The following is a 72,089-nucleotide window of genomic DNA, read 5'->3' on the forward strand; positions in this document are numbered from 1 at the left end:
CGGCTTTTGGAACAAATCTCATTCATCCATTACTCTGGAGGAATTCTTCAAAATGCTTAGGCTAGACATCCCCTAACTCACCACTGGTCTTAAATGATTCTGTTAAAGTGTGTGAAGTTGATGATTTGCACAACTCCTTCTCACTCAAAAATAATCCACACAAGTTAAATCGTCATTCTTTTGTATTGTTATTGGTCTTCGACAAAAACAGAAGATGACAACAACAACAACATATCGTACAATATTTCTGACACAGTGAAAGATAAGACTGAAGTTAAACATGTCTTCGTTTTATTTGCTGTACAGTACTTATAGTACTGTGCATTTTGTGTGTTATGAAAAGTGAATATTGGCTGAAATCAATATTTTAATTGCTATATTAGCACAAAAAATTTACAGAGTTCTGGGGAATTATTAGCAAGAAAAATGTTTTGCATGTCATCAGTTTTTCTTTTGTACCATATTTTATGGGTTATTTCATGGCTACTGGGTTAGCAAAAGTCTGCATTACCAGAATTAATGTTTTGTTATAAGGAATTTTATGCAGAAAAGTGCATTTTCAACAATCTGTAGCATAAAATTACAGTTTTTGGTGCTCACAGAAACCTCATCCCCTATTTCCCATAGGGTAAATGCATCAATATTTATGGGGTTTTTTAAAACTTTTTCTCCATATTCCAAGAACATCATCCCTGCCACCACTGAAGATTGACTGCATTTATTTACATGGATATGTGTTCATATATACATGTGTATATAAGAACTTGCATATTTATACATATATACATGCACACATATGTACGTACATATGTGCGTAAGTGGATATGGATACACAAAACCTCTACACATGAACATACATCTTTCATATACCTAAACCAAGGGTGGGGAACTTGCAGCCTGGAGGCCTTCTACTTCCTTGACTGTGGCTTTTTGCATGAGTCCAAGTTTTACAGAACGAATCCTTTTATTAAGGAGATTTGTTCTGTGAAGTTTGAATTCAGTCCAAGGACTATACTTGAATTCTTAGAGGGACACATGTGGCCTTGAGGCTGCAGGTTACCCACCCTTGAAATGAAAATGAAAATTATAAAAGTAAAATTCAAATGCAATAAGCAATCACCATAATTTGCTTTAGCTATTATTTTGGTCCAAAAGTTAATAATGAATATTAGCTGTGTGTTTTTACATTAGGAGTTTTTCAAAACCATTCAAAACATATTTCCTCAACATTCTCCTCCCACATTTGTCATTTTATTCCTTAATTACTTTAGGTTCAAGTGACAACAAATCACAATGTTTGAGCAAGGGCAGAGAAGTTTTTGTTTACTTGTGTTTTTTTTTTTTTTAATCAAGATCTAACTTGACCTAAAAAAACTTTTATGCTTCTGAGAAACATTGCTCAATATGTCAAAGCAATTGTGATATCAGCAATGTAGATATTGTTTTTACGAGCAGCAGTTCGACCTCAGGTGATTAACCAGCCTATAGATGAATGAATGAAAAAAATCTATTAAGCACTTATTATATGAAAGAAAATGCAAGGAAACAAGACAGCTTTGTTAACAAGGGACTTGTAACGTAATGGAAGAAAACCAACATATATAGAGCATCTAGAGGTGGGGCAATTTAGGGTAAGTAGGGTAGCATTGTTTGAAGTTATCCAGGAATAAAGTAGTAGCCATTTTCTGATCAAGATAAGGTGAAAATTATCACAGTCTGTGTCATAAAAAGTGTCATAGTTCCGATGGGAAAAAGAAGACTAGAACATGGGATGCATTTTTTTTTAAGATTTTACTTAATATTTTCTTTTTCCTCAATTACATGTAAAAACAATTTTTTGACATTCATTTAAAAAATGAGTTCCGAATTATTTTTCTCCCTCTTTCCCCACAATTCTCATTCAGAAGGCAAGCAATTTGGAATAGGTTATATGCGTTCAGTTATGCAAAACATACTTTCATATTAGTGATGTTATGAAAGAAAACACAGACAAAAAAGGAAAGAAGAAAGGAAAAGAAGGAAAAAAAAGGAAATAAGGAATAAAGGAAGGGAATAAGGAAGGAAAGAAAGAAAAAGGAAGAAGGAAGGAAGGAAGAGAAAAAGAGAAAAAGGAAAGAAAGGAAGGAAGGAAGGAAGGAAGGAAGGAAGGAAGGAAGGAAGGAAGGAAGGAAGGAAGGAAGGAAGGAAGGAAGGAAAGAAGGAAGGAAGGAAGGAAGGAAGGAAGAAGGAAGGAAGCAAGGAACAAGGAAGGAAGGAAGGAAGGAAGGAAGGAAGGAAGGAAGGAAGGAAGGAAGGAAGGAAGGAAGGGAAAGATAAATTGAAAAAAATACTTTCATCTGAATTTAGATTCCATCAGTTCTTTCTCTGGAAATGGATAGCATTTTTTATTTTAAGTCCTTTGGAAATTTATTGGATCATTGTTTTGCTGAGAATATGTTAGTCATTCACAGTTGATCATCATACAATATTGCTATTCCTGTGTACACTATTCTCTGGTTTTGCTTCCTTCACTTTGCATCAGTTCATGTAAGTCCAGGTTTTTTCTAGAGAATCTATTCACCATGTCTTATAATAGTACAACAGTATTCTATCATATACCATAACATGGTCAGTTATTCCTCAATTGAAGGAAGACACTTCAATTTCTATTTCTTTGCTTCTACCACACACACATAGTTGCTATGAATATTTTTGTACAAATAGATAATTTTCCTTTTTTTAAATGTCTTGAATGCAGGTGAAGTAGTGGTTTTATTGGGTCAAAGCATATGCAAAGTTTTATAATCCATTTGGATATAGTGTACTAATTTCCAACAATGTATTATCATCCCAAATTTCCCACATCCCCTCCAACATTTGTCTTTCTCATTAGCCAATCTGAGAGATATGAGATGGTATCACCAAGTTTTCACTTCTGTAGTCAATAGCGATTTAGAGAATTTTTAATAAGAGTATAGATAGTTTTGATATCTATACCTGAAAATTGCCTAATTATATTCTTTGACCATTTATTGATTAGGGAATGACTTACATTTTATAAATTTGACTGTTTTCCTTATATCTGAGAAATGAGGTCATTTATCAGAGCTACTCACTCTAATTTTTTCACAGTTATGATTACTGTGTATTTCCCTCCATTCTCACCACTGTTTATCCTAATTTTTCTTACTCCTTTCACCCTGAGCATTCTGTTGCTTTTTTTTCTAGCTGTAGTCTCCCCTGTTCTGTCCCCGTTTCTATTACTTACTCACATCTGTCTTATCTTCTTTGCCTCCTACTTTTCTGTAGGGTAAGATAGATTTTTATAAATCTGAGTGTGTAAGTTGTTCCCTCTTTGAGCCAATTACCATTGGAGTAAATATCAGTGGCTTGTACCCACCTCCCCCATTCTTCCCTCCTCCACAGAAGCTTTTTCATTCCAATTTTATATGAGATAATTTGATACCTCTCCCCTCCATCTTCTCCCAATACAATTCTTTTTATCAATTCTTAACTTAATTTAAATTTTAAGATATCGCCCCATTATGTTCAGTTCACACTTAAGCCCTCTGTCTATGTATACTCCTAATAACGTGAATAACTGGAAAGTTCTTAGGTTTATAGGCATGGTCTTCCCATGTAGCAATGTAAATAGTTTAACATTGTTGAATCCATTATGATTTCTCTTTCCTGTTTACTAAAAAATGCTTCTCTTGAGTCTTTTATTTGAAAGTCACATTTTCTATTCAGTTCTAGGTTTTTCGTCAGGAATGCTTTAAAGTTTTCTGTTCACTGAATGCCCATTTTTTCCCTTGAAGTATTAAGCTCAGTTTTGCTGGTGATTCTTGGTTGTAATCCTAGCTCAATGGCCCTCTGCTTCTTTCATTTGAAAGCTACTAAATCTTGTATTATCCTGACTGTGGCTTTACAATGCTTAAATTATTTCTTTCTGGCTGTTTGCAATATTTTCTCCTTGACTTGGCAGATCAGGAATTTGGATTAAATATTCTAGGAAGTTCTCATTTTGGGACCTCTTTCAGGAAGTTATTGGTGGATTTTTTCAATTTCTATTTTGCCCTCTAGTTCTAGAATATCAAGGCAGTTTTCCTTGATAATTTCTTTTTTTATATACTTTTATTTACTTATTTTTAGATTTCCACATTCATTTCCACAAAATTTTGCGTTCCAATTTTTCTTTCCATCTCTCTCCCCCCCACCCCATAACACCTTGCATTCTGATTCCTCAATGTGCCCTCGCTTCTGTTACACCCCACCCTTCCCTTATTCCCATCTTCTCTCTTTTGTTGAAGGGCAAGATAGATTTCTATACCCCATTACCTATATTTCTTATTTCCTAGTTACATGCAATAACAGTTCTCCACACTCATTTCTAAAACTTTGAATTCCAACTTCTCTCCCTTCCTCCCTCCGTACCAATCCCCACTGAGAAGGCTAGCAATTCAATACAGGCTATATACGTGTCCTTTGTCACAAGACTTCCATAATAGTAATGTTGTTTAAGACTAACTATACTGCCCTCCATCCTACCCTGTCGCCCATTTATTCTACTCATTCTTTGACTTTGTCCCTTCCCCAAAGTGTTTGCTTCTAGTTACTCCTTTCTCCCATTTGCCCTCCCTTCTTTCATCCCCCTCACCCCACTTGTCCCCATTTCCCCTACTTGACTGTAGTGTAAGCTAGATTTTCATACCAAATTGGGTGAGCATGTATTCCCTCCTTAACCCATATGTGGCAAGAATAAGCTTTTCTTTTCCCCTCTCACCTCCTCCATTTTCTCCTCCTTTGAAAAAGATTTTTCTTATCTCTTTTATGAATGATAGTTTGCCCTATTCCATTTCTCCCTGTCTTGTCCCAATATATTTCTCTCTCACCCCTTAATTTTATTTTTATAGATATCTTTTCTTTTGATTCAATTCAGCCTATGGTCTCTGTCTATGTGTGTGTGTGTGCGCGCACGCGTATGTGTGTAATCCCTCCCCCTACCCAAATACTGAGAAAAGTTCAAGAGTTACAAGTTATCTTTCCATGTAGAAATGTAAACAGTTTAGCTTTGAAAGTCCTTTATGATTTCTCTTTTCTCTTTACCTTTTCATGCTTCTCATGATTCTTCTCTTTGAAAGTCAAGTTTTCTATTCAATTCTAGTCTTTTCATCAAGAATGTTTGAAAGTCCTCTATGTCATGACCATTTTGTCCTGAAATATTGTACTCAGTTTTGCTGGGCAGGTGATTCTTGATTTTAATCCCAGTTCCTTTGACTTCTGAAATATCCTATTCTAAGCCCTTTGATCCTTTGATGTAGAAGCTGCCAGATCCTGTGTTATACTGATTGTATTTACACAATACTTGAATTGTTTCTTCCTAGCTGCTTGCAGTATTTTCTCCTTGACCTGAGAACTCTTAAATTTGGCCACAATATTCCTAGGAGTTTTTCTTTTTGGGTCTCTTTCAGGAAGTGATCAGAGGATTCTTTCAATATTTATTTTATCCTCTGGTTCTACAATATAATTTCATGAAAAATAATTTCTAGGCTCTTTTTTTTGATCATGGCTTTCAGGTATTCCCATAAATTTTCATTTGTCTATCCTGGATCTGCTTTCCAGGTCAGTTGTTTTTCCAGTGAGATATTTCACATTGTCTTCTATTTTTTTATTCCTTTGGTTTTGTTTTACAACTTCTTGGTTTATCATATAGTTATTAGCTTCCCTGAACTTCACTGTCAATTTTAAAGAACTGTTTCTTCAGTGAGCTTTAGAACCTCCTTTTCCAATACAGTAATTCTGCTTTCTAAAGCCTTCTTCTCCTCTTTGGCTTTTTGGACCTCTTTTTCCAATTGAGTTAGCCTACTTTTAAAGGTGTTATTTTCCTCGGCATTTTTAGATCTCCTTTAGCAAGCTGCTTACTCTGTTTTCAAGCTCTTCCATGGCCTGGGCCCATTGCACATTCATTTTGGAGGTACTGGATTCAGAAGCTTTGACTTCCTCTGACAATATGCGTTGTTCTTCATCATCTGAAAGGATGGAAGGAAATAACTGTTCATCAAGAAAGTAACCTTCTATGGTCTTAATTTTTTCCCCTTTTTTGGGCATTTTCTTAACTTTTGTTACTTGACTTCTGAATCCTTTGTCAAGAGGAAGGTCTTAGTGCTTCTGCTCACCGCAGTACTGTTCTGAGGGCTGAGATTCAGATCAGCTCCTCAATTCCCCCAGAGGCTTTATGCTCATTGCTCCAACAATGGAAGAATTGAGCACTGTCTGCTGGCTGCCTGCCAGAGCCTCCAGAAGCCTCTACTGCCCAGCTGCTGTCACCACCTTGGACCGGGGCCAGGGGTGGACTCTTCTCCTTTCTTGCTCAGGTTGAAAAAGCCCTCTCACTGACCTTTATCACATGTGCATTGAGGGATCTGTGAATCTCTGTTCCTTCCAGTCTGCTCTGGTCTTGCTCCTCCTAGTGTAGAGGGGCCGAGGCTGGGCTTGGCTCTGCTCTGCATCTGGTAAGACAGACCTTTCCCATTGCCTTTTGAGGTCAACATGAGCTGGAAATCTCCTCCACCCCTTCTTTCTGTGGCTTCTGCTGCTCTAGAATTTGTTGATAGTCTTTCTTTACAGGTATTTAATGGGCTGTGGGGGAAGAGCTAAAGTGTGTACATCTTTCTACTCTGCCATCTAGGCTCACCCTCTGTAATTTCTTGAAGATGAGCTTTTGTTTTCTTCAGTAATTTTTTGTGCCTCCTTTGTTGACTCTTTATTCCCTGACTTTCTTGCATCATTTTCATTTCTTTGTCCAGTTTTCCTCTATTTATCTTATTTTATTTTAAAAATCCTTTTTGAGCTCTTCCAAGAATCCTTTTTTGGGCCAGAAATCAATTTGCATTTTTTCTTTGAATGTAGCATTTTTGACTTTGATGTCTATTCAATGAAAGAGCGTTGCCTCAGCCTAAGTGAGTGCTTGGCCTAAAGGGTCCAAAGTCTCCCAGTGCATCCTGGGCCATCTCTAGTTATCATGAGGAATATCAGGTCTCTGGATTCAGATGGCTCTGGAGGAGAAAGGAAACTGGTGACCTCCCCAGCCCTCCCTCAATCAAAACAAAGTCAAGTGTAAGTCATGCATCATTCCTCTGATAGCATGGTCTTCTTCTGCATCAAAGGAGGAACACAAACTCTAATGAGTGCCTTTCTAGGCTACTTTTCAGACAAAGTTCCTGAAACAGAAAGAATGGGTTGTCAATTATCATTAACATTGCAAAATTTTCTATGTCTCCTAACCTGTGTATATATGGCATAAGCATATTCTCCGAGCTACAGATTTTTTATCTTGCTAGTGGTAAGCTGGTTAAAGTCTTTATTCAGTCTGTATTTTATAAGTAAGCATCACTAAACTGTACTCCTACCATGAAATCTAAGGAAGATTACTACATTGAGTGAGTTAACAACTGTGGGCAAATGATAAAAATCTTAGCCTGAAACATACATCTCAATTCATTTTGATGAGTACTTTGGTTTTAATTATTTATGGTAATGTTTCATAGTTTAATAGTAAATATAATGCTGCACATTTATCAGAAGTAATGAAATCTTAGCAATGTGAGATTGTAATCCCTTTCATTTTTAATTAAATCTTTGCTAATAAGCAAATGAAACCATTTAGTATCTTTTATTTAACATGAGAGTCAGAGATATCAAAGTAAGAATTAATGATATTTTCTTTCTAACTAAATGCAAAGCTGTATATTCCTTTTTATATTATTGATTAATGTTGGAATCACATAATTACCTGCAACAAGCATTTATAAGATGATCATCAAGCCCAAGAAAGAATTGAACTGATCATTTTTTAAAATGATCCCATTGTAACATTCAGTTCATCTAAAGCATTATTTGCTTTTTGGGGGATTACCAAAATTCAAAGATTATTATGTAATTCACATATTTTCAGAATTTACTTTCAGTGATCACTTAAATATAATTGAGTCAAGTGCTAAATGATCAAAATGGTAAAGTAAGAGCATATATCCGTATCCTCAGGTCAAATTGTGGTGCATTTGTTATTCAACATTGTTCTTAAGGCTATTAATGTTCAGTCCTTTCCTAATAATAGCTGGTACCCATTGTATTCTTTTTCTTAAAGAAATACAGTTGTGGTTATTTTTCAAAAAAACTTTGAAAAGTATTTAACATATTAAATTTTATTGCATCTTAAAATTAAATTTTGCTAAAGAAGTGCTGAATAAATTATTCAGGCAGTGCCAAAAATGCATGAATAATTCAAATTTTATCTTTAATTAGACATTTAAAACCTGAATAATGTTAGACTAGTACTAAAGTGATCTACAGGCAGCTCTGTTTGAAAAACAAAGAACTTTTTGTTCAAAGTCAAATCAGTGGGTAATTATATACTAACAGAGTGCAATTAAACTACTTTCAATACTACTTATTCCCCCAAACATGGAGTGAGGTATAACTCATGTTCTATCTTTCAAAATTCTTCCCCAAAAGTAAACTGTAGAATTAAAATGCAGTTGAATTTTAGGTTCATTGTTAAGTCACAGAATAATAAAAAGATATGGAACTGGAGAATTGGAAGCTACCTGAACTACCATTGAATCCAATCTAAGTGTGAAACAAATCATTATTAAAATATAGCTTAAAAGTAACCATCAGGTTTCTTCTTGATTGGGGAAAACCACTACTTACTGAGGCAGCTAATTCCACTTTTGTATATCTCTAATTTTTATGATGGTTTTCCTGTTATCAAACCAAAATTTGTGTCTTTGAAATTTCCACTCATTTCCTTTTATTAATAATTTATTTATTTTTAGTTTTCAACATTCATTTCCACAAGATTTTGAATTCCAAATTTTCTTCCCATTTCTCCCCTCTGTCCACCCCAAGACAGCATGCATTCTGATTACCTCTTCCCCTCAAACTGCCCTCCCTTTTGTCACACCCTTTCTTTCTCTTATCCCCATCCCCTCTATAATCTTGGAGGGCAATATAAATTTCTATTCCCCATAATCTGTACATCTTATTTCCCAATTGACTGTAAAAAACAATTTTTAACATATTTTTTTTTTTTTATTTTTAACACAGTTTATAACAGATAAAGCAATTCAAACTTTTGGTCAGGTGAAACATCTTTTTAAAGCATTTACAATACGAACCACAAAAGAATTTTTTTAAAACATAAGCCAACTGAGACACAGATAATATTTATGTTGCTAACCTCACAATCTCTTGATCTAATTGTCTCCTCAGTATTACTAAGAATAAAAAGCCCCTAATTCAATGTTGTTGGTCTAAAGTCCTATGCCTAATAGCTTAATTTTAGGCAGCCTCGGATGTTCCTCTACCTATAACCTATAATTAAATAGATCTGGTATTAAGCTTACAAACCTTTTAACTATAGGGAATTGCCACCAAAGGTAGGGACATTGCAGGGAAATAATATCTCCCCAACTTCATGTCAATTCCAGGTAGTAGTCGATTGTCTACTTGTATTCAGTCAGGCTTAAAGTCTGCCAGGTATCATTGGGGAAATTGAGTCCAGAGACTCCCACCTCAGCCCATGCTGAACAGCTGCTCTCCCACTCTTCCTTTGAGATCACCTATGCAGTTTATATCAGCATCTCATGAGCATACTGGCATCATGTAATGGAGGCTCGGATCGCCTTTCTTGCTTCCCGTACCTGGAGTTAGATTCAGAACAACAGTCACTTAGTAGTCCTACATCATCTAAAAATGGCGAGTTCCTCTAACCAGGTTTAAAACATGATTATAATTTAACTGTGGCTAAGGAACATCTTTTAGGCAAGTCTTAAGTGGCTTACATGTCTTTCTATACATGTTCTAGTTCCTGATTAAATGGCAATAATAAAATCAAATTTACCATTAAAACCTTGACTTTTCCATCAATGCCAAATTTTATCGGAGGTTACCTTCCTCTTGGAAAGATAGACTGAAATTCTTTTCTCCAAAGTAAAGATGTCATTGATTTATTCTCAGTAATTAATTCAGTCTATTGTTTTAAGAGTAATTGCTTTTACCTCACTTTGTAACATGACCAATTTTTCTCTCCATCACTCCCCTCCCCCCACTTCCTAATACCTTGCATTCTGGTTGCTCCTTCCCTCAATGTACCCTCCCCTCCATCACACCCCACCCCTGTCCTACCCCCATCTTCCTTCTTTTCTTTCAGGGCAAGATAAATTTCCATACCCCTATCCCTGTAATTCTTATTACCCGATTATATGCAGTAAAAATTCTCAACATTCGTTTCTACTACTTTGAATTCCAACTTCTCTCCCTCCCCCCCTCCCTCCCCAGCCCCACTAAGGAGAGAAGCAATTCAATACAGACTAAACATGTGTTGTTTTGCAAAAACTTCCACAGTAATCATGTTGTGTAATGCTAATTATATTGCCCTCTGACCTACCCTACCCCCTTATTTTCCCCCCTACAATTGACCTTGTCTCTTCTCAGAAGTGTTTATTTCTAGTGGCTTCCTTCTCCCATTTACCCTCCCTTTTAACATTCCCTTTGCTCCACTTGTTGCTTCCTCTCCTACTTTCCTGTGGTGTGATATAAATTTTCATATCAAATTTAGTGAGCTTGTTATTCCTTCCTTCAGTCACATGTGGGGAGAGTAACGTTATTTCCACCCCTCCCCTTCTCCCCTGTCTCCTCTATTGAATAAGATTTTTCTTATCCCTTTTATGAATTATAGCCTGCTCCATTTCATTACTCCCTTTCTCACCCCGTAATTTTTATTTTATTTAATTTTATTTATTTTTATTGTGTGTGTGTATGTGGATATCATCTCTTCTGATATAACACACCCTGTACTCTCTATCTATCTATGTGTATGTGTGTGTGTGTGTATACAATCTTTCCAACTACCCAAATACTGAGAAAAGATTCAAGAGTTAAAAATATTTTCTTGCTATGTAGTAATGTAAACAGTTCAGCTTTAGAGAGTCTTTTATGATTTTTCTTTTTTTTCCCCTGTCTACCTTTTCATGCTTCTCTTGATTCATGTCTTGGGAAGTCAAAATTCTAAATACAGATCTGCTCTTTTCCTCAACATGAAATCTTCAAATTTGTCTCTATCACTGAATGTCCATTTTTTCCCCTTGAAGTATTATATTCAGATATGCTGGGTAGGTGATTCTTGGCTTCAGTCCCAGTTTCTTTGACTTCTGAAGTATCCTACTCCAAGCCCTTCCATTCCTTAATGTTGAAGTTGCCAGATCCTGTGTTATCTTGATTGCATTTCCACAGTACTCAAGTTGTTTCTTTCTAGCTGCTTGCAGTATTTTCTCCTTCATCTGGGAACTCTGAAATTTGGCCACAATATTCCTAGGAGTTTCTCTGTTCACGTTTCTTTCAGGATGTGAGCTATGAATTTTTTCAATATCCATTTTGCCCTCTGATTCTATAACATCAGGGCAGTTTTTTCTTGATAATTTCATGGAAGATAGTGTCTAGGTTCTTTTTTAGATCGTGGCTTTCAGCTACCCAGTAATTTTTACATAATTTCTCCTGGATCTATTTTCCAGGTCAGTTGTTTTTCCAATGAGTTCTTTCACATCATCTTTAATTTTTTTTTTTAATTTTTTGTTTTGTTTACTAACTTCTTAGTTTAACTCATAGTTATTCTTTTCCCTGGACTCAGTTCTCTCTTTCAAGGAATTATTTTGTTCAGTGAGTTTTTGAACCTTCTCCTCCATTTGGCTGATTCTGCTTTTTAAAACCTCCTTCTCTTCGTTGGCTTTTTGGACCTCTTTTTCCAGTTGAGTTAGCCTCTTTTTAAAGCTGCTATTTCCCTCAGCGTTTTTTTGGTTCTCCTTTAGTAAGCTGCTAACTTGTTTTTTAAGGTCTACTGTTTCCTTAGCCAAATTTAAGTCCCCTTTGGAGGGAGGGCCCTTGGCTTCCTCTGACAGTATACCTTGTTCTTCCTCACCAGAAAGTAACCTTCTATGGTCTTATTCCACCACCACCCTCCCCCTTTCTCGGCATTTTCCCAGCCAGTTACTTGACTTCTGAGTTTCCTCTCCACACCCACCTAGCCTCCAGTTCTGCCCAGCTAGCGCTTAGGGGCTGAAATTCAAATGCTGCTTCCCAGCCTCAGGGCTTTCCAGACCGGGGGGCCGAGTGGCTATTCAGTATGAGATTAAGTTCAGCTGCTCGGGTTGGGGCAGGGCCACCACACAGGGCTCACTTCCCTCAGGCAGTTTCCGATGAGACCTTCAACAATGGATCAGAGCTCCTGCCTGCTTTGGGAGCCCTTATCTGCTGCTGCCTCCGCTGCTACCTCCGGAAGGGGCCTGAGTTTTGGGGACAACCCACTCCCCTCTCCGCCAGCCAAAAAGATGCTCTCACTGACCTTTGGTGCCTGTGGGTGGAGGGATCTGTGCTGCTGCTGGAGATTCTGCCCCTGAAGCCTGCTTGGATCTGCTCCTCTCGGTGCCAGGCGGCCAAGGCAGGGCTGGGCTCTGCTCTGGGTCCCAGTGCGCAACAGACTTTTGGTGTTGGTTTTTCAGGTCTCTCTGAAACAGAAATTTCCTCCACTGCGTTGTTGTGTGGCTTCTCCTGCTCCAGAATTTGTTGGGAGTTCTTCTTTACAGGTATTTTTTTCAACATTCATTTTTAAAACTTCGAATTCCAACTTCTCTCCCTTCCTCTCTCCACACCCTTCCCACTGAGAAGGCAAGCAATTCAAAATATGTTATACAAGTGTAATTATGCAAAAGTTTCATAAAAGTCTTGTTGTGAAAGACTATATTTCACTCCATCTTGTCCTTCCCCCCATTTATTCTATTGTGTCTTTTGACCTATCTCTCCTCAAAAGTATTTACTTCTAATTATGCCAGCCACCCATTAGCCCTCCCTTTTATCATTCCCCAACTTGCTTCTTCTATTCTACCCTACTTTCCTGTAGTGTAAGATTTTCCTAGCAAATTGAGTACGCATGTTATTCCCTCCTTAAGCCAAATATGATGAGAATAAGGTTCACTTTTTCCTTCTCACCTCCCCTATCCTCCCTTCCATTGAAAAAACTTTTTTTCTTTTGCCTCTCTTATATGAGATATAATTTGTCCCATCCCATTTCTCCCTTTCTCCTTGCAATATATTCCTCTTTCACCTCTTAATTTTATTTTAGACATCACCCCTTCCTATTCAACTCACCCTGTGCTCTCTATCTATATGTATGCAATCCATTAAACTACCCTTACTACTGAGAAAAGTCTCAAGAGCTATAAATATTGTCTTTCCATGTAGGAATGTAAACAGTTCAACTTTAGTAAGTCCTTTATGATTTCTCTTTCTTGTTTATCTTTTCATGCTTCTCTTGATTCTTGTGCTTGAAAATCAAGTTTTCTATTCAGCTCTGGTCTTTTCATCAATAATGCTTGAAAGTCCTTTATTTCATTGAATGACCATTTTCCCCCTGAAGTATTATACTCAGTTTTTCTGGGTAGGTGATTCTTGGTTTTAATCCCAGTTGCTTTGACTTCTGGAATATCATGCTCCTAGCCTAGTGATCCCTTAATGTAGAATCTGCTAGATCTTGTGTTATTCTCATAGTATTTCCACAATACTTGAATTGTTTCTTTCTGGGGGATGATAACATTTTCTCCTTGATCTGGGAGCTTTGGAATTTAGCTGCAATATTCTTAGCAGTTTTCCTTTTGAGATCTCTTTCAGAAGATGCTCTGTGGATTCTTTCAATATTTATTTTACGCTGTGGTTCTAGAATATCAGGGCAATTTTCCTTGATAATTTCTTGAAAGATGATATCTAGGCTCTTTTTTTTATCATGGTTTTCAAGTAATCCCATAATTTTTTAAATTGTCTCTCCTGGATCTATTTTCTAGGTCAGTTGTTTTTCCAATGAGATATTTCACATTGTCTGCATTTTTTCATCTCTTTGGTTTTATTTTATAATTTCTTGATTTTTCATAAAGTCATTAGCTTCCATCTGCTCCATTCTAATCTTTAAGAAATTATTCTTCAGTGAGCTTTTGGACCTCATTTTTCATCTGATTAATTCTGATTTTTAGGTCATTCTTCTCTTTATTGACTTTTTTTTTCTCTTGCCATTTGGGTTAGTCTATGTTTCATAGTTTTATTTCCTTCCACAATTTTGGGGGCATCTTTTAGCAAGCAGCTGACTTGTTTTTCATAACTTTCTTGAGTCACTCTCATTCTCTTCCTAGTTTTTGCTCTACTTCTCTTGCTTGATTTTCAGAGTCGTTTTTGAGCTCTTTCATGGCCTGAGACTAATTTATATTTTTCTTGGAGACTGAATGGAAGAGTTTTGACCTTTCTTGTCTTCCGTTTGCATGTTTTTGTCTTCCTTCTCATCAAAGTAAGATTTTGTAGTCTGATCCTTTTATTGGTTTTTGCTCATTTTCCCAGCCATTTACTTGCATTTTGACATCTTTATCAAGGTAGATCTATGCTTTCAGTGGGGGTAGGGAGTGTACTGTCAGCCTCTTGATTCCCCCACAATCTGTGATCCTAGAACACCAAAAACAGTCCCTGCAGGTGTCCCTGCCCCTACTGCTGTTGGTTTTTTCTCCCCCTTCCCCATTTGCAGTCTTGGGGCTGGGGGTGGAACACAGCACTCTCTCACACTGGTTCCACGGGCTTTTTCTACTGATCTTCCAATTTGTCCTCAGCATTTTTCGGTCCTAAAGTCTGGAAACTGCCAGAGGGGACAGAGATTCAGTCTGCCTAAGGCCTGCTCAGGTCCTGTCTGTGGCAGAGCGGCCCATGGTGAGGTACACCCTGCCTCCTTCATGGTGTGATAGACACTTCCTGGCAGTCTTCTAGGCCTTGGGCTGGAGATTTGCTTCACTCTGTCATTCTATGTGTTCTGCAGCTCCAAAATTTGTTTAGAGCCATTTTCTACAGGTATTTGGCTGGTCTTGGGGGCAGTGCTCTAGAAAGTGTGTGTTGTTCCTCAGCCATCTTAGCTCTTCTCCCTTTCTACTCGTTTCTAATGGTCATGTCCTGAGGGGTCAAAGAGAACATATCCAATAACTTTACAGGGTTGTGCTTCAAAAATTCAAAGGTGACCATCATGCTCACCCTTAGTCTTTTTTTCTCTAGCCTTGACATCTTTATTTCTTTCCACCAATCCTCAAATGATGTGAACATAAGACCCTTCACTAACGGGTGGCCATAATCTAGGGCACTCTCCAGCTTATTCATGGTATTCTAAAAACTGGATCTACAACAAAATAAAATATTCCACATGATATATAACAATACAGAATGCAGAACTGTTATCATCTCCCTATTCTTGGAAGCCATGTCTACCTTACTCTAGTCCAAGAATTCATTACAGTTTTTATAGGTTACATCATAGTGCTGATTCTTATTCAAGCAATGCACTAACACTCCCAGCTCTTTTTCAGAACTATTGCTTTCTAACTATACCTGTCCCATATTGTGCTTGTGAAATTTATGCTTTTGTACCCAAGAGTAAGTCATTACATTTATCCTTATTAAATTTTATCTTAATAGATTCAGCCTAGTATTTCAACCTGTCAGGAACTTATTTGGATCATGAATTTATCATTGGGTTTTTGAGGTATCCCTTCTAGCTTTCCATTCGCTATAACTGTAATGAACATTTTGTTTATGCCTTTATCCAAATGTCTATTAAAAACGTGAAATAGCACAGGGCAAAGAACAGATCCTTGTGATACTCCTTTGAAGACTTTCAGTTTTTTTTTGTCATTAAATTATTAATAGCTATTCTTTCAAATTGATATTTCCCACAGTTTCTGCATCTATCACCTTGTATTATCCTCTGTTCCACCTCTCTATACCTCCTCTACAAGGATATGCTAAAATGTTAATTTAATACTATTCCTATAATGTAGGTATCATATGGCCTTTCAATTGCCTCATAAACTAGTTTAGGAATATTATCCACAAAAGAAATGAGGTTGTTATTATTTTCCTTTAAAATACTTGTTTTTTAGTTTTCAATGTTAACCATTTTAAGATTTCAAGTCCGGAATTTCCTTCCCCTCCTTCTCTTTCCCCCACCCAAGACAACATGCAACCTGATATAGGGTATACATGTACAATTATATTAAACAGAATTCAGGATTGGTCATGTTGTGAAAGAACAATCAGAACAAAAAGGAAAAACCTGGAGAAAGAAAAATAAAGAAAACAATATGCTTCAATCTGCATTCAGACTCCATAATTCTTCCTCCGGATGTGGATAGCATTTTCTATCTTTAGTCTTTTTGAACTGTCTTTATTAGATCTTTTGCATTTCTCAGAATAGCGGAATCTATCAAAATTGGTAGTTACAAAATGTGCTGTTACTATGTACAATGCTTTCCTGATTCTGCTCATTTTACTCAGCATCAGTGCATGTAAGTCTTGCCAAGTTTTTTTTTTATTTATTTGCAAAGTCTTCCTGCTCACCATATCTTGCAGAACAATAATATTCCATTACATTCATATGCCACAACTTATTCAGCCATTCCCCAATTGATGGACATTCCCTCAGTTCCAATTCTTGGCAATCACAAAAAGAGTAGCTGTAAGTATTTTTCTATATTTTGATCCTTTTCCTTTTTTTGTGACCTCTTTAGGATACAGAACAAATAATGTTATTGCTGGATCAAAGGATATGCACATTTTATAGTCGTTTGGGCACAGTTCCAAATTTCTCTTCAGAATGGTTGGATGAGGTCACAACTCCACCAATGATGCATTAATGTTCCAATTTTCCCTCATCTTTTCTAGCATTTATCATTTTTCTGTTTTGTTCTGTTAGTCAGTCTGATAGGTGTGATATGGTACCTCATAGTTGTTTCAATTTGCATTTCTCTAATCAACAGTGATTTAGAGCATTTTTTTCACATGACTATGGACAGTTTTAATTTCTTCACCTGAAAAGTGCCTATCATAAATTTTGACCATTTATCCACTTCAAGAATGAAGTTAGGCAGAACAACAACAACAACAACAACAACAACAACAACAACAACAACAACAACAACAACAACAACAACTTCGTTGTCTATGGTACCTTTCAGCCGGATGTAGTTTCTTTCTTTATCTCTTTTAATTAGATCTATTTTTTGTTTTACTTTGTCTGAGATCAGGATTGCTACCCCTGTTTTTTTTTTAACTTCACTTGAAGCAGAATATATTCTGCGACAGTCTTTTACCTTTACTCTGTGTGTCATTCTGCTTCAAATATGCTTCTTCTAAACACCATACTGCAGGACTGATGATGGCTTAGAAGAAGTTCACTCTCCATGGCCAAAAGCTACCTTTATTTCTTTGGGTTTATTGGCTACATTTCTTGCTCAATGATCCAGCCTTAAACCCAAATTACTCTGTAGCTCATGGACTGGACAATAATTCCCCACTCACTTAGCACAGAGTGACTATAATTACTGAATAGTAATTGTTTCTCTTTCACCCAGGAACCCTGAGGGTCTTAACCTCCCAGTTTGATTTTTTTTTTTATTAAAGGGGCCATCCCTTGAGCGACTACTTAAATAAGCTTATTCATTGAAGGGGTGCATCTCACTTCAAATGAGAATGTAATAAGATCTTAACCTGAAAGGGCAAGGGACAAACATTGCATCCTGAGTCATCTCTAGTTGTCCTAAAGAATATCAGGCCACTCAACCCAGAAGGCTCAGGAGAAAAAAGTCAGGTTGGTGACCTTGCACAGCCCTCCTTCACTCAAATCAAAGTCAACTGCAAGTCATGTCATCATGTTCATGTTATGATCCTCTTCGAGAAAGAATGACAAACACAATAACAACAATATTGTAGGATTATGGTTTTTAATCCACTTTGCTATCCATTTCCATTTTATGAGAGTTCATTCCATTCACTTTCACAGTTGTGATTACTAATTGTATCTTTCAATCCTATTCTCCTTTCCCCATTTATGCTTTGCTCTCTCTTTTCTCCCTTCCTCCCTTACCAGTATTTTGCTTCTGACTGCCAATCTGCCTTTCCTTCTATCTACACTTCTTTTCTTCCTTTCCCCTTTTCTCTTCTATTTTCTATAGGGTAAGATAGATTTATGTATGCAATTGAGTGTGTATGTTATTCCCTTTGAGGCAAATCCAATGTGAACAAGGTTCAAACAATGCTCATTTCCCTTTCATCTTTTCTTTTCTTATGATAGGTCTTTGTACGACTTCATATGATGCAATGTACCCTTTTCTGTCTTCCCCTTTCATCTTCTCCCAGAACAATACGTTTTCACCATTTAATTAATTAATTTTTTTATCTTCACATCAAAGTCAACTTTGCCCACACCCTTACCTATGTGTGTGCCTTTTGATCATCTTAACAAAGATACAGTTTTTAAGAATTACAATTATCATCTTCCCAAGTAATGATGTAAACAGTTTAACCTTATTGAATAACATGTTGTTGTTGTTGTTTTCTTTCCTGTTTACCTTTTTAAAGTGTCTCTTGAATCTTGAAATTGAAGATCAAAATTTCTGTTCAGCTCTGTTTTTTGTTTTTTGTTTTTTTTTATGTGAGGAAAGTTTGGAGCTCCTCTATTTCACTGAATGCCCATCTCCTCATCTGAAAGATTGTGTTTAATTTTGCTGGCTGGGTGATTCTTGGTTGCAATCCAAACTCCTTTGCCTTCCAGAATGTCACATGCCAAGCCCTCTGATCCTTTACAGTAGAAGCTTCTAGGTCTTGTGTAATCCTGACTATGGTTCCATGATATTTATATTGTTTCTTTCTGGCTATTTTCAGTATTTTCTCCTTGACCTGATAATTCTGCAATTTGCTTATGATATTCTTTGGAATTTTTATTTGGGAATCTCTTTCAAAAAGTGATCAGTGCATTATCTCAGTGACTATTTTGCCCTCTGGGTCTAGGACCTCAGGGCAGTTTGCCTTCATAATTTCTTGAAAGATGCTACCCAGGCTCATTATTTTTTTGGTCATGGCTTTCAGATAGACCAATAATTCTTAAATTTTCTCTCCTGGATCTACTTTACAGGTCGGTTGTTCTTCTAAATTAGATATTTTACATTTTCTTCTATTTTTTCATTCTTATGACTCTATTTGACTGACTTATAGTGTCGTTAGGTTCCACTTGCCCAATTTTAGTTTTAATCAGTTGTTTTCTTCAATTAGCCTTTGTACTTCCTTTTGTATTTGGTCAATTATCCTTTTTAAGGAGTTCTTCTCTTCAGTGAGTTTTGGTACTTTCTTATCCATTTGACTAGTTGTACCTTTTAAGGAAATGTTTCCTTCAGTTAATTTTTGTCCTTCCTTTTCCAGGCCGTTGATTCTGTCTTAAATAATTCTCATTTCTTTTCCCAATTTCTATTCTGCATCTTTTGTTTGACTTTTAAAATCCTTCTTGATGTTTTCCAAGAGGGCTCTTTGATCTTGAGACCAATCATATTTCCCTTTGAGGTTTCAGATGCAGATATATTCACAATATTGTCCTCTTCTTTGTTTGTGATTTGATCTTCTCTGTCACCATAATAAATCTCGACGGTCAATGTTCTTGTTTTGCTTCTTGTTCATCTTATTTACATTTTTTCTGGCTTTTAAACTTGAACTTTCCTGATAGAGCACAAGGAGCACTGTCTGAAATTTCTTCTCCTGGAGGCCAGGGGCCTGGTCACTAGCTTTTTGTTTTGAGGCCTCAGGTGCTGGTAATTGGAGTCTCTAGGGTTTGGCAACTTGCTTTGTGCTGAGCTGTGGTCTTATTCGAGGTGCCTGTTGTGTTTTTCAGAATGTCCTCAGGGCTTCACTGAAGCTCAAGGAAGTCTGGTCACTGGGATGTACCTGCCTGTCGGGGTATTTGCTGGTGTTTGTGGTGGTTCTCCAAGTTGTAGTCTTCAGCTTCATCTGGCTGTGCTACGGCACATGGGGGTGGGGGTCCTGGTGTTGACGTTTCCCTGTTCCACCACCATGGGGCTCAGAATCTCACACTAGTTTGCTGAGATGGGCCTGGGTGCTAATTTACTAGGATATTTTTTCTGTCCTGGAATGAACTCCCATTTTAGCTGAGTGATGTGCACCATTTTTTGCTGATCCTCCAAGTCTCCCAGATTAAAAGACTGCTCTACCACATCTATCCAGTGACTTTGAAGTTCCATGATTTTTTCCTTTGGCACTATTTTCTATTTTTTTTGTTTGTGTTCTTTTCCAGAAGTCAATAGGAGAGATAGATAGTGATTTACTTTGTACTCCAAAATCTTGGATCCTTGACATCCTGTGACTTGTTCCTGATTAAGCCTTCTGTATAATCTGCCCTTCCTTTTGAAGATAATCTAAACAATCTCTTTAGCAATCCATACTAGAATGTTCCTTAGAAGTCAACGTCAAACTCATTGGCCTGTTATAATTTGTAGACTTTTCTATTCACCTTATTGAAAATGAAGAAAGCAATTTCCCTCTTTCTATATCTTGGAATTGCCATTTTCCATGATCTGTCCAATATTGATGACAGCGCCTCAGAAGTCACTTCTGTCATTTTCTTTAATACTTGAAGACCTAGTTTATCATGGTCCAGTGACTTGATTTTTAAAAAGGCAATTTTGAATGAAATTTTTAAGTGTTTTAAATTATGCTCAGATTACTGTGCTAACAGCTTGGAATACAAAGAGAAAAATAAGACTGTCCAATCTTTCAAGGAGCTCACATTCTAATGGGACTGAAAATACACATATGGAAGATTTTTTGTCTTGTTCAGCTGTATCTGACTCTTTAGGATCTTATTTATGGCTTTGTTAGTAAAGATACTGGAGTGGTTTGATATTTCCTTCTCCAGCTTATTTTACAGATGGGAAACTAAGGCACTATGCCACCTAGGTGCCATGGAAGATTTCAGTTAAATTCAAGTAGAAGACTCCTTTGGTTTTAAGGTTGCAGAAGTTAAGCAGATTTTATTGCCAATGATTTAATATTTCTTCTCTGGATTTTTAGGAATTAATTATCAACAATAATCATATAGCAACTAATATATTATAAAAACTGATAGTAATTGCTAACATACAAGGCTTACTATGTGCCAGGTATTATGTTGAGCACTTTAAAATTATTGTTTCATTTAATCCTCTTAGCAACCCTGGCAGGTTGGTACTATTACTTCCCCCATTTTACAGATTACAAAACTTTGACAAAAGGAGGTTAAATGACTTGACAGGGTCACATAGCTCAGATGTCTGTGACTAGATGACAACTGGTTTTCCTGACTCCAAACCCAGCACTCTATCCAATGTATCAACTAAAGTTTGTGGTATATGTTGCTGTAATACCTGCAAGAGCAGTTCCTATGCTCCATTTACACAGGAATTGCTTCCCAAGATGACTCCTGTGAGCACTGTGGTGGACTCTTAGGTTTAGTATACTTGGTTGTCTGAGAATTCTAGAAGAGATGATGGTTAAGGGTAGTAGTGGTGGTCCTGGATATGTTACCTCATCCCTTTTCATCAAGGTTAGTTGCTTCCTTTATGCGACATTTATTTGATAGTGGGGGAAATGGTTCTCCCTTCACCACAGGAGTTGCCTCCCAAGAAGCTCTGATCTCTTGACTAGAAACTTAATCATTGTTCTAGGAATTGCTGTGTTTCCACTTGAAGGAATTTTGTGTTCATCTGTCTACTGATAGTCAATAGATGAGCCAGCAACGATTCTTGTGGTAATGAGGAAGGTGGACTTTTCCATTTTCCACAACGATTTCTTCACCTGCTGATGGCTGTGAGGGCTAGTCTAGAAGTAGGCATGGTGGTTTAGGAGGAGGGGTCACTGCTACTTAAATGATTTGGGGGGGAAGTTAATTTAGTAGAATCAATATTTGGAGTAGGAAAAGGAATAAACTAGGAAAGAAATTATTATAAAGGGGAATTATTTTGTTTCTCATAATTTGAATATGTTAAAAGCATGTAAAACATATATATGTATGGGTAGAGTCTATTGAATCTTACTCTTCTTTCCGGAACCTGGAAGATTCAGAGCTCACAAAGATATGATCACACAGACATATATACAAAGTCAGACAATACAACAACAACAACAATATAAGCAATTATATAGCTATTTAAGTTTTACAAAGATGTTTATCTATGTTATGTCATTTGATTCTCACAATATCCCTGACGTAAGTGCAATTATACCTATCATTTGGATGAGGAAACACATATAAAGGATTTATTCAGGATCACACTGCTGGTATTGCATTTATTGTAAAAATGCATTAAAATCAACAGGGAAGTGGGGACAGGAAGAGGGAGAAAAAACACTGAAGAAAGGAGGGTACACTTGTAAAGGAAATATTTATAAACACAACAAATATCAACTATGAGAGAGAAAGTACAAAAGAAAAACTAGAAAAAAATGTTGGATGATGATTGGAGGGACAAATGAGGTAGATTAGATAACTCTGAAATGAACTTTGATCCCAACAATAATTTATGCTAGGCACTGTTGGGACTGGAAGCTCAATTCCGTGTGGACGGTCTCGGGCGGGTAAAAGTGGGACTTCTAAATCTTAGAGTCTTACGAGGCCCTCCATGAACAGCGGGGGTTCGAGAAGGTCAGACTGAGCTAGCTCGGCTAGCTCGGGTATTTCCGCCTCTCCCCCGGAGATACCTGATGGGTGGAGTCTCCCTGCCCTCGAGGTCGTCCCAGATTGGAGCACACCTAGTTACCTAACAGCACGGTATTGAGATGCAAACTGTGTGGCTAAAGGTTAAGTAGGATTGAGGAAGCCTAAAAGCTCTCTTAGCACGTGTGGTGCCAAAGAGAAAAGTAGGGCTCCGCTTCTTTTCTTTTCTCTCTCCCCTCCCCCTCTCTCCCCGCTTGTACTTCTACTTCCAATCCCTTAAGCTTAGCCTCCTTAGGAAATCTCCCCCTCTTCCTCCTAAGAAAGAAGACCTCCCTGCACTTGTAACCGAAACCCTGTAATAAAGCTCAACCCCTGTTTGACTCTGGAACGTCCTTTCTCTCATACGTGCATCCGGTTTGGCCAACCGAAGACCTCGGGAGGTGAGGTAAGAAAGACTCGGGTAGCCCAATACAGGCCTCTAGGCTTGGCAGTTGGCGCCCCAACAGGGATTGGGAGCGTAGATAATCCTGGGTGCTTTTGGGGTACACCCGGAAGGGGCTGTGAAAGAAGCGAGTCCCGAATCCTAGATTCGGAAGGAGAGAAAGGGGAGAGAAGCTTCCCAAACCCCTGGGAAAAGGGCGGAGATGGGGAATCTATTGCCAGTAATAAAGCCAGAGGAACAGGAGGTCTGGGCTGAGACACTTCACAGGGAATGCAGGAAGGCGGGGGTCACAATAGAGTTAGATGACCTCCGAGAATTTTGTGAAAGGGTTTGGAAAGTTTCTCCTTGGCTCAAGCAGGCAGGAATATCAAGAGAAAAATGGGGAGCGGTCGGAGAGCAAATGACTGCTTACGAGCAACAATACCCTGGGGAGCTGGAGGATTTAGATTTCCTGATATTCGGTGTAATTAAAAGCCTGCAGGAAGGGCCGGAGAGGCCAGGGCGGGATTGGAATGAGAGTGGAAGCGGAGAGAGGGGAGGGGAGAACACGGGAGGGACAGAGAGTCCAGGCAAGCAGAAAGTTAAGCAGAAAGTTAAGGAGCGTAAAGAAAAAATAGACCCGGAGCTCCATCTAGCGGATGGAAAAGGCGAGGCAGGGGAGAATACGCCTTGCCTTCCCTCCGCGCCTCCTTATAACCTGCTCCATTGGTCAGACAGTTCAGGGCCACAGTCCAGTTTGGAAAAAGGAATAAGAAAGGCTATAGAGAATGGAGAAGATGTAGGGACATTTCCTGTGTTAGAAATAGCGGACCCCAGTGTCCCCGGTGGGGTTCGGAGGAGCCACATACCTATAGAGTGGAAGAGAGTGGCGACTCTTAAAGAGGCTTGTACCAAGCATGGCCCTAATTCACCCTTTGTTATAACCATGCTTGAAACTCTCAGCGGTCAGTTCGTTCTGACTCCTAATGACTGGAAGAGCTTAGCTAGAGCCTGCCTTACCCCTGGGCAGAATGTGATTTGGGTATCAGAATTTTCTCAGAGGGTAAAGAGCACTACCGGTGGGCTAGGGGCTCAGGCCCCCCAGGCTTATCAGCAATTTACAGGAACAGGGCAGTTTGAGGCTACAGGAAATCAATTACAGTACTCAGCCTCCGATTATGTTTTGATTGCCGGAATGTCTGTTGCCGCCTGGAAGGTTATAGCCTCTAAGAAAGAGAGAGAGTTTCCCATGACTAGGATTACGCAAGGAAACAATGAGCCATTTACTAATTTTGTGGCCAGGCTGCAGGAGGCAGTAGGTCGAGATATGGGAGAGGAAAACCAAGGGACAGAGATAGTGTTGAGGACATTGCTGCGGCAGAATTGTAATCATGACTGCAAAAAGGCAATGCTGGGACTGCCAAAGAATGCATCTGTTGAAGAAATGATACAGAGATGTGAAAGGGTAGGAAGTCAGGTCTACTTGGCACAGGTGCAAGGGAAGTACCTGGCCTCCGCCTTAAGTAATATCTCTTTGGAGAAAAAATGTTTTAACTGCGGAAAACCGGGACACCTTAAGAAAGAGTGTAGGAAAGAAATAAGTACAGGGAGGGGCCAGGACCCTTGTTTTTCATGTGGAAAGCCAGGTCACTTAGCTAAACAATGTAGGAAGTCGGGAAACGGGGTGAGGGGCCCCTCCAGGGCCCCGAAAGTGTACCCTTTGGCAGAGAATCGGGACGGCCCCTTGGAGGGAGAATACAGGAGATTATGGGGCCAGAGGAAGGAATGCAACACCTTTACAGCTTAGAGAAGTGCCAGCTTGCAGCTCATCAGTTTGCCATGATTCCCCTGAGAGACCCCATAAAGGAGGAATCCCTAATATTACAGAACCCCTCTCATGCACCCGTAGTTATATATACAGGAGTTTATCCCAACGGCACCACAGCACTTCCATGCTCCAATGTGGTAGCCGAGCCAGCTCATATAGACAATCAGCTTCCCATAGCTATTGCCCTTCCTTTAAAGCACTCAGTTCAAATCCAGTTACTAAAGGAAATAGGACAGAATAGACCTGAGTGTACAATCTGGCTTAATGGAATTCCCATGACTGGCCTCCTTGATACTGGAGCAGATAGGACCTGCCTTAGCCGTCGCTCAGTACCCCGGCACTGGAAGCTTAAAGAAAGCCAGAGACCAGTGTGGGGAATAGGAGGGTGCCAAAATACCTTAGAGACAATGCACCCAGTAAAGTGGGAGGCAGAGGATCGCCAAAGGACCGTATGGCCCTTGGTGATTCCAGGACTTAGTTTTAACATCTGGGGCAGGGACATTATGAGCCGCCTCGGGATGAAGCTATCAAATTTTTAGTAAGGGCCATTGCAGTTGCACTGGAGTCCCCACCCTTGAATTGGAAGTCAGACACCCCGATTTGGGTGGCGCAATGGCCCCTGACTCCAGAAAAACTCCAGGCACTACAACTATTGGTTAAGGAGCAATTAGAAAAAGGAAATATAGAACCATCAAAGTCACCCTGGAATGCTCCTGTGTTTGTTATAAAGAAAAAATCCGGGAAATTCAGGTTCCTTACAGATCTAAGGAAGGTAAATCAGTCTCTCATGCCTATGGGAGCCCTGCAACCAGGTCTCCCTTCTCCTAATGCCATCCCGGAGGGTTGGTCACTTATAATCATTGATATTCAGGATTGTTTTTTTTCCATTCCTTTAAACAAAGTAGATTGTCCTCGGTTTGCTTTTACAATACCTCACCCTAATAACGAAGGACCTGCAAAGAGGTATCAGTGGAAGGTATTGCCCCAAGGTATGAGTTGCAGCCCCACCATCTGCCAGTGGTATGTTAATCAAGCCTTAGAAAGCCCCAGACAGCAATACCAATGCAAAATCATCCATTATATGGATGACATCCTTATAGCTGCACCTCAGCTCAAGGAACTGGAGAAGTGTTTCCAAGCAGTAGAAAGGAACCTTTTAGGACTAGGATTAGTTATTGCTCCTGAAAAGATACAGAGAGGACCCAATTACAAATATTTGGGATATCAGATACAGGGCACCATCATTCGGCCGGAACCCCCAAAATGGGATATAAAGATCCAAACACTCAATGATGCTCAGAAACTAGTAGGAGCTATCCAATGGATAAGATCAAAGGTGCCTATACCTTTACCTCTCATGCAACCTTTATATTCACTATTGACAGGAGACTCTGCTTTAAATTCCCCACGAACATTGACTCCTGAAGCAGCCAAGGCCATAGAGGCAATAAAAAAACAATTTTTAGAGTCCACCACATTTCAGTGGGATCCAGGAGGAGATCTGGAGGTATCTATTATCTCCACCACACCTCCCTATGCCGTCATACACCAAAAAGAGAAGCCCCTAGAGTGGGTATATTTAAGTAAAACAGGAAGCAGTTTACTAAACAAGTGGGAATTTCTAGGACGGTTAGCACTAGAGGCAGTAAGAAGAGCCACCCACATATACCAAAAACAGCCAATTCTTTATGCTACACTCACCACCAAGGATGTAGAAGAGTTAACTCAGAATCATGTTTCTTGGGCCACTATACTCCACTGGGCCCAGATGAAACCAAATTCGACTTTCCTATTCAAAGAATTATTACAGTGGGCCCCAGCACCAGTGAAAAGGTACTCACCAAACCCAGTAGAAGGGCCTAACATTTTTACAGATGCCACGAAACATCACAAGGCATCTATTTATAATTCGGCCTCCCGAGAGATATATATATAGTTAACACACCCTACACCTCTACTCAACAGAACGAATTTGAAGCTATAATCCAAGCTCTCCAAATATATAGTGACATACCCATTAATATTATCACTGATAGTCAGTATGCATCTTTATTAATTTCACGGATTGAGGACTCTATTGTAGATTATCGGTCCAATATTTTTTCACAGTGTGAGCGGCTATTGACCACCATTAATAACAGAACACACCCTTTTTATGTTTTACATGTGTGCTCACATACAAATGGCACAGGACCAATTTTTGAAGGAAATCAAATAGCAGACAATTCACTATACCTGGTAGGGCACACTGTGGAACCACAAGAAAGGGCCCAAAAGGCTCATGATAGGTTCCACCTAGCCACAGAAGCTCTCTGCAAATTATATGGGATAACTCAGGAACAGGCCAGAAAAATTGTTAAGAGCTGTCTCCAATGTATCCCATTCCACCCATCTCTAGACCAGGGTGTCAATCCTCGTGGCTTGGCACCCAATGAAATTTGGCAAATGGATGTCACCCATCTTAAGGGCCAGTGCATACATGTGACAGTTGACACATGGTCCGGATTCCTTATGGTGACTTTACAACCAGGTGAATCAAGTGCTAAAGTAATTCAACATCTTTGGCACTGTTTTTCTGTTTCAGGCTTACCCTTAGAAATAAAGACAAATAACGGCCCTGCCTATACTTCTCAAACCCTTACACACTTCCTCCGCGATCTAGGGATTTGACATGTTGCAGGAATCCCCTACAATCCACAAGGCCAGGCCATAGTGGAAAGGGCCAATCTCACCTTGAAGGCGATCCTCGCTAAACAAAGAAGGGGAAAAGGTCGCCTAACACAATCAGAGCTTGATACAGCTGTGTATACACACAATTTTTTGCATATCTCAAGAAACTCACATACTACTCCAGCTATGAGACATTTTGTGACTTTTCCAAGACAACCCCGCAAGGAAAGTAATACCCAGGCTGGATATAAAGACACATGGGCCATGGTAAAGGATATGGCCTCAGGGAAATGGAAAAGTCCGTATAAGATACTAATATGGGGTCCAGGGTATGTTTGTGTCTCCACAGGAAAAGGTGATGCGTGGATTCCCATTAGAAGGATCCCTAGGTGGGAACCGAGGTCGGAGACGACGGAGACGTAGGAGGCGGAGACCCCGGAGAGCCCAGAGACCCCGGAGAAGGATCATACACCACCTGAGCCTGCTGCTGACAGCTTTAACCTTGCTGCCCAGAGAGGAAGCAGCCCTCATCACAACCGCAGACACTGCTGCTGACAGCTTCCCATCTAGGCATCCTTTTTTCGCCAGCTGAATGAGGACTTTGATATCACAAACCCAGGACACTTGGGTGGGGAGGAGGTGACCAATTTTCCACCTGTATAGATCCATTTGCAAGATTAAGGGAGTTGTGACGTGTAAGGCGCCTACACCAGCTGCTTCTCTTAAAATATGCTTTGGGATTTTAGTTGATTGCACTTCCCCTGTTGTAACTCAGCCATTTAGTTTCATCTTTGTTTTATTTGATGCCTCCCTTTGTCAGTTGTGCTAGCTGCAGATTTCTGTGTGAATGAAGTCTTGTTGTAAGGTACTCATATGCTAAAGGCCTTCCTTAATCCACTCAGCCTCCAGCCACTGTTTGCTCTAGAGCCAGGTGTGCTCCGCGCATAACAAAGAAGGGGATATGTTGGGACTGGAAGCTCAATTCCGTGTGGACGGTCTCGGGCGGGTAAAAGTGGGACTTGTAAATCTTAGAGTCTTACGAGGCCCTCCATGAACAGCGGGGGTTCGAGAAGGTCAGATTGAGCTAGCTCGGCTAGCTCGGGTATTTCCGCCTCTCCCCCGGAGATACCTGATGGGTGGAGTCTCCCTGCCCTCGAGGTCGTCCCAGATTGGAGCACACCTAGTTACCTAACAGCACGGTATTGAGATGCAAACTGTGTGGCTAAAGGTTAAGTAGGATTGAGGAAGCCTAAAAGCTCTCTTAGCACGGTGGTGCCAAAGAGAAAAGTAGGGTTCCGCTTCTTTTCTTTTCTCTCTCCCCTCCCCCTCTCTCCCCGCTTGTACTTCTACTTCCAATCCCTTAAGCTTAGCCTCCTTAGGAAATCTCCCCCTCTTCCTCCTCAGAAAGAAGATCCCCCTGCACTTGTAACCGAAACCCTGTAATAAAGCTCAACCCCTGTTTGACTCTGGAACGTCCTTTCTCTCATACATGCATCCGGCGTGGCCAGCCGAAGACCTCGGGAGGTGAGGTAAGAAAGACTCGGGTAGCCCAATACAGGCCTCTAGGCTTGGCAAGGCACTTCCCAAAATACAAAAATGAATGAAACATTCATTAAGATGGTAACAAACATCAAAAGCAAGAACTAATACCGTGCATAATAGAGAATCACTTGAGTTTTTTGAATAAAATTAAGCATGTATCTTGTTATTACTATAATTTATTCAAGAAATTCTAACTAACATAAAGACTACAACAATAAATTGAGAGAATGATCATAAACAAAATCACTTTTCAGAAAATATGCTTTACATAGAGAAAGCTAGATAAAATAAACCAAAAAATTAAACTCATGTAATCATCAAATTCTATTGCATATTAATAACAAAAGCCATAAGGAAGAGAAAATCACATCCCAGGGATCTTAAAGTACCATTGGCCTCATCCATCATTGCTTCAGGGGTGCAAGAGGACAGACATATTCATAATCTGTTGGTGGATCTGTATAATGGTTCAATAGTTACTGAAAACAATCAATTCTACAAGTCTCAGCCCTGTAAATCCTATTTGATTTAGTCATACTATGATTTGATGTGTATCTTTCCCTGTACCATGAACATCAGAAACAACTCCTATGAAAAACAACATTTACAGTATATTTCTTGTTATATCAAAAGACTGGAAACATGATAGATAACTATGAACTGTCAAGTGGTCAAGCAAATGGGATATATGATTGTAAGAGAACTTTTACTGTGTCACAAGAAATGAAGGATATGATGGATTCAGAGAATATATATGAATATATAATATACATAAAACCATATGTATATTTATATATAAATGTATAATATAATAAAATAAATATATACATATTATATATAAATAAAATAATATAAATTTTTGTAGATGCAAAGACACATATATTACATAAAGCTTGCAGTTACTGATAAAAGCAAAATGAACAGAAAGAACCAAGAGAAGAATTATTTGATATTCCAATATCAATGAGAGAGTAAGTCACTTTGAAAGACAGTTTTCTGACAAAAACAGAGATGGACCTTTACATGTATTTGTAAACTCGGTATTGAGTACAATAGCATATGTAGTTTGTAATTAATAAATTATTGCTGATTGGTTGATTCAATATCTAAATTAAAGATGAGCAATCAGGTTAATTGTGTAATAATGTAGTTTGATACTAACACAAAATGATATGAGAAAGGAGGCCCACAACTACTCTCTTTGGTAAGGAAGCTATACTGGAAGAATGATACTTGAACTATTGCATCATTATTTCATACTGTGAAGTGTAGCTTTTATCAAAAATATTAAAATCATTAGTACAATTTCAAAAAAGAGTGAATTGCAACTGTTAATCACATGATATTTTATAGTCTTTTTTTAGTGTTTTGTGGCACCAAAATTTCTACTGCAGTCTACTATCTCTCTGTGACATCATTATTTTTTTCCATTGGTTATACTTAGGACTTTACTTGCAGCTAACTTGTCTCCTACGTGTACTGAGTTATTCATCAGTCATTTTGGGGGGGCCTGAAAAAAATAATAGAGCCTTTTCTTATCCACTGTGCTATGCTTGCCAAAAAAGCATGCTTTTGTTAAAAGTTTACCACTGTTAAATCAGAGGACTATATTTGGTGGAGATGGTTATGACAACACATAAAAGAGGAAGTATATCAAATCTTTATTTTAAACAATACAATAAAATCTTTATCAGCAACGTATCAGTTTTTAGTGAATTTTGGTCCTCTTTGCCTATTTTGTCTTATCTGAATGATGTGATAACTGTGTTTCTTATTTCCCCCCACACTTCATAGTTTCTAATACTCATATCTTTTTTCTTACTTACAGATATATAGACAAGGTATTATTTAAAGGGTTTTTTTTCTTCTGTCCTTCCCATTTTGATTTCAAGATATGTGGTTGATATTTTTGATTTTACAAACTAGTTCTCAAATGTATTCCTCCCTTGACCACCATACTTTATTCTTATTTTTTTCTCCATCTTCAGACATAATCTTTTCAATGACATACTAATTTCCCTGATACATCTTTCTGTTCTGAAATCTATATCTCCAACTGTTAGCATGAACAGAAAGATCATTTGCTTATTTAGAGTTTTAGTGTATCCTCTTCCACCCCCTCCATGATTATAATCCCCCAAATGCTTTGTAGGTCTCATTTGGCAGTAATATTGTCTACATCTACTCCCTTTCACCTAGAAGTGAAAAGTAGTCATCAAGCTTAAGAAGTCTTGCGAGAATTTTCATTACATCCTGGATATATGTCATAGAAAGATAGTGACTATTTTCATTGTAAATATCAGGTGTAAACATGACTGTCTTGAGGGAGTCACCAGGTATGACACCTAGTATCTTCTTTCTCTGACCTTTAGTTTCTCTCTTAATACCATCTATCAATAAACATAATCAAACATTTTAGGGCCAGCATCTTTCACCTTAGATTGTACAACTTCCTCCTTCTACAGAAAGATAAAAAAAAAAGAAAACACATCAGACCTATTATTTAGCAGCAAATGTTCATTTGCCCTTGTCTTTCCTCATGTATTATATCCATCTACTTTCACTCATACTGCCACACAAATGTGAATCATCATCACTTCTTGCTGAGATTCGTGTATCACACATACACACACACACATACATATACAGACAAATATATATATACACACACACATAATGATGTTTTACTTTCTTTGTCACTGATCAATAACACTTCTGAACATTTTAAAATTCTTTCTTTTAAAAAGCATTATTTATTATTTTTACTTTATTTTTCTCCAATTACATGTAAAAACATTTTTGGCATTCATTTTTAAAATTTTGAGTTCCAAACTCTCTCCTTTCCTCCCTTCCCACCCCCCCCCCCCATTGAAAAGGCAGGAAAATCAAAATAGGTTACATCTGGGTAGTCATGCAAAACATATTTCCATATTACTCATGTTCAGAAAGAAAGCCTGGACTGAGGGAAAAAATACTCAAAAAAAAAGAAAAGAAAAGAAAAAATGTGCTTCAGTGTATATTTAGACACTATCAGTTTTTTTCTCTGAGTACGGAGAGCATTTTTCATCAGAAGTCTTTTAAAGTTATCATGGATGACTGTATTGCTGAGTCATTCACAATCTTCTTACAATATTGCTGTTTCTTTGTACATAATAAATTTCACTTTCCATCAACTCATGCAAGTCTTTCCAGATTTATTCTGAGAGTGTCTTGCTCATCATTTCATATGACACAACAGTATACCATCATAACCACATACCACAGTTTGTTCATTCTTTCCCTAATTAGTAGGCATACCTTCAATTTCCAATTTTTTGTCACCACCGAAAGTGGCATTATAAATATTTTTGTACCTATAGGTCCATTTCATTTTTTGTTGTTTTTATCTCTTTCTAGATGCAGACCTAAAAGTGGTATTATTTCAAAGGGTATGCATGGTTTTATAGCCCTCTGGACATAGTTCTGAACTGCTTTGAAGAATAATTGAGTCAGGTCTTATCTCATCAACAATTCATTAATGTTTAATTTTTTCCCACATTCCCTTCAAAATTGATGATTTTCCCTTTTTTGTCATATTAGTCAATCTAATAGGTATGAGGGAGTAGCACAGAATTGTTTTAATTTGCATTTCTCAATCAGTAGTGAAGTAGAGCACTTTTTTTTAAAACGCATGGGTCTAGATAGCTTTAGTTCCTTCATCTGAAAACTGGTGATATATTTTAATCATTGATCAATTGGGGAATGGCTCTTATTTTAGCAAATGTCACTCTGTTCTCATTTGAGAAATGAGATCTTTACCAGAGAGATTTCAATATTTTTCATACCTATGATTACTAAATATATGTCCCTCCATCCTATCTCCCCCACCATTTATTCTTTTCTTTATCTCCTGTCACTCTGTCTTGCCTCAAAAGTGTTTAGCATCTGAGTAGTGTTTCCCCAAATTTGCCTTCCCTTCTATCACCTACCTTCCTCTCCTGCTTCTCTTATTCTTTTCCCCTCTACTTTACCATAAGGTAATATAGATTCCTTCGTTGAGCCCATTAAAATGAGAGTAAGATTTACTCAGTTCCCCCTTCTCTTCTTTCTTCCCTTCCACTGTAAAAGCTTTTCCTTACCTCTTTTATGTGAGGTAATTTACCCCATTCTACCTCATCCTTTCACTTTCTCCTAGTACATTCCTTTCTCACATCTTCATTCTATTTTTAACTCATTCCTTCATATTCAACTCATAGCTGTCTACATATACTCCTTCTAACTGCTCTAATAATGAGACAATTCTTAGGAGTTACATGTATCATGTTTCCATGTAGGAATGTAAACAATTTAACTTCATTAAATCTCTTATGATTTACCTTTTCTGTTTCCCTGTTTTATGCTTCTCATAAGTCTTGTATTTGAAATTCAATTTTTCTATTCAACTCTGGTCTTTTCATCATGAATGCTTGAAAGTACTCTATTTCAATATCCATTTTTCCTCTGAAGGATTATACTCAGTTTTGGTGGGAAGGTGATTCTTGGTTGCAATCTTAGTTCCTTTTCCCTCCAGAATACCATATTCCAAGTCCTCCATTCTTTTAAAACAGAAGCTTCTAAATTTTCTGTCATTCTGACTGTGACTCCAAAATACTTGAATTTTTTCTTTCTGACTACTTGCAATATATTCTCCTTGACCTGGTAGCTGTAGATTCTAATCATAATATTCCTAGCATTTTTCCTTTGGGGATCTCTTTCCGGAGGTTATCAGTAGATTCTTTCAATTTCTGTTTTACTCCCTGGTTCTAGAATGTCTGGGCAATTTTGCTTGATAAGTTTTTTTTTTTTGCCCCCCTAACTACACTGCACCACCCCCTTCCCTCCCAGGGACAATATAAAATTCTGTATAGAATTTGCACATACATTCCTATTGAACACATTTTCACTGTAGTCATGCAGTGTAGAAGAACTAAAATAAATGGGAGAAATCATATAACAAACCAAAACATTACACACACACACACACACACACACACACACACACACACACACACAATGATCTGATACATTTTGCAATTGAATTCCATAGTTATTTCTCTGGATGTGAAAGGCATTTTGCCTTAGAAGATTACTGGGAATTTTTTTTAAGACCTTGCCTTGGTGTGAAGATGCAAGTCTACCAGAAAATACTCTTACACACTGTGGTCGTTGCTGTACACAAAGTTCTCCTGGTTCTTCTCCGTTCAATCAGCACCAGATCATATAAGTCTTGCCAGACCTCTCTGAAGTCTTCTTCTTCATCATTTCTTATAGTTCAATAGTATTGCATTACATTCATATACCATAACTTATTCAGCCATTCCCCAATTGATGGGCATCCCTTTGATTTCCAGTTCTTGGCAACTACAAAGAGTGCTGCTATAAATACTTTTGTACATGTGGGAGCCTTTCCCATTTTTATGATCTCTTGAACATGCAGTCCAAGAAGCAACATTTCTTGGTCAAAGGGTATGCACATTTTTGTAGCCCTTTGCATATAGTTCCAAATTGCTCTCCAGAATAGTTGGATGAGCTCACAGCTCTGCCAGCAATGAATTAGTGTTCCAACTTTACCACATCCTCTCCAATATTTTTCATTTTCCTGTTCTGTCATTTTTGCCAGTCTGACAGGTGTGATGTGGTACCTCAGAGTTGTTTTGATTTGTATCTCTCTAATCAAAAGAGCTTTAAGCAGTTTTTCATATGATTATATATAATTTTAATTTCTTCCTCTGAAAATTGCCTGTTTATATCCTTTGACCATTTATCAGTTTGGGAATGACTTGTATTGTTTTATATTTGACTCAGTTCTCAGGCCTTTATCCCCAAGATTAGCTGTAAAAAATATTTCCCAATATACTGCATCCCTCTAAATTTTGGCTTCATTGGATTTGGTTGTGCAAAAACTTTTGAGTTTAATGTAAGCAAAATTACCCATCTTGCACTTCATAATGCTTTCTATCTCTTCTTTAGGCAAAAATTCTTCCCTTCTCCATAAATCTGATATATACACTATGCCTTGCTCCTTCAGTTTGTCCATGGTATCAATCTTTATACCTAGATCATGTGCACATTCGGACTTTATTCTTGTGTATGGTGTCAGGCATTGGTCTATGCCCAATTTCTGCCACACTGTTATCCAGTTTTCCTAGCAATTTTTGTAGAACAGTAAGTTCTTATCCCAGAAGTCTGGGTCCTTGGATTTATCAAACAGGAGATTGCCATATTCGCTGCTTACTGTGTTTTGAGTGCCTAGAATATTCCACTTGTCTACCCTTCTGTTACTGAGCCACTACCAAGTGGTTTTGATAATTGCTGCTTTATAATACAATTTGACATCTGGTAGTGCTAGGCCACCTTTCCTATCATTTCTTTTCATTAGTCCTTTTGATATTGTGGACCTTTGCTCTTCCAGATGAATTTTGATATTATTTTTTCCAACTCCACAAAATAATTATCTCATAGTTTAATTGGTATGGCACTAAATAAGTAAATTAATTTAGGTAGAATTGTCATTTTTATTGTATTACTTGGCCTACACATGAGCAACCAATGTTTTTCCACTTACTTTATTTGTGGAAGAAGTGTCTTGTAATTGTGTTCATATAGTCCCTGGGTTTGCTTCAGCAAGTAAACTCCCAAACATTTTATGGTGTCTACCCTAGCTTTAAATGAGATTTCTTTTTCTATCTCTTGTTGTTGGACTTTGTTGCTAGTATATAGGAATGCAGAAGATTTTTGCGGGTTTTTTTTTTTTTTGAAACCTGTAACTTTCCCAAAGTTCTTTATTATTTCAAGTAGTTTTTTAATTGAATCTCTGGGATTCTCTAAGTATATCATCATATCATCTGCAAAGAGTGAAAACTTAGTTTCTTCTTTGCCTATTCTTATTCCTTCAATTTCTTTATCTTGTCTAATTGCTACAGCTAACATTTATGGTACAGATCCTTCCTGTCCACCTTCCAGTCTGACCTGGGCTAAGAATCTGCCACAGTCTGTCTCCTATTGGATTCTGCATCTCCAAAGTTTGGTCAGATTCTCTCCTTAGAGGTATCAGCAGGAGTTTGTTTAACAGCTTGGGTGACTAGTTGTTCTCACTCTGCCATCTTGGTTCTGCCTCAGATAGTTTCTTAAAAGATGTTGTGTGGGTGTTATTTTTTTTTGTCATGACTTTCAGGTAATACAATCATTTTAAAATTCTCTCTCCTTATCCATTTTCCAGGTCAGTTATTTTTCCAGTGAAATATTTCTCATTGTCTTCTTTTTTATTCTTTTAGTTTTGTTTTATTCTTAATTTCTCATAAAATCATTAGCTTCAATTTGCTCAATTCTAATTTTTAAGGTATTATTTTCTTCAGTGAGGTTTTGTATTTCCTTTTCCATTTTGACAATTCTACTTTATAAGGAGTTTTTTTTTTTTTTCCTTCAGTGAATTTTTTCATCTTTTCCCATTTGGACAATTCTCACTTTAAGGGAATTCTCCTCATTGGCTTTTTGGACATCTTTTACTTGTTGGTCTAGTCTTATTTTTAAGGTATTCAGTATTTTTTGTCTCCTTTACCATGCTATTGACTCTTTTTTTTCATGATTTTCTTCTATCACTCTCACTTCTTGCACCATTTTTTGCCTCTACCTCTCTTACTTGATTTTCAAAATACTACTTGAGCTCTTTCATGGCCTGAGACCAATTAATATTTTTCTCATTTTACTTGACAGTTTTGGATGTAGAAGCTTTGACTATATTTTTTTCTTCAAAGTGTGTGTTTTGATCTTCCTTGTCACAATAGTAATTTTCTTGGATCAAAAATTTTTTTTCTCTTCCATTTATTTTAGTTCAACTACATAGCATGACTATAGTGAAAATGTACTCAATAGGAAAGTATATGTAGAACCTATACAGAATTGTATGCTGTCGTGGGGAGGAAGGGGGGTAGTGGGGGGTAGGTGTGGGGGAGATATCTTAATTTTATGGTAGTGATTGTAAAACATTAAAAAATAATAATAATAATAAAATTTAAAAAAAATTCTCTTTCTGCTCATTTGTTTTTCCATTCTATTTCTTGACTTTTAAATCTTCGTTAAAGTAGGGCTTTGCTTCCAGGTTAGAGGACACATTATCACAAGCTTTAGAGGTCCAGAACATTATCTAATATAGCATGTTCCTTCTCTCAAATTCTTGAGTTACTGGAAAGACCTCCCTGTCCAGGGTTCCCACTTCAAAAGAGCTTCGTGAATTTAAATAAGTGATCCACAAAAAGTATTTCAAATAAATAAAAATCATTATGCAAGATATATGTCATGGTCTGAGTGACCTTTCCCTAAAATGGCATGCCAAAAAAAAAAAACACATTTCTGTTTCAGTTTACTGATGAAATTCTTTCTATCATGTCTCATTGTGTCATGGAAGAATTGAGATAACGTCAATATGTGTATATTTTCTTTCAGTAAAGTTTTTAATTTAGTTTTTTTTTTTGCTCAGTATAGCACAAAGTGAATTATAATATATCCCCAGCCCATGCAAAAGCAAAGATACTGAGAGTTTCATAAATGAAAAATAGACTACATTTATGTATGTAGAAGATTTTAATGGGAGCTGATAAATCTAGTTATTTTGAATTGATAAAATAAGTTACATTAAATCCTTGTAATGTGCAAATTATCTGGTTATTTTGAACTTTTTTGGGGGGAAAGAATATTATTCAAGAGAATTTATATCCTAGAAAATCTAAATATCAGAAAGATTTGAGAGCTGAGGCTGCTTTTGAAATTTCACTTTATTTAATTTTAAATTTTTAATTTCATTATGCAATGGAGTAAAATTATAACAAAAAATAGACATATACATACTTGAAAAAAATAAGTTTGATTATTTTCTTGGACTTTTCAGGTTAAGAAATTTAAACCTATAAAGAAGCATTGCAAAGTAAGGGACCCATCTCCCTTTTTTTTTTTTTTCGTTTAAGGCAGGGATTTCAAAAGAGTTTACAAGTAGCCCAGCCATTTAAAAGAACGTGTTAACTAAATTCCAAAAGTTACATTCTAGTAGTAAAAGGTTTGAGATTTTATTCTTGTTTCATATAATTGTGACTATTTTCAGTATTTAGTTTCTAGGAAGATAACATACGTACATGAATGACAGTGTGGTACAGTAGATGGATATCTAGTATTGCACTCAAGAGCTGGTTTCAAATCTGATTTTCACTATGACTCTGAGCAAGTCAGTTAATCTCGCAGTACTGAGGTAACTCTCAAGTCTATAAATTGAAAAAAAAGGTTCAAATCCACAATAACAAAGAAATTTTTTTCTCTGCAACTCACTGAAGGAATGGAATTATAAGTCTAGTCAATATATAGTATGCAAACCTAATAGATTATATATACATACAAACAAATTACCCACATATAGCCATACATATACATATGTGCACACTTATATATGTGGTTATAGATATAGATAAAGTGATATGTATATATACATATATATACATATACATATATATATATACACACACACACAAATGACTTTTATCTGTACATCCACATATCAGGTCATTTAATATATGTATATATACTCATATACATATATTCATAAATATGTATTCATATATGTGAAGCAGCTAGTTGACTCAGTGGGTAGAGAGCTGAGACTGGAGTAAGGAATACTACAGTTCAAATCTGGCCTCAGACATTTACTGATGATGTGACCCTGGGAAGTCACTTAACCTCTCTTTGCCTTAATTCATGGGAGAAGGAAATTCCAAATAACTCCATTATCTTTTCCAAACAAACCCCAGACAGCATTGGTATGCTATGATCCCCAGTGTCATGAACAGTAGGAGAAGACTGAATGACTGAACAACAATTCATGTATACAACTCAGTGTTCCACTGAAAATTTAGTTCTCTGAATGTGCAAGGGCTATGAAGCATGATGAGCTTATACATTTCTTTTTAATTACATGGTCAGCTAAGTGGCAGAGTGGATAGAGCACTCAGCTCTTTCTAAGTTCAAATCCTACCTCTGACATCTAATATGACCTCTGGCAATGCACTTAAGTCTGTTTACCTTAACCTATTCATATATAAACTGAACTGGAGAAAGAAATGACAAACTGCTCCTGTATCTTTGTCAAGAAAAGCCCCCAATGCGTTCATGAATAGTTGGGCATGACTGAAAACAAGTGAACAACAATTTATAAACAGTATCAAATTATATTAACACAGATATTTAAAAGGAGATATAGAACAATCAATGGAGTTCAAAGGTAATATTACTTCACATATGGTAAAGATTGGAGTTTCTGACCAGAATTTCTCTCACAAACTACCATAACTGTTAATTGTTGTTGAGGCTATTCTCAATTTCAATCTTATTAATTTCTCTTTTCTTCTTTCATCTTCTAGTGCTTAGTCCCAGTGAGTGAAAGGATAGCCTGTTTAATAAAAAATAGAACTGGGAGGGAAGACCTTCAGAGTTGCTGGCCAAAACAGAGATTACTATTTACATTCACTCTGATCCAGGAGGGCCCCCCCAAAATAGCCATTAACTGGTGATTGGGCAGGGAACTATTGTCCAATCTATGAACTCCAGAGTGAAATGGGTTTAAGGTTTGGTCTTTGAGAGGCCTTTTCATTGCAAGGGCTTTATATCACTAAAAGTGAGAATCTGAAAAGACCTTTACCTAAAAGGACCAGGGTCTTCCATTGCATCCTGGGCCATCTCCAGTCATTCTGATGAATATTTGGCCACTGGACCACATGATTCTGGAAAAGAAAGTGAGGCTGGTGATCTTGCACTGTTCTCCCTCACTCAAATCATGCAAGTCATGTCATCATTCCCTGATGTCATTGTTCTCTTTGAGAACAAAGAACAAGCACAACCTTAATCACATGTATCTCCTTCCCGCTCCTACTTACCTCACTGTTGCTCAAAAAGTGGAGTGAATAGTCTGTTCCTCAAAAAATACTGAAATTACATTTCCTGAGTTCTCTTAAGGACATGTCATCTGTTTCCCCCCAGAATTTTTTTCTGCTGAGAAGGATCTACAAAGTGCCTGTGATCCAAAAAATATAATCTAAATTCTCTGTGATCCCAGGGAGGTCACCCAAAATCTATGATCTGGTGACTGAGAAAACTGAGACTACTTATAAAATAATGGAAAATTAGTATAGCACATATGGGAAGTGTAAAACCAGTCAACAGTGATTATTGACCCTCTCCTTTACATAGAACTCTATGTGAGAAGCTATGAGGAGTTAAAAGGGAAATAGAAAACTAGCACAAAAAATATTTTCTTTTTCAAAAAACAAAATGTGTGCCAAAAAGCAAAAGAATTGTATAAACATAGAGGAACAAAAATATAATTAGAATTAGCAATTACAGTTCCTGAGTGTTTGTGGATGTTATAAAAGTAATTAGAACCATGAGAGACTAATTTAAAACACATTGGACAAGGAATAATTCTTGACTTTGTAAAAATAACATTAGAGATGTGATTTGGGATAGGTATATTGCAAACATTTCATGAAGAAAAATGAAATATGATTAAGTTTGAAAGAAATGGCAAAGATGTATGAATGGGAGGTTGTAAAGAGGTTTAAGTAGGAGTAAGAGAAGAAATACAGTTTATTAGGGGGAAAGGAGTGTGAAACATAGTGTTGAATTGTTATGGAAACTTTCATCTAGAAAAGGAGATGATAATTGGATTAGAGGATGTTTACTTCCTATCTACAATGATAACGGATATTGTTTCCTACATAACCTTTAAGTACATTCATCTATCCAAACCCAACCTAGATTGAAATTGTACTGATATAAGAAATAAATATCATAGAACAAAACCATTCTAATTTCTCAGGTATAATATAGATCGATCGATCTATCTATCTATCTATCTATCTATCTATCTATCTATCTATCTATCTATCTATCTATCTATCATCTTTTGTTTTGGCTTTACCGACCAGATTTCATTTTCAGAGACCAAGTCTTAAACCCAATCACTCGGATCTCATGGATTAAACAGCAGGTCCTCGCCCACTTAGCACAGAGTGAATGTAAATACTAAATAGCAACTATTTCTCTTTTACCCAGGAAGCCTGAGGGTCTTCTCTTCAAGTTTGATTTTTTTTTTTTGTTTTATTAAAAGAGGCCATCCCTTGAGTAACTACTTAAAGGGGTCTATTCATTTTGTGAGTTTATCTCGCTCAAAGTGAGAATCTGATAAGTCCTTGGCCTAAAATGGTCAAGGTCACATTGCATCCTGGGCCACTTCCAGTCATTTTGATAAATATCTGGCCACTGGACTACATGGTTCTAGAGGAGAAAGTGAGACTGGTGACCTGGCACAGCCCTCCATCACTCAAATCAAAGTCAAATGCAAGTTATGTCATCATCCTGATGTCATGGTCCTGTTTGAGAATGAAGGACAAACACAAGTGACATACTGTATTTGCAAAAAGTTCAGCGGACCTGTTCTACTGCTTAACAAAAGTGTTTGCAATGTGAACCCTACAGACTTGTGGGATTTTTAGAAACTATTTTGCTCAGTTTTTATTTTTGACATTTACTTTTGTTATATCTTTGTTCTCTATTCAGTTCAATTGGTTGCCACATTTATGGTAAATCAACTACTTATGTAGCCTACCTATTCGTAGTCCAGTATCCTATAATGTATTGGGTTGAAAACAAAACAAAATAATGGCTGAAAAAAGTAGAATATAGTGTTTTCCAGAAACACCTTGAAAGTATAGCAGCACACAGAGGAAAGTTAAGGTGATGAGCAGAATTTATTGTGCTCCAGGTAAATTAAAAAGCAAAAAAACTATGACTCTTTGCAGATGAAATGATGGCATACTTAGAAAATCATAGAGAATCAATGAAAATACTCTTTGAAGTAATTAAAAATTTTAGCAAAGTTGAAGCGTATAAAATAAACACATAAATCATCAGCATTTCTATATCTTAACAACAAAGTCCAGCAGCAAGATAAAGAAAAAATTCATTTAAAATAACTGTAGAAAAACCTGTGAGTCTACCTTCCAAGACAAACCCAAGTGCTATGTGAATATAATTGAAAAACACTTATCACACAAATAAAGTCAGATCTAAATAATTGGAAGAGCATTAATTACTCATTTGTAGGTCATGCTATTATAACAAAATGACAATATTGCATAAATAATCTAAATTATTTAATGTCATATCAAAAAAACATAAAATATTTTAAAGAAATGATATAAAATAGTAAGATAATAATATAGAAAAATGTTTTATAAATGTTTTATAGAAAAATAATAAAACATTCATTTGGAAGAAGAAAATGTTAAGAATATCCAATAAATCAATGAAAAAAAATTAAATAAAGTGCCCTAGTCAAACCAGTTGTCAAACTATATGATAAAGAGATACTCATAAAAATAATCTGTTCCTGGTTAAGAGACAAAGTGGTAAACAGTGGTATAGATTAGGTACACAACACAGTAGTAAATGAGCACAGTAATTTGGTATTCGACAAACCCAAAGACTCAAACTTTTGGGACAAGAACTCAATATTTGACAAGAACAGCTGCAGAAACTGGAAAAGTTTGGCAGAAACTATAGTAAGATAAGGTCAAAATGAGTATACAATTTACACATAAAGGTAGATACCATAAAGAAATTCGGGCACCGTAGAATTGTTTAACTGTGAAAACTGTGGAGAAAGGAAGAATTTAGGACCAAATCAGAAGTAGAGAGCATTAGTGTATATAAAACGGACAATTTTGATTATTTTAAATGGCAAACGTTTTGCACAAAGGAAACCAGTGCAACCAAAATTAGAAGGAAACCAGAGATCTGGGAAACGTGTGTGTGTGTGTGTGTGTGTGTGTGTGTGTGTGTTTTGTTTTTGTCTTTGTTTTTCTTTTTATAGCAAGCATTTGTGATAAGGGCTTCATTTCAAAAATTTATAGAAAACTGAGTCAAATTTATAAGAATGCGAGGCATTCCCCAATTGATAAGTGGTCAAAGAATATGCACAGGCAGTTTTCAGAGATATAGTCATACGAAGATGTGCTCCATATCACTTTTTTTTAAGGGAAATTCAAGTTAAAATAGCTCTGAGGTACCACCTCACACTTATCAGATTGACTAATATGACAAAAAAGATAAAGGTTGGAGGGGAGGTGGTAAAATTGGGAAATTAATGTGCTGTTTTTAAAGTTGTGAATTAATCCAACTATTGTAGAAAGCAAATCAAAACTATGCCCAAATGCTTATAAAACCATGCACAGTATTTGATGCAGTAATACCCTTACAAATCTGCTTCCACAAGAGATCAAAAAAGGGGAAAGAACCTATTTGTACAAGAGTTATTTATAGCAGCTCTTTTTGTGGTGGCAAAAGAATTGAAAATTAAGGAATGGTTATTAATTGAGGAATGGCTTAACAAGGTGTTGTATACGATTGTAATTAATACTATTGTGCTATAAGAAATGATGAGCAGGATGATTAAAAAAAAACCAGGGAAGACGTGTATTGATGGAGAGTATATTGAGCAAAACCAGGAGAAAATTATAGGAGTAACAGCAATGTTGCATAATGAAAAAATTGTGAAGAACTTAGCTATTCTCAACGATATGATGATCTAAGATAATTGTAAAGAACTTATGATGAAAATGGTTATTTATCTCCAGAGCCTAAATACAGCCTGAAGCATTCTATTTTTCATTTCCTTCCTTTTCCTTTCCTTCCTTTCGTTTTCCTTCCTCCCCCTTTCCTCCCTCCCACCCTTCTTTTCTTTTCCTTCTCCTTCTCCTGCTCCACCTTCTTCTTCTTCTTCTTCTTCTTCTTCTTCTTCTTCTTCTTCTTCTTCTTCTTCTTCTTCTTCTTCTTCTTCTTCTTGCTCTTCTTCTTCTTCTTCTTTTCTCTCTCTCCCTTTTTCTCTCTATCTCAGCCAGTCTTCTTCCACAAAAGACTAACATGAAAATATATCTTACCTGATAACTTCTATATGTTTGCTTATTGTCTCAGTGGGGGAATGAAAGGAAGGTATGAAGAAGAGAATTAGGAACGCAAAAGAAAAAAATGAATGTTAAAAAGTGTTTTAAATGTAATTTAGAGGAAAATAAATTATTCTCAAAAATAAAATAATAATGCATCATACTGAATCTTTCTTTTGTAGTATTCTGAACCCCTAGTTTGTGTACATAGAAGATATTTGATAAATATTGATTTCAATGCTTGAAATTCTTATGTTGGATTTGTTAAATTCTCCTGTGAAGTAGCAGCAGCAGCAGCAACAACAACAGCCTTAGAGATTTTATAATTCTTCAGCAGTTGATTGCTGCTAAAATCTGGGTTAGGTAGTCTGTCAAAACTTCATTTCACACTTCATCATACACTGAGCTTTTTGCTGAGTCTATTTATTTCCAAGGAATATAATAGGCTCCTTATGTCAGTAAAAAGTCCTTTTCTTTTTCAACCTAAACCATGGTATATAGCTTAAAGGGGCCATTCTGGTTAAAGTGGGGGGAAAGCTTTTCTATGATAGCCTGCTTAATGAAGTTTGAAAGCTGCATTCCCACCACCCATTTTTAAGTAAATACCCCACTCCTTGCAACCTGAGAATAAAAATAGTGGTTCAATTTTATCTCAATGACATTGGTTTTCTAATCAAAAACTAGTCATAATATTATCAAGCAGTAATATTTTTTGTTGTGCCCTAAAAATGAGTTATTGACTGAAATGATGACTTTCTCTTTACTTGGGACCCTGGGCAAATGTTTAAATCTGTCAGTGCCCTAGACAAATTAATATAACCAACTCTTACCCCCAAAAGTGTTCATCTTCACTAATAGGGAAAATTTGTTTCTGGAAATTTTTAATAGCAATGAAATCACAGTTTTAATCAAAATAAAATAACGATTATTAGATAACATGATATAGCAAAGTAAGGCAATTGTGTTGTTAATATAATATGAATTTGAAATCATAAAAATAAGAGCTCCTGAGATGAAGGGGACCTTAGAATTCATCTCGTCCAATTAGGTTTTATCTTTGAATACAACTTTCAAGTAGTCCAATAATTCTTAAATTATCTTTACTGGATCTTTTTGCAAAGTCAGTTGTTTTTCCAGTGAGATATTTCACATTTTCTCCTATTTTTATGTTTTTTATTTTATTTTAATATTTCTTCATGTTTCATGGAATCATTAACTTCCAGTTGTCAAATTCTACTTTTAAAGAAACTATTTTCTTCAGTTAGTTTTTGTACCACTTTCCCCCACATTTTATCCAATTATTCTTTTAAAAGAGTTCTTTTCTTCTGTGAATTCTGTGCCTCTTTCATTGTCAGGACAATTCTGTGATTTATGGTGTTATTTTCTTCAGTATTTTTTTTTGTGTCTCTTTTACTAAATTGCTAATTCTCATTAAATATATATACATGCTTCATCACTCATTCCTTTTCCCAATTTTTCCCTCTACTTTTCATTTCTTTAAAACCATTCTTTCAGGAATTCTTTGTGGCTTTATGTCCAATTATCATTTTTCTTTGAGGCTTTGCATGCAAGTCTTTCCACAGCGTTGTCTTCTTCTAAATATGTCTCTTGCTTTTCGCTGCCAGCATAGCAAGTTTTGTGGCAAAGTTCTTTTTGATTGTTTGTTTATTTGCTTTTATTTTTTGCTCATTTTTAAACTTATCTCTTGACTTTTAACTTTATGTTAAAGTTGGGCTCTGCTCACTTGGGAGTGGTGGTGCACTGGCCAAGAGTCAGGCTTTTCTGGAGTACTGTTTTCAATGCTAGTTCTGAGTGATGTGCAAGCTTACCCTGTTCTCACAGTGATGTTATCCTGGGAAAGATGTGATATCTGCTTTACTGGTCTTCACTCTCATCTTTAATCAGGAAGCGTTCCTGCTACTTTGCAGTCACAAATACTCACACTCCTCATGGCCTTGAAACCTGGACCATTTTCCTTTGTGCCAAATCACAAACTCTCTTCTTTGTTCTGCAACTGAAACTCAGTACTGCTTATGGTAATACAATTGCCAATTGGCATCAACTGCACCCAGTGACAGTAAAGAGTTCCTTGTAATCTCTTTCTGATCAATGCTCAGGGCTGGGTCCTCACCCTGGTCTTTCAGACCTTTCCTGCTGACCTTCAAAATTGATTTAGTTTGTAACAATTTCTCACTCTGACCATTTGTTGGATCTATCACTACAATGATTTGATTTGAAGAGTTATTTTAAAGTAGTTTGAAATGAATTTGGGGAAAGTGCATCTGGTTTGCTGCCTGTACTCTGCCATCTTGGCTCCTTACCCATTCACCGTGTTTTCACAGGGTTCTATCCAGGAACTGGCTTCAGTTTAAATATAAACAGACTTAAATATTGGAAGATAGACCTAAAAGAGTAGAATCATCATCTATTCAATTCACCTTCTGGTATCACTATTCTAACCTGTCTGAGTATAATTTTCACCATTTCTGTGATTCACTTAGACCAAATGGACATCAGGTATCTGAGATCATGTCTTTTGGATACATCTTGGAGCACATTGGACCAATATTAATGCTTTTGCAATTAAGATGAGAAATAGGGCAGCTGACAGTAGAAGGTTTCTCATTCACCTTCCCCAAAAGCCTAGCCCAGAACAGGAAAACAAATGACTTTTCTTTATCTTGGAAAAAACTTAAGAATCTACATAATTAGAATCCCTCACCCTCTGCAGAGATTTTTGTATTTTGCCATTGGTGGTGAAATCATAGATGCTTTCTTCATCAACTAGCAGTTAATTTACTGCAATATAATAGTCTAAAACCAACAATGCCATGGAATTAATGTTGTTTTCCTCGGCACCCAAGGCCTTATAATATGGTGGGCGACAAATTGCAAATTATATAGTCCACCTAATAATCCCTTCTTCGAGATATGAATATTCTGACAAATCTCTGGAAGGTAGAGTCTTATACATTTACTGGAAAGCTATCCCACAGACTTCGTGTTCAAGATTCAGAAGGTCCTTGTGTTTGGTAAAGACATGACCATAAACAACATTAAATCCTAGAAAAATATTTCAAGAAATTATGTGGAAAAATTGACTGGCCAGACTTTTTAGAAGCATGGGGCAAAGTAGAAACTGAATATTACATTCACTATCTGAAAGAAATTCCAAAAATGAGCACCCCTAGGGACATTATAACTAAAGTCCAGAATTCTCTTGTCAAGGAGAAAAATTATATCAAACATTCAGAAATAAAGAATTCTAATATTATAAAGCCACAATGAGGATTACTCCAGATTTAAAATGCATCATTATAAAGGACGAGAGGGCTTGCAATATTATATTCCAGAAGGCAAAAGATTTGGATTACAATCAAGAATATTCTCCCCAGAACTGAATATAAACTTACTAGAGAAAAATGAATATTTAATAAAATAGTGATCATTCAAGCATTCCTAATTTAAAAAAATAACATATTTGAATAAAAACAGAGAAAAGACTTGACATTCAAACCTAGGACATACGAGAAGAATAAAATGCAAACATGAGTGAAAAATCATATGGGAATAAACAAACATCATTTCTTTACATTCTTATATGAGAAATTGATGTTTGTAACTTCCAAGATCTTTATCAAGACAAGGCATCTTACTGGGAGTCTACAAGTAGGACTTCCGTGTGATTCTAATATGTTGGAGAGATCTCAGAAGAAAAATGTCAGGGAGAGAAAGAGTGATGCACAAGGAGAGGAAAAAGGAAAAATTAAAGCAGGAGTAATTATTTCACATAAATAGAGTACACAAAAAAAAATGTTATGCACTGGAAGAGGCAGTGGGAGAAACTGGGCAATACTTGAACCTCACTCTCATCTCAACTGTTTGAAGGAAAGAATAACACACACACACACACACACACACACACACACACACACACACAGAGTTAGGTACAGAAACTCATCTTGCCCAACAGGGAAGTAGGAGGGAAAGGAGTTAAAAGAAGGTTTGGTAGGGGAAATGAAAGGGAAAGTAAATATAATATTTTGTAAATCTCTCTCTCCTTCTCTCTCTCTTCCTCTCTCCCTCTCCCCCCATTCCTCTCTCTCTTCTTTCTTTCTCCTCTCTCTCTCCCCTCTTCTATCTCTCTCCTCTCTGTGTATTTCCCTGTCTCTGTCTCTTTGTGTGTGTCTCTGTCTCTGTCTCTCTCTGTCTCTGTCTCTCTCTGTCTCTCTCTGTCTCGCTCTCTGTCTCTCTGTCTGTTTGTCCGCCTCTCTCTCTCTCTCTCTCTCTCTCTCTCTCTCTCTCTCTCTCTCTCTCTCTCTCTCTCTCTCTCTCTCTCATGTTAACCCTTGAGTTGAAGTGCTTTTCATGAGGCCACATAATAAATGCCAGGGTTAGGACACAAAACTTTTGTCTTCAGTACCCTGGCTGTTATCATAAAACATTGCTTCTTCATTCTATACATTCGCAATTACTGATCTCAACATTTTCGTTAGTATAATTATGTTTATATATAGATTAGACTAAATTATATTTTAAAAGAGGAATAAAATCAAATTCCTTTCTTGATAATTTTATTGAATCAATTCTACATAATACCAAAATGAAAATTTTGATTAAAAATAAAGTGATCAAACAGGTTACATTCCAATCTTTATATTCTTTTTAACGTCACTGCCAAGTTCCTTATCCATCTTCACTCTGTGGTCTACTAAGAATCATGCATCTTTTTTGTTTTGAAATAGTACCTTGCAATATATAACAAAGGTGACAATCTCTAGAGTAACGAAGAAGGGGAAAAATTCAATTAGAGTTAAAGAATGAAAAATATCACCATAGACCCGACTATCAAATAAAAGAATTGTCTTTTGATAATTAGTCTACCAAAGCCTGGCAGTTAGGTGTTAGGAACTTGGTATTAATTTTTTGCTATGTGATCTAGAATTCACTTGGAATGGGCAACATAGTCAAGAAATATTAAACTATTAGTTGAACTTAAGGTTAGAAAGGCTCCGTGATACTTTGGAAAATAAGAAAATATTCAAAAGAAAACATATTGCAAAATGGTATACAGAACAGGTGTTATTAATCTGGGATTTAATTCTCAAAGGTCCATTACAGGATTTTAGGGTACCTATGAATTTGGATGGAGAAAATGTTGCATCTTTGTTTTCATTAACTTCTAACTTCATTTTTAACATCTCTTTTAATTATGAATGTTGGCACCTAAACATTATTTTTCAAAAGTGTCTTTAATTTTCATCACATTTCCAAAAGGAAATAAGAGAGAGAGAGAGAGAGAGAGAGAGAGAGAGAGAGAGAGAGACAGACAGACAGACAGACAGACAGACAGACAGACAGACAGACAGACACAGAGACAGAGACAGAGAGACAGAGAGAGACGGAGAGAGAAACAGAGAAAGGACAGAAGGAACAAAGAAAGGAAAAGAAACAAAGTTAAGAACTCCTCGGGTGAAAGTAGATTTCACTCAAAAAAAATAATCATTTATTATTTTCATTTATTTACTGACCACAGTGAGAGGAATGTTCAAAACTTGGGTCTTTTCCTTATAGCTAGCTATCTTCAGAAATAAGTGTCCTACTTGCGAATGGTGACATTAGTAAAGCAATTTAAATGCTTATTCCTCCCTTCCCCAAAATAAACAAATAAAGCCTTAAATTATTCCCTTAGTTTAGGGCAAAAGAACTTTATTTATGAATATATCAACATCATCAGTGATGGAATGTAGGAGCAATGGTAGACTAAGTTCAAGATGGAGTACCAGACAAATTGAAACATTTGTATTTTAAATCTCATTTCTGGAAGCACGTAAACTTGTAGCACTCTTAAAAGTCACTGTACAAGTTAGAACTCTGGGAATTTCAGGGTAGAGAGGATGGAGTTCGGAGTTGGGGAGGAAGCAATTTTGCGAGATTCTGTAGATGAATAGTTGGAAATATGACGTTTGCCTTATTTTGTTCTACTAGGAGGTTTTTCTTCCATTCTCAGCTGAAACTGAGAAAGAAAAGGAGGAAAGTTAATGGATTTTTTTTTTTGATTTTGTAAAGAAGAAAGGTCAGAGATAAGGTTTCAAGGGTTTTTCATTTGACAAAACTAGTTTACTTATCACTGACTTAAATCACCTTAAAACACTGGATGATTTATCCCCAAATGACAAAGTAGTGAACTCCTGGCTCTGTGTGTATTTGTGTGAGTGAGTAAGTCTGAGCATTGGCAGAATTTCCTTAATCATTAGTTGACTTCCTATATTAGTGCAGAGTCCATTTTGTAAGGAAAGCATCTAAACTAAAACCTCATAAATCCTCACAGTATTGGGATCTCATTACATATAAGGCATTCCCTCCAGAAAAATTCCCATTCTTTTTCGTCAAATTATATGAACCAATTCATCACTAATGCACAGAAAAGAACATGGACTATCAATTCTTCTCTTTCCCATAACATTACTTATTACAAAGAAATATAAAACAATTTACCAGCAGAAACCCATTATTTCTTGTAAACTCATCTCCTTTAAACACATTTTATTTGAGTATAACAAATATGTGTTGTCTTGACATTTTCCCAGAACAATATTCTTTTACACATTCCTCTGCCTTATAGAAAGCAAAGACCAATAGTATTAGGTGTTGAGATGAAAACAGTCAATCAGTCATTACCAAAGATGCTGCCCAACCTGGTTAATCTCCACAGGTTAGGAAATTTCATTTCTAATTTAAAATATCTCCTAGCGATATAGTCTTCCTTTGTCTTTGCTAGAAACTCTCACTGTTATCAATCAGAAAGCTACTTACTGAATAAAAATGTAATATTTCTCCAAATTAGTGTTTTATTCACTGTTATTTCCTTCCACATTATTGGAAGTTTTCATGATTGCATTTCCATAGGTCAGCATGACTTGTCACTTCTGGTTAGAGTAAGTGCTAATAGCTCAGCACATACAATACACAGAACTGAGCTGCAAAGCAGTTTTACCCAGAATAGTAAAAAAAAAAAAAATCTAATGTAAGATCACTTAAATGTGGCTTTCTTGAAAATCCATGGTTTTAAATATTCAGTTCAATGTTTAAACTTGGAATAGTGAGGTCATATAAGAATAGAAAGAGAATAATAGCAAAGTTGTAAAGGATGCTAGAGGTCAAATGCTGCGATTTCCTCTCTGATGCAGAATTATATCATTATCAAAGTCATAAAACAATGCAAAGGCAGTTTAAATTCGAAAATGATGTAAAATGCCCTTACATATTTAGATCGTAATGAAAATTTGTTTAAAGGAATTCTGACCTTCAGTTTGAGCTTGCAAAACCCAGAGCTTTTTAAATTACTCTATATCTGATTAGTACAGAAGCAACTACCACTATCAACAGCATATGACAGGGAATGAACAAGATCCTGACACAAGTGCTGTGAAAAAACTGCACATTGGAAGCTCCATGAACTCTTTCAGAGCACAAGGGCCTCATGTAAGAGACACTATGGTATCATAGCCAATTCTATCAAATGTTACCCTGCAGCAAAATTTGTTAATGTTGCCCTAGTGGCTTACATTTTCTTAAAAAATCTTCACTTTGGCAAAGACTGTGCACGTCATTGGGATAAAAGAATTACAGAATGTCAGAATTAAAGAGGATCTTAGAGGTCATTTAGTCTACATTCCTAACAAGTATGATAATGTTATAATGTAGTGCCACATGGGTCCCTTCTTGGATGCTTCTAGAAACAGAATGTTCCATTATCTAGTAAGTACGACTGTTCTATTTTTGAATAGTTTTTATTGTTAGAATGCTCTCAGATACTAAAATACTCAAATGAATCTGTGATCTCATCATTTTGAATGTTCTCTCCAATTATTGCAACCTTTCTGTTCCTCTCTTCCTGTGTTAATTGTCTATATCCTCTCATCAATTCACCACAATGTGCTTGAGGCTTTATTTGCTTTCTGAAGTATCAGAAAGGTTCCAGTGGGGGCATTCTGGCTTTCTCATGTCCTCATGTCATAACAAGTTCATCTTCTTTTCCTATCATCACTCATTTCCATGATGAGATCTTTTATTCCTGTCCTTTAATGTTATATACATACACATACACACATACTTATAATGCACATCTATTTCTTCTGAATGAGAGAAAAAAATTTGTTTTGTAGTAGATATGAACTTTTAATATACTCTTTTTTACCTTTTTCCTTTTTTCTTTTCTTTCTCTTTCTCCCTTGCCTTGCCTTTCTTCTTTCTTTTTTGCTTCTTATGTGTTGTCTTCATTTATATGATGGCTTCTATGTTTTATATTAGTCTATGAAAATATGTTTATCAGTAAGGTTTCTGTGGATCTATAATTGTTTTTACATTCACACATATACATACATACATATTTGTGTATGTGTGTGTTCTTTCAGCATCTCTCCCTCCCACTGTCTTATTCTCTCCCCACCCCTCCCTCTTCCTATTTCTTTCTGACTGCCTCACCTCACTTAAAATTTCAAGGAAAAAAACAGCAACCCTACAAGTACTGCTTTTTAAAGATACCTCTGGGGGCAGATTCAATATAGCTCGGACTGTATATGATATAAGCATCACCAATGGGGAGGCAATTCGTTGTGGCAAACCTTTAATAAACTTTTTTCTTCTTTAGCTTTAAAATAAGATAAAATAAAGATATCTCTGCTATTTTTCTTGATCAGCATTACATGGTTTAAATTGAGCAGTTGTTTTCTGCCCTCCTCAGCCCATCCCTCTTTGTATTAGCAGTGAAGCTATTGTTGTTCAGGCTTCAATCCTGTCTTCAAAATTGACTCAGATGTGCTGTTACAAATTTGTTCAGTTTGAGAAATAAGCTAGCATAATATTCATGCATTATACACTATAGCTTCACAGATTTTCTTTCACGCATCAGACAGTATTTTTGGGTGCTCTTTAATTTATCTGACCAAACTAACACACAAGATAGGAATAGGAATTGATCTTGTGATTTTGGTGGGGAGGATATGGGAGGTTGTATTGAGAATTTTCTGAAGATGAGGAAATTTCTCAAACCTCATATACATTGTCAACAACTGTCATCATAATGTGTGCCTAAAGCAGTAAAAGATTAAATGGCTTGACCAGGATCAGATAGCTTATATCTCTTAGAGCTTGAACTTGAACCCAGGTTTTCCAAACTCTGAAGTCAGCTCTTTATTCACTAGATCAAACTATGAAAATAATCCTCCATTTCAAAATAATGCATCATATGAAAAAGTAAAATAACATTACAAGGGGGACAGTATGTTAAATACAGCATGGTATAGCAAGCTACATTTATATTCAGGAAGAACTGGGAATTAAGTTAATTTCTAACATATACTAGTTATATTGATGAGCAAGTCACAACTCTGAAGACTCAATTTCTCCACCTATCAAATGGGAATAATGATACTGTATATCGCAAAGAAGTGTTATGAAGCTGAAATGATATAACGTGTGTAAAATGTCTGTCAACATTTTTAAGCAAAATGTACATATTTTTTATTTTACTAAAATCAATCCAATAATTTCATTATGAAGAGCTAATTGACACCCAAATATCAATAGTCTTATTAAAGTTAAAAAATTAAAAACACCTTGTTGTCAGTTTTATATTAGTCCCTGCAGAGTTTCCAGATGGATGCCGATATGGGATGAAATTGTGTTTTACAGCAGCAATTAGTTTATTCCTGGGGCAAACTTCAAATAGCAAAGGGTATGCATGTTTAGCAAAGAAACTGCTTTTCATTCCTCTGTGACTAAAGTAATGACAGCCATTTGGCTTTTGGCCATTTAGCTCTGAAATACCAGCTGGCAGATGGGTCAGGTTTCTTCCCCCAAATCCCCTTCTCCTGGCATGATATCTACATATTGAATGGAAAAGTGATGTTTTATTAATTTTGGTACTAAATAGAATTTCTTTGGGAATAGCCTACTAATTTATTGATAGTTATCAAGATGGTGAATAACACACTGATTTGTTGTTAGGCATCCAAGATACCAACAGCCCTGGATCTTGTGGTACTTGCCATGTCTGCCATTGTGGAGGTTTTGAAATCTTTCTATATGTTTCACCTTTAAACAGTAAAACTCTTGTAAGGCATGAACAAACCTGTGGTGTAGGTAAACTACTTAATAATTTATTTCTTGAATTACTGGGAACATTGTGGACAGACACAAAATGAAACTGCAGTTTTAGGACTTAGTGTAAAATAGTTAATAACGATTTTTAAAGTTTGGATTTGTTAGTAGGGTTAAGAATTCTCTTAGACAGTGACATGTTGATGCTCATCAAAAATACTGGTACTTTTAGGTATAATCAAGATAGCTTTCTATTGGGATTTCTTTGTGAAGGTGGTTGCTAACTGTGCTGAAAGTCTCTCATTTGGATTCAAGTCTCTAAAAAGATTGTAAATACCATTCATTACATTTTGTAATCAAAATCTATTAGAAATTTGAAAAATCTATCACCTCCAGTTTCAATTCACCATCATTTTTTATTTCAGCTCAGTTTTCTTATTGTGTTATATAAACAGCACATTTCCCAGGACCAAATCCTAGGTCTTTCAGCACAAAATTTAGTGCTCATTCTACTACGACAAGTTGCATCTTCTACTATTGTGGAATTTTGGATCTTTTACTTTATCATATAATTCCCATCAGAGTACCACGTCTTACTTATTTCCTTTTTGACTTATGCCTCAGTATACTGAGAATAAAACAGGACTGAGAATCAAAAGACAGGAAGCTGGTTCCCATTATTCAACTGAGAGGTCATATTCCTGTGGAGAAGCAATGTCACTCCTCTTAGCTCCACACCTGTGAAATAAGGTGGTTAGAAGAGATTATCCTTAAAGCTATCAAAATCTTTGATTCTATGTATAACATAGCCTCACAGTATTGAAAGAAATACTTGAGAAATCTTTTATAAGTAGAGGAGATAAGTGAAATGGAGTTAGAAGGTGGGGCAAAGGAGATATCAAGAACAGTTAACAACACACATAACTTCACTGCTGCATCAAGTGAAAATCATCAAAACAGTAGCTGAATTTGATTCTCATGTAAATTATGCTATGATAATGAAGTGAGTCATGAAATGAAATCCAAAGGGGTCATGCTTCATACCCGAAATTGATTTAAACATCCATCTGCACAACTGCTTATTCAGCCTACTCACACTTTAGCAAATATGTCATAAAGGCTGTTGTATTTCAAATGCTTTAAAAGGTTTCCGATGTATGCAGTGTAATCATTTTAGGATTGAAAACGGAAGTAATTTTAATTTGCCAATGAAACTCTTGATTGTTTCAGAATTCCCCACCCACCCACCCTCCAGGGTACATTAAAAATGCCCCCCCATAATAAAAATTAGGAAGCTATGCCCAATATAAAATATGCTTCAATAGGGTTTTTGAATGTCAAATTGCTTAGAGATGTCCAATGATAAATCATTATTGAATTAACGATGTTATATAGGCTTAACAGAAGCCATAAAACAACAAGATATTCTATTTGAATTATATAGCTTTCCAAATGATAGGATCATAGATACAGAAGTGAATAGAACGTCAGAGATCATCTAATCCAATTCCCTTATTTTACATATGTGGAATCAAACTTGAGAGGCGAAGTTCCCTTTCTGGCTCTCCTTTTAACTTTCTGAACTTGCTACAATGTTTTAGGTGGCGTTTCACCCTGGAACTTCCCTTAGCACCAGTGTCCTCCTTACCTTGTAGTACCAATCAGTGTCTGCAGCCATGTCTTACTGGAATATACCGCTGTCATTATGGCTCCCATCTTTTATTAGAAAGTTCTTTCTAGTACTTCCATTTTGTACAGGAACCCAAACTGGTGAAACTTCATTTTCTCCCTGGCTCTATTTCTGTCTTTTAGGAATTTTATACCATGATATCATATTTCTCTGTGACTACCTCTTTGCCTTCACCTTTTCAACTCTCCTTGTGTCTTTATCCCTTAAAACATATGCGTCTTGAGGAAAGTTTTTTCCTACTTGCATGTGTATTTCTAGCATTTATCACAGTGTCTGACACATAGTAAATGCTTAATAAATGCTTCTGGCCTTGTAGTGACTGGTCTATCGTGCCAAAAGTAACAAGACATCAGAGCCAAAATTTGAACTAAAGTATTTATTATTCTTGACATGCACATGTCAATTTTTCATAAAGATGCATTCAGATGAACAAGATATTTTTAATTATGTACAAAATATGGAAAAAAGAACAGATAGAAAAGGATGAATAAAATTAATGTATAAACATGAAAGAAAAATCTTAATTAAGGCTTAGAGTGAGCTGATTCAAGAGGGATAAAAACTTGATGAAAAATGTTCCTTTTTCAGTTACATTAAGGAAAAGATAAGACTTCTCAGTTTGTCATGAATGAGACAATGGAGAGAAGATAGTGCTATTCAACTCTGTCTTTGCTTCTATAATCTGTGCCAAAATGAATGACTTTTGGTCTAGAAAAACAAGAACAAAATAGGGCAATGATATACAACATAAATAAAGTAATAAGAAGAGAGCATATAGCTGTCCTTCATGAAGAGAAGTTACTAGACACAAGATGAACAACGTTTTTGAACAATGGAAGAAATAACCATGTGATTGATTACAAAGTTGGTGCTGGTGATCTTTGAAAGATTGTGGAAAGTATTCTACCCACACCTTGACTAAGAGATGATCGACTTCGTGTGTAGATTTATATATATATATATATATGTGTATACATATGCATACATATATACATACATACATACATACATACACACATACATGATTTTTATATGGCTAATGTTTGAAATTGTTTAACCACACATATTTATTGCTGTTTTCTTTTGTTTTTCTCAATTTTGAGGTGCGTTTTGGATTGAGAATTAGAAGTTCTTGCTAATTAAAAATAAATTAAATTTAAAAGGAGAAATGTCATGGAAATGAGAAGTGACAGTTAACCTACATTTTAAGAAAGCATAAGGCACTTCCCTTTTCTTAGGGAATTTTTTTATTCTTTAAATAAGGCAGAGAAAGGATTATGTGTGGAAAATGAATAAAAGACATTTGAGGAGAAACGGACAATTCAGAGAGGAAATGAGAGAAATGCCCCACACCCCTTAGAGGTCAAAGTACTGGCTGACAGGAAAGATCATCTTGATGACTTGATTACCAGAAACTAATTTGCATATGAATTTTAGTTAGTCAGTCCACAGGTAGTTATTCAGAGCTTAATATGAACCTGGAATTATTCTCAAACATTAGAAATACAAAAATGAAAACATAGCTCTTTCCCTCAATTATCTCACTTGCTAACATTGGTGACAACACGTAAATAACTATGTATATTCAAGATATATACAATGTAGATGAAAGACACTCTCAGAGGAATGGTAATATTATCTTGGAGCACCAGGAAAGGAATCTGGAAGAAGGAAATCCTTGAAATAAATTTCTAAGGAAATTAGGAAAACTAACAGATTAAGGTACAGAGCGAGTGCATTCCAGGCATGAGACATAGCTAGTACAAAAGCATGGTGGATCAGAGTATGTAAGGGGGGTATAAAAGTAATTAAAATGGAAAGGTAGGAAGGGTTCAGGTTATAAAGGTCTTTAAATGCACAACTGAAGATTTTACGTTTGATCCCAGGGCTGATAGGAAGCTGCTGGGTTTTGCTGTGCAGAAGGGTGACATGATCAGATCGCACTTAAAAAAATCATTGGTATAGGAGTGGAAAATTTGAAAGCTTTTGAAAGAGAGTCATGAGATTATTAGGATCTATGCCAGAATGGTGTCTCTGTGACTTGAGGGAAGGGCATATATAGGAGAAATGTTGTGAAATTAGAAGCACGTAACAGATTGTATACATGGGAACACTGTGATTGAGGACTTCAGTATGCACTAATATTTTGAATCTGCATGACTGGGAGCGTAGTTTTGCCCTTGGCACTAAAGGTTTTTGAGTAAAGATAACTTCTGTTTTGAACACTGAGTTGACAATGTCTAGGGAACGTATATTTCAAGATGTCTAAAAGTTTATTGTTGAGTATGTCTGAATTACAGAATTGTTTAGAGATTATTGGACACTTATATATTGAGCTTTTTTTTTCAAAACAGATAGATATGTGATTTTAGACTTGACTTAGACATAATAACTGCAAACACAAGACAGAATATAAAAGCAGGACTATAATTTCCCTAAATTTGTCTTTTTTATTTGCTTTTTTCTTTTCATATTTTTCTCTTTTTTTCCAGTACTTTTTGACTTATGTTTCTAATTCATAACTCTCTCTCTCTCTCTCTCTCTCTCTCTCTCTCTCTCTCTCTCTCTCTCTCTCTCTCTCTCTTTCTCTCTCTCTCTCTCTCTCTCTTTCTCTCTCTCTCTCTCTCTCTCTCTCTCTCTCTCTCTCTCTCTCTCTCTCTCTCTCTCTCTCTCTCTCCCTCTCTCTCTCTCTCTCACACACACACGCACACGCACGCGCTCATATGCACGCATTTATTCTATTGGACATTTTATTCTGTACATCTAACTTTTGTTTAAATATATCTACAGCAACAACAACAACAAAACAAAATCAAAATCACTATTAGGTGAAGCTATGCATATAGTCACAGACCCAGAGGAAAAAAGACAGTCTTCTTAAGTTCAACTCTGTTCTCAGACACTTAGTTGTGTGACCATGGGCAATTCATTAAACTCTGTCTCATTTTCCTCATCAGTAAACTGAGGTGGAAAAAGAAGCAACATAAATCACTCCAGTATCCTTGTCAAGAAAACTTCAAATGGGGTCAAGACACAACAGAAAAACATGACTGAAAAATAATAACAAAAAAATGAAATAATTGAATAACTTATCTGTCCTGTGTTTCTCTGGTTTTGAGTGTGGATAAGTGAAATCTTTTTTTAATATCAATTCCTCAGTGGTCCCCTTTTATTATTTTTGTTATAGCTTAAACTTCTTTGACTTTCAGAACATACAATTCCTTTCCTTTCTGTGATTTCTTGTGACTACAGAACAACTCTGAATTATTTAAATTTCAAATTCTCTCATATCTGGAGGTCTCTTTTTTTGATCACTTGAAAAAACGTTTTTTATTGAAAAGTTAATTTTTACCATTATGTGGCCTGAAGTTTGATTTTTTTTTTACTTTGATACCTTCAATTGATGCTTTGTTATCTATCTTCCCATATTTAGACTGGTTGCTAGTAATGTTTCCTGTATTTGGGTACTTTGGCTTTTTTCATTTATCACCTTTTTCTGAGAGAACTATGCTTCATAAATTGTTTCTTTATCTGCAACTTGTCTTCAAAGACAAATGGCTTCTTTAAAATTCCCATGTTCTTTCAATGTTTCATTTAAATTGTCATCTCCAAAGTGAATCTTTACATCAGTGTTTCAGTATTCCATATATGCCCATCTTTCAGCTCTTTAGAGTAATCTGCAGTCTTATATGCTTCTTTAATTCTGCCATGAGGACTCAACATTTTCAAATATATTTGCTTCTAATTTTTTCTTTTATGTATTTTATTTATGGATATAACCATTCTTGACATCCTTCCTTCCTCCTTTCCTTCCTTCCTAGTTTCTCTTCTTTCTTCCCTTCTTTCTCCTTTTCTTTATCTCTTTCTTTGAGAATTTCCCTCCATTTTTCTCTTGTGTATCCAGGGAATCACAAAAAGACCTCACCTAGTCTCTGCTTTCCAACACTAGCCAGCTCAGCACCAGGTAAGCTGTAGCATTTTAGTTTCTAACTGAAAGAATCAGAGGCCACAACACACAAAGCCTCAAGTTTTAGGCACAAGAAGTGTGATACAGAACCCCTGTGCCCCAGACACAGTGATCTACTTTAAAATTCAGAAAAAGGGTGAGTATCATGAGTAAAAAGGAAAACAGAAAAGAAAAGACCATAGAATCATTCTATGGGGACAAGGACGAAAATGCCAATACAATGAGTTCATCATTGAGGCTGTGCTCATATCTGAACCTTCAGAAGGGAATATGAACTGCTCTGAAGCAAAAATAGCCTTCTTGGAAGAGCTCAAGAAGGATTTCAAAAGCCAAACTAGAAAAATTGAAGAAAAACTAATCAATGTCTTTAAAAATATGAAAAAAAATCATAGAAGAATATAAAAGGACAATTGGAAGAATGGAAAAGGAATTACACAACATAACTGGAACAAATAATTTATTAAAAGCAGCAATGGGATAGATGAAAAAGGAGATGAAAAAGTTAATTGAAGGAAACAATTTGATAAAAATTAGATTCAGGCAAGTAGAGGCTAATGAATCTATGAGATATTAATAATCAGTCAAACAGAACCTAAAGAATGAAAAGGTAGGGACCTTGGGGTGGAGCCAAGATGGCGGAGTAGAAAGACACACATACGCTAGCTCTGAACCCACAGCCCATAAAATATCTGTAAAAAAGAACTCCCAACAAATTCTGGAGCAGCAAAAGCCACAGAACAACAGAGCAGAGGAGATTTCTGTTCCAGAGAGCCCTGAAAACCTCTTGCAAAAGATCCGTTGCAGACCCAGAGCAGAGCCCAGCCCTGCCTTGGCCACGTGGCACCCTAACCCTAAATGCACTGAAAGGAGCAGATCCAAGCAGGCTTCAGGGACAGAATCTCCAGCAGCCATGCGAGTCCCTCCACCCACGGGGCCCCAAAGGTCGGTAAGAGGGTCTTCTCGGCTTGCTGAGAGGAGAGTGGGGTGCCCCCATAACTCAGGCCCCCTCGGGAGACAGCAGCGGAGGTGGGAGCAGACAGGGGCTCCACAAACAGGCACGAGCCAAGATCCATTGTTGAAGATTTCTGCACAAACCCCCTCAGGGAACTGAGCCTGTGAGGTGGCCCTGCCTCCACCTGAGCAGGTGAACTCAATCTCACACTGACTAGCAGCCCTGCCCCTGCCCAAAGCCCTCAGGCTGGGAAGCAGCATTTCAATCTCAGACCCCAAGCGCTGGCTGGGCGGATCTGGAGGCAAAGTGGGTGTGAAGAGAATATTCAGAAGTCAAGTCACTTGCAGGGAAAATGCCCAGAAAAGGGGAAAAAAAATAAGACTATAGAAGGTTACTTTCTTGGTGAACAGGTATTTCCTCCCTTCCTTTTTGATGAGGAAGAACAATGCTTACCATCAGGGAAAGACACAGAAGTCAAGGCTTCTTTATCCCAGCCCACTCAATGGGCTCAGGCCATGGCAGAGCTCAAAAAGGATTTTGAAAATCAAGTTATAGAGGTGGATAAAAAACTGGCAAGAGAAATGAGAGACATGCAAGCAAAGCATGAAAAACAAGTAAACACCCTGCTAAAGGAGACCCCAAAAAATGCCGAAGAAAATAACACCTTGAAAAATAGGCTAACTCTATTGGCAAAAGAGGTTCAAAAAGCCAATGAGGAGAAGAATGCTTTCAAAAGCAGAATTAGCCAAATGGAAAAGGAGGTTCAAAAGCTCACTGAAGAAAATAGTTCTTTCAAAATTAGAATGGAACAGATGGAGGCCAATGACTTTATGAGAAACCAAGAAATCACAAAAAAAAAAAAGAATGATAAGGTAGAAGAAAATGTAAAATATCTAACTGGAAAAACAACTGCCCTGGAAAACAGATGAAGAAGAGAAAATCTAAGGATTATTGTTGTACCAAAAAGCCATGATGAAAAAAAAAGATCCTGGAAAATATAATCCAAGAAATCATCTAGGAAAATTGCCCAGAACATCTAGATCCAGAGGGGAAAATAGTCATCAAAAGAATTCACCATTCAACTCCTGAAAGGGACAGCAAACTAGAAACAGCAAGGAATATCGTGTCAAAATTCCAGAACTATCAAATAATGGAGAAAATACTGAAGGTGGAGAGAAAGAAACAATTCAAATATCGAGGTGGTACAGCCAGGATCACACAGGACTTTGCAGCTTCTACATTAAAAAATAAAAGTAATTGGAATACAGTATTTTATAAGGCAAACAATTTGGGAATACCAACCAAGGATCAATTACCCAGCAAAGTTGAGCATAATATTTCAGGTAAGCACATGAACATTCAGTGAAATAAGGGATTTCCAGACCTTCCTGATGAAAATGTCACAACTCTATAGAAAACGCAATCATCAAATGCACATCTAAAGAGAGGCATAAAAAGGTAAAAAAAAAAAAAAATGGGAAAAAAAAAAAAAACTTGTTGTTCCATATGAGCAAACTCTTTACATTCCTGTATGGGAAGATAATACTTGTTAATATTGAGAATTGTATATTTACTATGAAATACACATGGGACATGCATAAATAGAGGGAGTGGGTATAAATTAAATGATGTGATGATAATGATGGGATTTAAGGGTGTAAAGGGATTCTAAAGGAGAAGGCAGAAAAAAATAAATTCATTCACAGGAAGAGGCACAAAAATATATTGCAGTAGAGGGAAAGAGTGGAGGGAGATGAGCATTGCTTAAGAGGTAATCTCATCTGATTAGATTCAAGGAACAAACAACAAAATCAATTAAGTATAGAAATACAACTAGCTGTATAGACAGTAAGATTGGATGTGGGAATGAAAAGGGAGGAGAGGCTGAAAGGGAAGGAAGAAGTAGAAGGGGGAAAGGGGATTAAAAGAGAGAGGGGCTGAGAGAAGATGGGAAGACTGAGGGAGACAGAGGTCAAACATTAAAACTGTTGTGGAGGAAAAGGGAGAACTAAAAGGATAACAAGGGGACAGTGAATGGAAGCAAAGAGACGGATAGTAATCATAACTGTGAACGTGATTGAGATGAACTTTTCCATAAAACAGAGAGGGATAGCAAATTGGATTAAAAACCATTATCTAACAATATGTTGTTTAAAAGAAACACATTTGAAACAGGTGCATATACACAGGGTTAAGGTAAACGGTAATAGCAGAATATTTTGTGTTTCAGCTGATGTAAAAAAGAGCAGAGGTAGCAATCATAATCTCAGACAAAGTAAAAGCAGAAATACATCCAATCAAAAGAGATAAGGAAGGAAACTATATCCCGCTAAAAGGCACCATAGACAATGAAGCAATTTCATTACTAAACATGTAGGTTTCTAGTGGTATAGTATCCAAATTCTCAGAGTAGAACATAAGGGAGTTATAGAAAGAAACAGACAGCAAAACTGCACTAGTAGAGGACCTCAGCAACCCCCTCTCTGAACTTCACAAATCTAACCTCAAAATAAAGAAGAAAGAAGTTAAGGAAGTGAATAAAATTCTGTATAAGGTAGGTATGATAGATCTCTGGAGAAAATTGAATAGAGATAGAAAGGAATATACCTTTCAATCAAAGGTACATGACACATATACAAAAACTGATCATGTACTAGACCATAAAAACCTCACAATCCAGTGAAGAAGGGCAGAGACAGTCAATGCGTCCTTCTCAGATCATAATGCAATAAAAATTATATGTAATCAAAGGCCACAGAAATACAAACCAAAAACTAATTGGAAACTAAACAATCGAATCCTAAAGAATGAGTGGGTTAAACAACAAATTATAGAAGCAATCAACAGCTTCATTCAAGAGAACGGAAATAATGAGAAAAACTATCTAATCTTATGGAATACTGAAAAACTAGTTCTTAAGGGAAGTTTTATATCTTTGAATGCTTACATGAATAAAATAGAGAAAGAGGAAATCAATGAATTGGTCATGCAGCCAAAAAAGCTAGAAAAAGAACAAATTGAAAATCCCCAAGTAAATACCAGATTAGCAATACTGAAAACAAAAGGAGAGATTAATAAAACTGAAGTTAAGAAAACTGTTGAAGTAATAAAAAAAAAAAACTAAGAGTTGGTTTTATGAAAAAAACAGTAAAATTAATAAATCTTTGGTCAATTTGAATAAGAAAAAGAAAGAAGAAAACTAAATTACCAATATCAAATATGAAAAAGGCAAACTAATCTCAAAGAGAAGGAAATTAAAATAATGATTAGAAAATACTTTGCCCAACTGTATGCTCACAAATTTGACGGTCTAAATGAGAGGGATTATTATTTTAAAAGACATAAATTGCCCAGTTAAACAGAAGAAGAAGTTAAGTACTTAGATAACCGCATCTCAGAAGAGCAAATTGAACAAGTCATCAATGAACCTCCCAGGAAAAAATCTCCAGGACCAGATGGATTTACAAGTGAATTTTATCAAATATTTAAAGAACAGTTAATTCAACTACTATATAGACTACTTGGGAAAATTGCTGAAGAAGGAGTCCTATCAAATTCTTTTTATGACACAAATATTGTTCTGATACCTAAACCAGGAAGAGCCAAAGCAGAGAAAGAGAATTATAGACCAATTTTTCTAATGAATATGGATACAAAAATTTTAAGTAAGATATAAGCAAAAATAATACAACAACTTATCATGAGAATAATACATTATGATCAGCTAGACTTCATACTAAGAATGCAGTACTGGCTCAATATTAGAAAAATTATTAGCATTATTGACTATATCAACAACCACATGATTATCTCAATAGATGCAGAAAAAGCTTTTGACAAAATACAACACCCATTCCTATTGAAAACACTGAAAACACAGGAATAAATAGAACTTTCCATAAAATAATGAGCAGTATCTGCCTAAAACCATCAGCAAGCATTTCATGGAATGGGGACAAGTTAGTTGCATTTACAATAAGGTCAGGTGTCGAACAAGGATGATCATTATCACCACGTTATTCAATATGGTATTAGAAATGATAGCTGTAGCAATAACAGAAGAAAAAGAATTTGAAGTAATTAGAATGGGCAAGAGAGAAATTAAGCTATCACTCTTTGCAGGTGATATGATGACATACTTAAAGAATCCCAGAGAATCAAGTAAAAAGGTACTTGAAATAACGAACAACTTTTATCAAGTTGCAGGTTACAAAATAAACCCACATAAATCATCTGCATTTCTATATATTGCTAACAAAGCTCAACAACAAGACTTAAAAAGAGAAATTCCACTTGAAGATACAATAGACACTATAAAATATCTAGATGCCTACCTGCCAAAACAAACCCAGGGATTAGGTGAACACACTTACAAAACACTTTTCACACAGATAAAGTCAGATCTATGTAAGTCGAAAAACATCAGTCTCTTGTGGATGGGCCAAGCTAATATAATAAAAATGACAATTCTACCTAAATTAATTTACTTATTCAGTGGTATGCCAAACAAACTACTAGGTAATTATTTTCTAGATTTTGAAAAAATAATATCAAAATTCATCTGGAAAAACAAAAAGTTCAAAATATCAAGGGAACTGATGACAAAAATGCTAAGGAAGGTGATCTAGTCTTTCCAGATCTCAAATTGTATTATAAAGCAGCAGTCATTAAAACCACTTGGTACTGGCTAAGAAACAGAGCGGTAGACCAGTGGAATGGTAGACCAGTGAAATATGGTAGGTACTCAAGACACAGTAGTAAATGAATATAGCTATTTACTCTTTGATAAACCCAAGGACCCCCGCTTCTGGATTAAGACCTCACTGCTTGACAAAAATTGCTGGTTAAACTGGATAACAATCTGGCAGAAATTGGGCGTAGAACAATGCCTGACAGCATACATAAGGATAAAGTCTAAATGGATATATGATCCAGGTATAAAGATTGGCACTATAAACAAATTAGACATGCAAGGAATAGTGTGTTTGTCAGATAGTTTGATAATGGATCCAATAAGAGATAGAGAATATTGTAAAGTGCAGAATGGTTAATTTTGATTGCATTAAATTGAAAAATTTTTACACAAACAAACCCAATACAACCAAGATTACAAGGGAAGCAGAAAACTATGAAGGAATTTTTGCAAGTAGTGACTGTGGTAAAGTCTTCAGTTCTAAAATATATAGAGATCTGCGTCAAATGTAAAAGAATGCAAGTCATTCCCCAACTGACAAATGGTCAAGGGATATGAACAGGAAATTTTCAGAAGAAGAAATTAAAGCTATCTATAATAATATGAAGAAATGTTCTAAATCACTATTGATTAGAGAGATGCAAATCAAAACAACTCTGAGGTACCACATCACACCTGTCAGATTGCTAACATGACAGAACAGGAAGATGATAAATGTTGGAGATGTGGAAGAGTTGGAACACTAATTCATTGTTGATGGTGCTATGAGCTGATCCAACAATTCAGGAGAGCAATTTGGAACTATACCCAAAGGGCTACAAAAATGTGCATACCCTTTGACCCAGCAATATCGCTTCTGAGACTCCATCCCAAAGAGATCTTAGAAATGAGAATCGGTCCCACATGTACAAATATATTTATAGCAGCTCTCTTTGTGGTGACCAAAAACTGGGAATCAAGGGATGCCTATCATTTGGGGAATGGCTGAATAAGTTGTGGTATACGAATGTAGAAGAATACTATTGTGCTATGAGAAACGATGAATAGGAAGACTTCAGAGATACCTGGAAAGACTTATGTGACCTGATGCTGACTGAAAGGAGAAGAACCAGGAGAAATTTGTTTATAGCAGCAGCTGCAGTGGGTGAGGGATTTTTCTGGTAGACTTAGTACTTCATTGAAATTTATGGACTTTAAAAAAAATTTTCCAATGGACTCTTGACTCAAAATTCCTTCCACATCCAGAGGAAGTGATATGGAATTGAATCACAGATAGAAACAGACCATTTTCTTTTGTATTATGTTTTGTTTGGTTTTGTGGTTTCTCCCAATCATTTTAATTCATCTATACCACATTCATTTAATAGGAAAGTACGTGTAGAACTTACATAAGATTGTGTGCTGTCTCAGGGAATGAGTGATGAGGGAGGAGGGAGTAAGGGGGAGAAAATGGAAAAAGATCTAAGAAATATGGAAGTGACTGTCAAACATTGAAAAAAAATAATTCAATTAATAAAAAAGAATTGACTGAAGTTTGGGCTTAAGGTCTGATATACCCACCCACACTGGCTACCCATCCAATTCAGTATTCCACTTTTCTTTCCTCTTTAAGTGTGGACAGCGTTAGTATCTGTATCTTCTTATGGGGTGTAGCGCCAGTGAGATATTCACAGCGCCTTTGAATATTCCTACAATTCAGAATCATTGTGAATTACCACAAACGCCACAGGAAAGTGGAACCAAAACATTTATTCAGACACCAGAGCGCTAAATGCATCCCATCAACAAAATCTATACACAGTAACGATGCAGAAAACAAACCACCCCCCAAAAACTTCCCCCTGCTATGCTTCACACAAACCAGCTCCCTTAAACAAAATCACAAACAACCTCTTTCTCACACTACTCACAAGCCTGCTTCCTTCCTATCTCTGACTGCTCTCAAGACTAACTTCCTCTCACCTCTGACCTAGCTCAGTTTCTTCCTGTTCCACCCATTAAGCAAACACTTCCCACCACAGGCTCCATGTGACACAGACTCAATTGACCCAGGAAAGTTATAGGGGTGTATTAATGAATGAGAAGAATCTCCTCATTTTAATTACTGTTACATGGAGTAAAGAAGCAGAATCACAGTATTTTCTTTGGAGCGAGTTATAAATCATGAGTTGTACCACAGACAAAACAGAACACTTTTGAGTCTCCCTAATTCCTCTTCTATTCTCCTCTGTTTCTTCATGTGCCTGGCTGTAACTCTTGCTTTTTCCAGCACTGGGTTATGAGGATTCTTTCGGCAGAGTCATTACAATATCAAAGGAATGACATGACATATCCCACAATGTTTATTAATTTTACTGTGACCCTATTATATTGAGATGGAGGCTGGTGCAATAGGACTATTGAAGGAGTACTCTCACTATTATAATTCTACAGTTAAAATTTGAAAAGGGTGTTTTCCTTCTTAGGAATTCTCTGTTCTTCTATGTACTGACCTATAACTACTCTACTTCTGGTTTGCAATTCTTTTGGGGAAGGGGGTGGAATTTGGGATGTGTGTGAGGCAGTAGGGAAAAAATGATGAAAATTTCATTTTGTTGGTCATGTGACTATTTCTTGATTCCCAAGGAATGCTAATGATAAATGAACAGTGATACTTGTTTGCCAAGAATCACAGTGGAATATTTTTTGAAAGTTCAGTTAACAGCCAAAAGTAATGTATTCTACAAAGCTAAAACTAAGCATACAAAAAAAGATACTCACTTAGTTAAAATAATTTGATATATTTCTTCAAAAAGACTATACGTATCATACCTATGTATGAGAATATACATATACACACATATACATGGACATTCATGTATATATGTACATTCAGACACATGCAGATGTGTAGATATATGCACATACACCTGTGTGCGAGTTTATAGACCCCAATCATTCTACCTGAAAAAGTGATTACATTCCATTCAGTGTTTTCCGGAAAATTGTCTCCTGTATTGTTCCTACTCTCTCACTTACCTTCTGTCTCTCCCTGCCTAATGACTTCCTCTTTACTCTCTAACAATATATATGTGTGTGTGTGTGTGTGTGTGTGTGTGTGTGTGTATTTATCTTTTCTCCATCCTCAAAACCTGTCACTTGATGAGCCCATTCTTGCTACCTATCATCTCCTCTCTTTCTTGTAGCAAATTCCTTGAGAAATTCATAGATGCTTCTATTTCCTTTCTTCTCTCTTCTTCACTCTCTGCAGACTGGCTTCCAGTCTCATCATTTAAGCAAAACTACTCTCTCCTAAATTAACCAGTCATCTATTAAACGACAAATCATGACTTATCCACAATTTTCCGGCTTCTTGACCTCTCATACACCTTTTGACGTTGTCAGTCATCTTCTCCTTGATATTCTTGTATCTAAATTTCATGGCACTGTTCTCTCCTGGTTCTTACCTCTCTGGCCATTCCTCAGTCTCTTTTATTGAACCTTCTTGCAATCATGTTTATTAACTGTGGGCATCTCCCAAGGCCTTCTTCTCTGTCCTATACTATTTTGCTTGGTGATCATAACAGCGACTATGGTAATTGAATGCAATTATCTTCTCTACACAGATGATTCTCGAAGCTACTTATCTAGTCCTAATCTGTCTCCTGACTGGAAATTCAAATCTCCAGGCATCTATTGTAGATCACCAATTAGATGTCCCACGCACATCTTAAACCCAATAAGTACAAAAGTGAATTAATTATATTTTCCTCTAATTCTCCCTTTTCTAAAATTCCTATCATTTTGGAGGTACCAACATAATCCCAGGCTCCAAACCTAAGTATTATCCTTGTCTCCTTATTTTCTCTCATCCTTAAATCTAATCATTTGACAAGTATTGCCATTACTCCCTCTGTAACATCTCCAGTGTATGCCCCTTTCTATCCTCTGACATTTCTACTATCCTACTGTAAGCCCTCATTACCTCATGCCTGGATTATGTATAGCCTTCTGATTGGTCTTCAAGACTCTCATCTCTTCAGACCAGCTGTTAAATTAATCTTCCTAAAGAACATGTCTGATCTGTTCATCTGTTCTGACCTATTTATTATCCAGTCAATTAATTCCAGTGATTCTCTATTACTTCCAAGATTAAACAGAAAATCTGTTTGATTTTCAAAGCCCTTCATAACCTAATTCCCTTCCTACTTTGCCAATCTTTTTACAACTCACACTACCACCTCCCCTCCACAAAATCTCCTGTGTCTCCTCAAGGATACACACACACGCGCACACACACACACACACACACACACACACACACACACACACACGATAATCCATCTCCACATCTTCAAACTCTATGAATTTTTAGTGGTTATCTGCCACATTTGAACTTAAGAAAATATTTATGGCTTATTTTTAGGCAATGATTACAGTATAAAAATGATGAAATCAATTGAATTATAAATTTAATGTTATATAAAACTATCAAAAGTGAGTATTTTAAAATATGTGTACAAATTGTACAAAGTATATAAGTAAAAAGAATTGAGGCCATCCAAAACCGTAGCTTATTTTTTGATAAATTCAAGAACATGAATTATGGGAGTGGGGGCCAGGACTACCATTTTTATAAGAACCATAAAACAAATGACAAAGGATTATGCAGTAATTAGTTTATATCAAAATTATTCAAAGAGTACTTCAATAAATTCAACATAAATTCAGGATTTAGAAGGTCATATCAATAAAACATTAAAAATGTGAGAATTGGAAGAGGTTCCTTTCAAAATTCAACAGAAGGAGAACTCTAAGCTAAATAAGGAAGAGTGGAGATAATAAAATGAAAGATGGAGAATTCTGATTGTACAAAATTATTCTTTCACCCAACAAATACAAGAAAGATGGAATAAATGAAAATTCTTGTATAGCAGAAATATTTGTTTCAAACATCACTGATAAATTTCTGATATTTAAGAGGTAGAAAAACCCAATATTATCTATTTGTTAGAAAACAAAGCAAAACACCTTAGAAACAAAGCAGGCTTGCATCAAATGAGTCAAGGTTGATAAGAATAAGATATTTTACTACTCTATTACAAAAATGCACAGAGATGCCTTGTTTGCTTTTCTCACCCATAAGTTCTGGTTCATCACTTAAGGGTAGAAGTAATCCCATAATTTCTGTAGAGAAAGAAACATGATTGATTCACTATGTCTTTAAAGGGGAATGGTCTGGCCAAAGGCCTTATCTCTCTGAGCACATATGAGCACCCTCAAAGCCTCTAACTGAAGGATGAGGACAAGGCTGCTGCCATTAGAGAAGTGAAATTTAACTAGGGAAACTTAAACCTTGGCCTCTTGGCTTTTCCAGCTTTATGATTCCTTTCCTGTGTAATGATGAACAAACTGTGAGCCAGAACTGTATATATCCTGTTGTGGAGTTAGTCTAGTGAATTTGTAAGATTATATTCAATATAGTCTTATATACTGGAGACATAAGCTTGGACTTACAATAAGTGTATGGTGGGGCAGGAACAATAGGAAGGATATGGAAAAGGTGAGAAAAGTAGGTATGCATTAGAAAGGATACCACTGTGGGGATCTGTCTTCATTTGCCCAAACACAAGAACCTGCAGGGAACTCATTAGACATTGCAGAGTCCAACTGACATACAACATTGCCTATTTGACAGTTTTTCATATTTCTTCTCCCAGGTCTTCAGAAGCAACTGCCTGAAAGTGAGTAATAATAATCATGTTTTAGTACTGGTTAAGATTTTTTTATAGCAATAGCCATGTCTGAGATTCCTGAATTAAGCTTCTGTTTGAAGAAAATAAATGTCTAGTCCATAACTGACTTACACAGTACACTCAGTGCCTTTTTGCTCTTCCCTTTCAGGGAGAGCATAGATATTGACAAAACCAGAAGTTTAAGAAATTGTCCCTATTATGCTGATTTGACCTTTCTTTTAAATTACCATACACCCCTAGGGGTGAAATTGATTGGAGGCTTGTGGCTGGGACCAGTGCACATATCCCTTTGCTTAAGAGGGTGCAAGTAAATTGCTCTTAGCCTTTGAGCCCAGAAACAGTTAGAACTATTGGAAATGTAATATAATATTACTGGGCAGTAAGAAATAATAAATGTGAGATATTCAGAGAAAGCTGGTGATACATGAATGAATTAGTCCAGTGAGTTAAGTAGCATAAAAAAAAAAAAAAAAGATGTACTACAGTATAAATTAGAATACGACTAAAAGAGAGCCAAGCCCTGACTAATAGAATCAACCAATTAAGATCATCTCCACTTAAGATAGACAATCTGGATTCACTTGAGCAGAATATTCTACATTGACAGTTTCTTTGCTCTTTTAGCTTTAAAAAAATAAATCCTTTTACTTTCACTTAAAAATATTGAGTTCCCAATTTTCTCCTTCCTTCCAGTCCCTTCCTCAAGCATTGAGTAATGCACATGTAAACATGCAAAACATATTTCCGTATAAGCCACGTTAAAAAAAAAAAAACTGAAAATATATGCTTCAATTTGCACTTAGAGTTTAGCAGTTCTCTCTCTGGAGATGAATAGCATTTTTTCATAATGAATCCTTGTACAACTCCTGGTACATAGTAAGCCCTATATAAGTAAGAGCCCTGTAT

Source organism: Notamacropus eugenii, chromosome 3 (assembly GCF_028372415.1).
Source record: "Notamacropus eugenii isolate mMacEug1 chromosome 3, mMacEug1.pri_v2, whole genome shotgun sequence".
In the NCBI taxonomy this organism is placed as follows: Eukaryota; Metazoa; Chordata; class Mammalia; order Diprotodontia; family Macropodidae; genus Notamacropus; species Notamacropus eugenii.